The sequence below is a fragment of the Vitis vinifera genome, chromosome 10, assembly GCF_030704535.1.
Source record: "Vitis vinifera cultivar Pinot Noir 40024 chromosome 10, ASM3070453v1".
Taxonomy (NCBI): domain Eukaryota; kingdom Viridiplantae; phylum Streptophyta; class Magnoliopsida; order Vitales; family Vitaceae; genus Vitis; species Vitis vinifera.
In genome coordinates, this window is record NC_081814.1 from 15,419,585 (window position 1) to 15,491,673 (window position 72,089).

A 72,089-nucleotide genomic window follows, 5' to 3' on the forward strand; every position below is an offset into this window, starting at 1 on the left:
CTTTGAGTAAATAGGTAGGTATGAGATTATAATACTAATTAACGAGAATAATATTTAGGCGAATAAAGATGGGTAGTAGAATTTTTGGGATTGAAGTTTTAATTCAGAAATTGGATTTTTGAAGAATTGGATCCTATATAAATAAATAGACGCGGAACAAGAATCCTAAATAACAAGAATAAAATTTAGATGAATAATGGCATTTCTAGGATCGAAAGTTGAATTAAGACAAGGGGGTTTTCGAAAGATTGGACTTTGAATAGATATGGAATAATGATTCTAATGAGTAAGGATAAAATTTAGATGAATTGCAGAATTTTTAGGGTTGAAAAATTAAACTAAGACATGAGATTTTTGAAGAACTAGTTTTTAAATAAATAGACGAATATGAGATAATAATCCTAATTAACGAAAACAAGATTTAAACGAATTACTAAGAAACTAAATTAAGACAGGGGATTTTTGAAGGATTAGACTTTGAATAACTAAATAAACATGGGATAATAATTCAATTTATGAAAATATGATTTAAACAAGAATTTGAAGAATTAAATTAAAAACATGGGATTTTTGAAGGGTTAGGCTAGATAATAAATGAATGTATAAGATAATAATTCCCATTGATGGACATAAGATTTAAACGAGTATTTGAAGAATTAAATTACGGCATGGGATTTTCTTAATGGATTAGACTTCGAACAACTAATAATGCGGGATGATGATTCGATTTATGAGATTAAGATTTAAACATTAAAACACGTGACTTTTTTGGTAGATTGGACTTTGAATAAATAATAAATACGGGATAATGATTTGATTTATGAAAATATGATTTAAACAAGAATTTTGAAGTATTAAATTAAAACTTAGGATTTTTGAGGGATTGGCATGGATAGATAGGTGAATATAGGATAATAATTCTAGTTAATGAACATAAGGTTTAAAAGAGTGTTTGAAGAATTAAATTAAGACATGTGATGATTTTTTTTTTTGATAGCTTGGACTTTGAGTAAATAATAAATAAGGGATAATGATTTGATTTATAAAAATATGATTTAAACAAGTATTTTGAAGTATTAAATTAAACTTAGGATTTTTGAGGGATTGGCATGGATAGATAGGTGAATATAGGATAGTAATTTTAGTTGATAAATATAAGATTTAAAAGAGTATTTGAAGAATTAAATTAAGACATGTGATGATTTTTTTTTGATAGCTTGGACTTTGAATAAATAATAAATAAGGGATAATGATCTGATTTATAAAAACATGATTTAAACAAGTATTTTGAAGTATTAAATTAAACTTAGGATTTTTTTGAAAGATTAGCATGGAGCCTATCATCCACACGAACTGGGCCTGGGCTCCAATTCAAGCCCAAGTCCAATGTCTTCATTGGGCAAGCCTAATACAATAATCCATCACCAACTTGGGCCTAGTGCCCCAATTCAAGCCCAAGTCCAAAGATATCAATGGGCAAGCCCAAGGCAATTAAAGCCTTCACAAACTTGGGCTTCTCTTCTAAGTCCAGCCCACTAAAGCCCAAGTCCATTCTCCTCTTCTCTTTGGGCCATTCAGCCACATACTCTCCTTCTTCACCTCAGGAGACGACGACGGAGAAAGCGGAGGTGAGAGAGGCATTGCCGGAGGTCCTCGGAGTTGGTCCAAGCTGCCAACCTCCCGCGCCACCTCGGACATGCCCAACTGCAGCGGCCTGGTGTCGGTGGGGAGCCTGCTGCTGCAGCCTTCGTAGGAGCGTGGAGAGCTTTGTCGGCCAGAATCTGGTCATTGAGGAAGAGCTCATTTGCTGACAGCATCCTCGACGTCATCGCCGCGGAGCTCTCATAGCAGGCGAGCTGTGTGGAGGATTCGAACCCAACGCCGGTGGATGACGAGGCTAATGCTGGGTGCACGTGGAGCGACCGGAACCTTGGCATCGAGAGGTGGTGAGGAGCGGGATTTTCACGGAGATGGATATTGAAAAATGGGTATTCACGTGGATGTTGCAGGGAGGGTGGTCATGCAAGTTATTCATGCATGTGAGAGGAGAAAGGGTATGGAGTCTGAGAGGAAAAGGGTGGTGGTAACGTTAATGGATGACTGAGGTGGGGGATGAAGGAGTGGGGGTGAGTGAAAACGTCTATGGGGAATGGCCATGCATGTGAGTGAATAGATGCCGAGGGGTGAGAGAGAAAGGTATGACATCAAGGGTCTTAGATGGCTTAGCTATGGTGGATATGGTTTCCTCTATTATAGGTGTGCGGACTGGTAGAAAGGTTCGGGTTCAATGCCATTGGGTTGGCATGAAGCGCCCAAAGTAACGAAGAAACTCATTCCTTGAGAGGCCATGGATGAACACACTGTAAGTCAACACGGACGGTGCCAGTTTTCTCTTCTTCATCTCATCCCGTAATTCACAAGCACGAGTCATGTTCTATATCACCCCGTCTCATGAACCAATAAACATCAAAATAATACAATCCAACCAACAGAGTAGGAACCACCAAGTATGAAGAGCGAAAATACACAGGAAAAACCAAGATAATCGTACCTAAAGATGATCCCCTCCAGCTAGGTCCGTCGAGAAAAATCCACAAGCCCCCTTTTTTCTTCCCATTTTTCCTCTTCCCTCCAGCCTCTTTCCTTCTTGTTTTTCCTCCTATCTCCCTGTTTGTGGCAGCCGGTGCTATCTTATTGGGCAAGCCATCACCTCCCTTTTGCTGTTCATCCCCTCAGCAACATGGCCTCCTAACCATCTTCATGGCTGCCCGTCCCATCTGGTCGGGATTCATGGTAAGAGAGGGGGGTTCCCCTCACACTTCAAAAGGAATGCAATGAAAAAAATAATAATAAAAAGAAAAACAAAACTCCACTCTCTCCGGGTGTTCACCCTAACAAGGGTCTACAAATATGACCCTCTTCGACAGATTTTACGAGTGTAAGGAGCAAGGAACACTAGAGTGAAAAGAAAGTGTGGATGATGAGTGGAACGGAGTAAACTCTACCGAAGAAAAAAAAGACCCCAAAGGAAAACTAGTGAAACACGGACTTACTCAGGTCAATAGTCGAACATAAAGGCCCTAGTCCTAAAAGAGAAGGATGTCTCAAAATGACTCTGAAGTCACATTAAGGACTCAGACTCTCTCTAAGATGTCTCCGAAAGTGACTTGGAGTACCATACCACAGATGAGTAATGGTTGAACCACTTTGGAGCACAAGAACGAATGTATCTCGAGAAAACTGTCCTAAGAGAAATACATGGAAGTGCTAAGTGTAGGGTGCCCAACGACATGACCGAAGTGTGTGTTGTAAACTCAAAGGACTATGTCTTGAGCAATGAGAAGAGAAATCTGGAAGAGCAATGACAAATAAGCGATGAGCACAGGATAACATGGTGAGGAAAATGAGAACAGATGCAAACCCCTGAAGGCAAGATGTGTAATGCTAGTGAACATGAATGTCGAAACTGTGACTCTGAACGATACAGTCGAGGAGAAATGACTCCGAACGTCAAAACACGGAAAGATGGTGACTCAAGGTCCTCGAATGAATATGTACAATGGCTCTGAACGCCAAATTAGAGAATGACGGTGATAGTGAATGCTAAATAGAACAATGGTTCTGAACGCCCAAAACTAAGAAAGATGATGACTCAAAATGCATGAATGGGTATGAAAAACGGCTCTGAACGCCAAACTAGAAGAAAAATGCGGTAGTGGCGGCAAACGTCAAATAGAACAGTGGTTCTGAATGTCAAAATCAAAGAAAATAAATGACTCAAAAGGTCCGAAAGGGCGTGTCCAATGGCTCTAAACGCCAGAAATTAGGAAAATGGTGATGAATCGAACAAAAGATAGACATGAAGACTTTGAGCGTCGAACTAAAACCGCGACTCGGAACACTAAATAATAATAATGATAATGATAATAATAATAATAATAATAATAATAAACAGATAATGGCCCTAAACACAGAATGAATGTGCGGCTCCGAACGTCGAAACAAATGATATGCAGTGGCTCTGAACGTCGAAACTGAAAATGCGATGATGGCCCTGAATGCTGATACTGATGAGTGAACTACGACTCTGAACGCCAAATGAAAAACTAACAATGGCTCTGAATGCCAAAACTGGGAGTCGATGGTGGCTGTGAACACCGAACGAAGCGAAACATGGCTCTGAACGCTGAAATCGGGGACGCAAATTGGAACGTCAAACTAAGAAGTGATGATGATGGCTCTGAACGCCGATACTGAGAAGTGATAACGATGGCTCTGAACGCCAATGAAGATGCGATGATGGCTCTGAAAGCCAAAATCGGGAATGTGACTCTAAACGTCAAACTAGGAAGTGATGACGATGGCTTTGAACGCCGAAACCGTGAATGGATGGTGGCTGTGATCGCCAAAATCGGGAACGCAAATCGGAACGTCAAACTAGGAAGTGATGATGATGGCTCTGAACGCTGAAACTAAAAAGTGATGGTGGCTCTGAACGCCGAACTACAAGGAAATGATGGCTCTGAACGCCAACTAAGATGCGATGATGGCTCTGAACGCCAATCTGATGAGTGAACTACGACTCTGAACGTCGAACGAAAAACTAACAATGGCTTTGAACGCCAAAACTAGGAGTCGATGGTGGCTTTGAACACCGAACGAAGCGAAACATGGCTCTGAACGCCGAAATCGGGGACGCAAATCGGAACGTCAAACTAGGAAGTGACGATGATGACTCTGAACGCCGAAACTAAAAAGTGATGGTGGCTTTGAACGCCGAACTACAAGGAAATGATGGCTCTGAACGCCAACTAAGATGCGATGATGGCTTTGAACACCAATCTGGGAATGTGACTCTGAACGTCAAACTAGGAAGTGATGATGATGGCTTTGAACGCTGAAACTAAAAAGTGATGGTGGCTCTGAACGCCGAACTACAAGGAAATGATGAGAGGGAAATATGCCCCAGTGTGGCATGCCGCTGCAAATCTCAATCTACTGGAAGGGTCTGAAAGAGACTCTATGAGCCCCGAAAGACGCTCTGCTAGCTAGTCAGAATGATCAGGTCGACGGTGAACATAGTCTCAGGACTTGCTCGAAGAAATCACGAGGTATGTCAGAGTGTCGTAATAAGCTGAACTCCTCTAACTCATAATGCTCTGCCTAAAGAACCCATTGTCATCCAGTACGGATAATCTGATAGTCTTAGGGAGTAGTCTGGTAAGAGACACACCATGATCTCGACATAACAATCTACTGAATAGTCCTAGCCAATGGGGTAATCCAAACCTGAACATCGTGCTCCACTGAAAGCTCATCTCGACGAAAATCACAGGAATAGCAATCAGTGAGGCAAATACAGTATATCCTGGCTGAGGGATGGAAACTGTGAAGGATCTATGAGAGAATGATCGCCTCCCTGGCTAAATGAGGGAAATATGCCCTAGTATGGCATCGTATATACCCGATCTGTCTTGATAACTCAAGAGTACCTCCATGGGGACGTACAAAAGATCTAACATGTACCCCGCTAAAATGGTGACGAGGGAATCCACGCGCCCGAGATAACTCTGTCCAGGAATCACGACTATATCAGAAAACGTGAATCTGGCTGAAAGGCTCCAGAGAAGCTCCACAGAGTATTAGGACACAATGAAATCGAATCATCAATCCGATGTGTATCTCAAAACCAAAGGTGGTCATGCAAATCAGTGGGGAATCTACAAATCTCAAACGAAACGGGGGATACACCCCAGTGTGGCATCGAAAATGTGACAGGTCGAAAAATCAGATGAACTCAAGTCATCCACCATCGAATGCGCGACCCAAGTCATCCATGTCTATAACTGAATCAGACGCATAGATCAAAGGGGCGTCTCCTAGAAAGAAAGCATGATGACATCTAAGTGTCGAGAAGTGTAGGTCTGACTGGGCAACTCTCGAGAGGCTCCGCTGAGGAATCATCATAAAAATAGTGAATAGATCATTGTCTCGGCACACGTCTCGCAAATAGGGATAAGTGCACAATCCCACCAAGATCCGTAAATCTCATCTAGAACTGTAATATGCCCTAGTATGGGCATCGAACGTATGACATGTCAGAAATCGGGCCACATGAAATCATCTATCATCGATCATGCGACATAAGTGAAGATCCATAAATCTCATCTGAAATGGAAAATATGCCCCAGTATGGGCATCGGTTGCACGACAGGTTAGAAATCGGGCGACATAAAATCATCTATCATCGATCATGCGACATAAGTGAAGATCCATAAATCACATCTAAAACGGAAAATATGCCATAATATGGCATCAGGTGCACGACAAGTCCGAAGAACAAATGATCGTGAAATCATCTATCGTCGCACATGTAACCTTCGTGAAGATTTGCAAATCTCATCTGAAACAGAAATATGCCCCAGTATGGCATCAGGTGCACGATAGGCCCGAAGAACAAGTAACGTGAAATCGTCTATCGTCGCACATGTAACCTCCGTGAAGATCCGTAAATCACATCTGAAATGGAAAATATGCCCCAGTATGGGCATCGGATGCACGATAGGTCAGAAATCGGGCGACATGAAATCATCTATCGTCGCACATGTAACCTCCGTGAAGATCCGTAAATCTCATCCGAAATGGAAAATATGCCCCAGTATGGCATCAGGTGCACGACAGGTCCGAATAACAAATGACATGAAATCATCTATCATCGAACATGTAGTACTGGTCGTCCGAATCCATAACTGAATCATGCACATATATCCAAGATGTACCTCCCAGATGGAGAGGCATGATGGCATCCAAGTGTCGAGAAGTGCGGACCTAGCTGGATGGATCTCGGGGCTCCGTAAGGTAACAATCATGTCCACGTCTCAATGAGCATCCAGTAAGTGATGATGATCGTGCAAGTCCGTGAGGATCTATAAACCTCCAAATGAAATGGGATATGCCCCAGTGTGGCACCAGAGGTACGATAGGTCAAAAACCAGGTGACACCAAATCAATCATCGTCAAACTCGCGATCTCGGTAATCCGAACACAACTGAATCAGACCTACACATCAAAGAGGCGACTCCCAGAAGAAGAAGCATGACGATATCTAAATATCAACCAGATCTCAAACACCTGTCCAAGTAGAGGCTGTCAAAGACGACATCTGATCCCATGGCCTCAGGGTGGTCTTAAGACATGGGACGTAACGTAGGCCAAGGTAATAGGGTGATAGAAACAAAAGAAAACTAGGCTCAAATATCCGATGATCAAAACCCATGCCCTCATATATGAAATGCAACATGTATAGTGAATCCCATGAGCCATGGACATGAGGATGCCTAACGTGAATATGATGTCGATAAGGAGACAAATGAAGCAAAATGAACTGATAGTGATATGTGTAATGATGATGCGAAGTGTGTATCGAACCTGAGATGGGTTGCTGTAAGGAGAGAATAAGATGTGAAGGGAATGAGATGAATCACAAGCAACGATAAAAACGACAGCGAAACAATGAATATGTGAAGAAAGGTGGTGATCGACTCAAATCAAACATGAAGTGAAGTCACATCAATAATGAATGTAATGATGGAAAGGACAATGACTCGGAGTCCTTAGGAGAAGGTTACTCATCTATCTCACAAATAGATATGACAAAGCAATACAAATAACGTGGAATCTCAGAGAGCTCACATACGAACTCCCAATAACAAACATACTCGATAAAAATGACCCCCAAACATCAATATACATACTCAATGATCGAGAACACTATGCACATACACACATGTGCTTATTAATTTTCTTTTTCTTTTCTTTTCATTTTCATTTTCATTTTTTTTTTACATATATACAAATTCACATACCCTGAACATGAACAAATGAACCCCAAGGGTGATGTCGATAACGGATGGACACCAACCCAAGTGCTAAGGCAACCCAAAACTCTCTATAACGAGATGACTTTCTCAAACTAAGGATCTCTAAACCAATGTCCGTGAGATAGATGGTGGAAATGATGTGACTATCCTCCATGTGATGAACTGAGGAGGCTCACCACTCAGGGTGGAGAGAATATGAGACAAACAAATAGTAGATAGGATAAGGCAGAAGAGATGAATAACACAACCAATAAGATGAGATGAAAATGCAGAGGTGCAGTGATAGGAAAAGATAATGAGAAAAACGCGTTCCTAAGTCCAAGGCTCATGAGACCTCCAAACAATGCATGCATACATTAAAGGGCCCCTATCCCAATGTGAAAATGTGAGCAAGGCGATAAGAAAGAAAGACTATAATGTGCATGCGAGGCTCAATGGGCTAGCAACGGACTATGCATCAAAAGGGAATAACAAGGTATATGGCTAACCGAAATGATGGCCACCCATCCTACGACCATGGTCTCAAACATAGTACTTCTTTAGCTGATCCACATTAGTCGGCTCTGAGAATCTGTTTCCATTTAAATCCATCAACCATGCAGCGCCCTCTAGGGTCAACTCCTTGATGAAATAAGGTCCACTCCAGTTGGGTCTGAACTTCCCTCTAGGATCTTTGATCGATCCCCTGATGACTTTCAGAACCAAGTCACCTATCCGTAATGGTCTGGGCTTGACCCGCTTTTTGAAAGCGCGGGCCATCTTCCTCTAGTATGCACAAACATGGTCGGTTGCTCTCAATCTCCTCTCATCTAGAAGATTGAGCTGGTCAAATTGAGCCTGAGCCCAATCTGCCTCGGGAATCTGCTGCTCTAGTGCTACTCTCAACGAACCCATCTCAATCTCAACGGGTAGCACAACCTCCATGTTGTATACCAATGAGTAGGGTGTAGCTCCTGTAGAGGTGCGAAAAGAAGTCCGATAAGCCCACAATGCAAATGGGAGCTTCTCTGACCAATCCCGAGAAGTCTCGACCATCCTCCGTAATATCCTCTTGATATTCTTATTCGTGGCCTTTACTGCCCCGTTCGTCTGCGGCCTGTACGCAGACGACCTATGATGTCGGATGTTATATCGCTACACCAAGGTGTCCACCTCTGCCCTAAAATGTACCCCTCTATCCGAAATCAACTCATGAGGGACTCCATAGCGACAAATAATGTGTGATCTGATGAAACTAGCAACTCCAGATGATGTCAATCTCGCATACGAAGCGACCTCCACCCACTTAGTGAAGTAATCGATGGCGACCATGATGAACTCATGACCACTGGAAGATTTCGGTGAAATATTCCCGATGATATCAATACCCCATATGGAAAATGGCCATGGTGAAGCCAGTGCGTGCAGCTCGGAGGGCGGCACGTGAATGAGATCTCCATGTATTTGACACTCGAGACATCTTTGAACAAATTGGCAGCAATCCGTCTCCATGGTCAAACAGAAGTAACCGGTCCTCATGATCTTACGAGCCAACATATGTCCTCCCATATGTGGTCTGCAGACTCCCGCATGAACCTCTCTCATCACTCGATCGGCAGAGTCACGGTCCAAGCACAATAATAGCATCCTGTCAACTGATCATCTATATAATGTCTCACCACAAATCACAAATCGGGTGGCTAACTGTCTCAGTGCTCTCTTATCCTTGGCTGTGGTGGCCTCAGGATATACGCCAAGTCTCAGAAAGTGATATATGTCATGGTACCAGGGCAGACCATCGTCTATCTCCGTATTCTCAATCAGACAATAGTATGCAGGAGCAGATCTCGACTCGATCTATAATGGGCGAACAGTGGCATCGATAGGAATGTCAATCATGGAAGCCAAAGTAGCTAAGGCGTCAACAAACTGGTTCTGCGCTCTAGGCAGATGGGTATATCTCAGATCATCAAATCTCCCAACCAGTAGCTCAAAATATGCATGATAAGACCTAAGCTTCACATCTCTAGTCTTCCACTCGCCCTGAATCTATCTCAATACCAGATTGGAGTCACCAAACACCTCTATCTGTCTAATCTCGAGCTCGAGGGCTGTCTCTAATCCCAAGATACAAGCCTCATACTCAACAATGTTGTTCGTGGCAGGATGTCGATCCGAGAATGCCAAACGAACAGATCTGGGAATGTGATCACCATGAAGGGATATCAACAAGACGCCTATCTCGTATCCAGAATGGTTGGTTGCACCATCAAAGTACATGCACCAACCTGACAGACTAGTCACAACAGCGACATCCTCGTCCGGGAAGTCATCATCAATGGCTCTACCGTCGGAAACTGGTAAGGATGCTAGGTGATTAGCGACAACGCTCCCTCTAACAGACTTTTGAGTGATATAATGGATGTCAAACTCAGTCAGAAGCACCAACCATCTCATGAGGCGACCAACTAAGGCGGGCCTGTCAAACAAATATCTCAGAGAATCTAGACGGGATATCAAGTGCACTGAATACTCGGTCATGTAATGTCTCAGTCAGCGAGTTGCCCAAACCAATGCTAAGCAATAACGCTCAATCATGACATATCTCGTCTCGTAGTCTAGCCTCCTCTTACTCAAATAATAAATGGCCCGATCCTTGCCCGAATCATCAAGCTGAGCCAACATGCACCCCAACGCCACATCTGAAACTGACAGATATAGGAGTAAAGGACGGCCTGGTGTATGAGGTGCCAAGACTGGGGGTGACAACAAGTACTCTCGGATCCTCTCGAATGCGCACTGACACTGATCATCCCAAACAGTAGGTTGACTCTTCCTCAAGAGTCGAAAAATGGGCTCACAGATGTCTATCAATCTGGTGATGAATCTGCTGATGTACTGAAGTCTACCCAAGAAGCCTCTGACCTCTCTCTCTGTCCTCGGTGCAGGCATGTCCAGGATGGCTCTGATCTTATCCGGATCTACCTCTATGCCTCTCTCATTGACCATATACCCCAAGAGTTTCCCAAAAGTCACTCTGAAAGTGCACTTCTTGGGATTCAGTCTCAATCTGAACTGTCGGATCCTCTCAAAGAACCTCTCTAGAGCTGTTAGGTGATCTGGTCTATCTCGGGATTTCACTATCATGTCGTCTACATAGACCTCGACATCCCGATGCATCATGTCATGGAAGAGGGTGGTCGCCGCTCTCTGATAGGTGGCTCTTGCGTTCTTCAATCCGAATGGCATGACTCTGTAGCAATAAGTACCCCACTCGGTAATGAAGGACGTCTTCTCCATGTCCTCTGGAGCCATCAAGACCTAACTGTACCCGGAAAATCCGTCCATAAAGGACAACATCGAATGACTTGTCGTACCGTCAACTAGCATGTCGATGTGTGGAAGGGGAAAATCATCCTTAGGACTGGCCTTGTTGAGATCTCGGAAATCAACACAGACTCTCACTTTGCCGTCCTTTTTGGGAACAGGGACGACATTGGCTAGCCACTCCGAGTACTCGACCACTAATAAGAATCCTACACTAAGCTGCTTCTGAATCTCCTCCTTGACCTGCATGCTCCAACGAGGATGCAATCATCTCAACTTCTGCTTAACCGGTCTAGCATGGGGCAGAAGTGGCAAACGATGTTGGACGATAGATGGATCAAGGCTTGGCATGTCCTCATAGGACCATGCGAAAACGTCCAAGTATGGTCCGAGCAACTGGATGAGGTTATCTCTCTCATCAATAGATAAATCTGACCCGATCCTCAACTCCCTAGGCTGATCTGCTGTGCCGAAATCAACAATCTTCGTGTCTCCTACAGTAGGTGAAACTCTCTCATCAACGGGACCCAAATCGGAAGCAGAAGACGAGTCATCGTCTGAATTGTGCTATGCAATCTCATCATCAATGTCAAAAATTTGTGATATGGGTGAAGATGGTGTAGATAAATCAATAACATGAGAGACAGACAAATACTCAAAGGTGCTCAAATCCATAGATGAAAAGTCAAAAACATAGTCATGACGGGAGACAAATCCCGATAAAACATCAAAGGAAAGAGGTGGATCCACAAAGTCGGACGCTCCCTCAACTAGGCCAACAGGGCCATCAAACAAACCATCAACAACTATAACATCCTCGACGACCTCTGGAGCGGGGGCGACCTGGATCTCCCCGATGATCTCGAGGATGGACACCCCGAAGAGATCAAATGGTGAAGCGAGCTCCGACGAGGCTATCTCCTCGGTCTGGCTCAAGCTCATCGTGATCATGTCATCAACGTACTCGTCACGTGGCACGGCTCCGTCCACTACGTCTCCAATCTCGACAAAAGTCCCGTGATCATCGATCTCATCCGGGAAGCAAAGCGTCATAAGGCTTGTGCGATCTGGGGAGGGAGGAGCAATCAACACATAAGTCGAAGGGCCAAGGGCTCCGTCACTCAACTGTAACTGCTGAACGAGGCGCTGAAGCTCGACCTCCTGGGTGGTGCTGAGTCCTCCAATGATCCCATTAGATGGTGCATGTGGCTCTGATGCCCTCACGAAGTAATCGGCTAGGCTCAGGGTGTATAGGCGAACAGGATAATAAAAGGGCGTATGAGTCAAGCGAGCCCTCACCCTCTCCCTGCGCAGCCACGCCATATGACGATAGTCGGCCTCAGTGGGAATGAATCCAAGCCCGAATGGTACGTCGCGGTCCGGAAAGGCCATGAGCTCACTAGGCCCGTGCTGACGCCGCCCCAGACCCATACCGAGAAGATAAGACATGCTCCGCATAATATCGAGCACCACCGTGCTGCTGTGCTGGTCGAAGGACATGGCTACAAAGTCTCGGCCGAAATCCTCCATCTCCAGAGTTTGTACCTCGTCAAAGGTGAATCCGGTCAGAAAAAGATCATTATCAGCATGACTAATCTCGAGTACGGGCTCGACCGAAATGAACATATCCCCTACAGACTGCACCACAATGACCCGACCATCATGAATAAACTTCACCTTCTGATGAAGGGAAGAAGGAATGACCCCAGCTCTATGGATCCATGGTCGGCCCAGAAGCAGGTTAAAGGACGTAGGAATCCTCAAAACCTGAAACACGGTGACAAAAGTGGCCGGACCAATCAGTAGCTCAATCTCTAGTGTACCCATGACCTCTCTCCGAGTGCTATCATACGCGCGAATGGTTTGAGTGGAGGGACCGAATTCAGAAGGAGCGTATCCGAGGGCAATGGCAGTGGCAAGAGGACATACGTTCAGGGCCGAGCCATTGTCCAGAAGGACAGATGAGACTCGACGGCCTGAACAGCCAACAGATATGTATAGAGGGCGTGTGTGGTCCAAGCCCTCCGGTGGCAAATCGTCGTCCGAGAATATGATACATGTGGCTCGGCCAGCCGTCATCATGTTAATCAAACCCTCAGGAGTGGTGGTAGTCTCAACTCTGATCTGGCTCAAGGCTCGAATCAATGCATCTCGGTGAGTGCTCGAAGATGCCAACAAACTCCAGATGGAGATACGAGCCTGAGTGCTCTGTAGCTGTCTCAAGATCTCATCGTCCTCGGCTTTGACCTCCTCGGGAGCGGACGTACCCTCAACTGGCCTAGCTGCCGCGGGAGGTGGCTGTCGCATCACTCTACCTCCTCGGAGAACATACTGAATGTCCAGAGTCTGAGAATCATCAACGTGCGGAGCCTGAACCTCCTCAACATCTGGGATCAAGATGAAAGGCGTCTGGACGCTATAATGTGGCAGAATCAATGGCTCAACAGTGGTAGCCTGCACTGACGCCGCTTCGAGAACTAATCAGAATGGAGCAGGCATCTGAGGACCTAGAGTCGCCCCACTCATCTCATAAATCACATTCGGCATGATGGGCTCTGGGTCTGAGTCGTCATCACTCAGCATGTGGATGTGGTCATCAATCTCATCAAAGTCTAAGAAATGAATACCATCGGCTGGTGGAGGGATTGCATGTGTGGTGTGGGCAGGTAACGGGTTCGTGGTCACACTCGGCTGACCCAAGTGTACCAAACCCTGGTTGATCAAATCTTGGACGGCATGCCTCAAAGCGGTGCATCAATCGGTCTCGTGTCCAGGCCCTGATGGTATGCGCAGTGCAGATCCATCCTAAACTGAGGTAGAATCGGTTGAGGTGGCGTCTTGAGAGCAAGAGCAGTTAACAACCCTGCCTCCGTAAGCTTCCGAAGAACCTGACTCAACGGCGTGCCTAACTATGATAACTGCCTATGTGTCCTCAAAGCAAATGGAACAGAAGTCTGCTGAGCTCTAGGTCGGGGATAAGGCGCTATGGGTCTCGCAGTGAACTAAGCAGCATAGCATGGCTGTCCTATGGCCGTGTAGGAAATCGGGGGTCTCTCAATGCCCTGGGAGGCATAATAAGGCAAAGCCAAAGTCTGCGGTGTGTATGTCTGATCATAAGTCGGACGAGGTGCCTATGGCCTGTACTGATGAGGTGCATAGGAAGAATGAGGCTCGGATAGCTGTGGGACCGGCTGATGGCGCCTGAGAGGCCTCTGACTGGAAGAACCAATGGCGCTCACATCCACTGACCTCTGTCCTGCGAAGGGCTTCTTCCCCTTAATATCACTAGGAGAAGAATCTGTCCACAATCCTCTCGAGATGCCGTCCTCGACATCGTATAAAGCCAGAATCAATGAGCCAAAATCTGCGAATGGTACCCCGACCACGTGCCCAGCGATCCTAGGCTGTAAACTCCTCAAGAGCATCCGTACCTGATCTCTCTTTGGAGGCCTGTCAATGATCTCGGTAATCTTCCCACGCCAGCGGGAGATGAATGATGAAATTGACTCATCTGTCCTCTGTCTTAGAGCCTCGAGTTCTCATCTCGATACGTCAACGATAGTATTAAATGCATACTGTCTCAAGAACTCTTGGGCCAGATCATCCCAAGTCCGACGACGTGATACATCCAAAGAAGCAAACCAACGCTGTGCAGCGCCACCCAAAGACATGGGGAAAAGCATGATCATCTGAGCCCCGTCCAATCCATGAGCCCTCATGATTGTACTATAAAGCCTCAAATGGATGCGGGGGCACCCAATCCCCATGTATCGCTCGATCTCTGGCATCCTGAACTTGGCCGGTAAACTGTCCATTGGCACTCCATCAAAATCCTCCCAAGTAATGGCTCTGTCTGAAGTCCTCAACTACCTCAACCTCTGCTCAAGTCTATCCATGCCTGCATGCGGGTCCTCTGAGGTTGGGGTAGGCGCGGTGACGGGGGGCGAGGCAACCCCGGTTTGACTATGCAGAGTGAACGACATGGCTTGTGGTGCTGACTGACTAGGTGGAGGGGGTGGTGGCACTGTAGGGTCATACCGGGCGCCGTCCTGAGGCGGGACCTACTGGGCCTGCTGCCCATCTATCCTCCGGCCGAGGCTAGCTATAGCCTCCTGAATCGAAGCCATGGCCTCAGCAAACTGATCGACAGTAACTATCTGTGAATCCATATCCCTCTGATATGATCTCTGGTCTAACTGGTCCGATACCCTGATCAATCTACCCCCAACTCTGATCCAAGAAGTCGAACCCAGACTGAACGTATCGATACTCCTACAGTAGTGGAAATACTAGATAAGATGCGGGGTAAGGGAAACTTCACAAAGAATGTCTATCAAATGCGTCAAAAGGTAGCCTGGAAGCAATCAAACTGATATCCAATCAAAGAATGTCTATCATATGCACTTACACTACCTCGACATCCCAGGAGGTTTCCTATGGTTAAACCTCTCAAACTCTCAACACTCAATGGTCAACTAGAGTGCACAGTGAACGATGTGGGTGCATCCGATAACCCTAAGAAGCTAAAACAAGAAAGCAAACATACTGGCTACACAAATATCCATGAAACCTAGCTCCGGGCTATACAGGTCTTCAATGATCGGATTCCAATTGACATCAAAGTGTCGCTCTCCTCCAAAATGCTCTCATGCATCGATATAGCCCATCTCTAAACCTTACTCCTAATCTCTAGCTCGGTCAAAGAGCAAGCACATAGAAGGTCTCACACTTGCAATAGTGAGAACCAGGATGAAAAGAATGACTGAAACCAAGAGAGTTGGAGATAAGGGGATAGATATGCAGCCCACATAGACAAGCAACATGCAATCATGCATAAGAAGGGTAGTCATGCAACATACAATCAAGCAGAATACAGGATATATCACTCATGTCCACGCAAAAAGCTATGACTATCAGGACGAATAATGATACAAACATCATGCTCAAAAGACGATCAAGATAATATGCAAGCCAGAAAAAACAACACAGCAAGTCAAACAACGTATAATAGTGAGTCTACGCATATGAAGTGAGCAAAATAATCAGGAAGAAACAGAATCGCTAGACTAAGCAAAAAAACGACATCCGAAACCCCAATCAAGATAATAAATCATATCAATGTCACAACGCAATATCCAAGCATGCATAAAAAAACCCCAAATGTGCAATTAAGAGACAGGTACTCACTGATCGACTCATTGAATGCCATGTTTGCTTCATCGTAAGTTCAAGCTTGACCCTCTAAATCATCCCTAGTGGAGTCGCCATTTTGTGGACCCCGTATTTCAGCTCATGCGTTTCCCACTTGATGGCGAGCTCGATTTTGATTTGAAAAAATGATCTTTATTGATTAAGAAAATGACTTGGAGTCGCCACATATTTTTGTTTTATTTTTAAAAAGGGTAAACAAAATAAGAAAGAAAACCCTAAGTGTGACTCCTGGTTTTGGAAAAGGTGATCTACGAAAAACCGGATGAGGCTCGGGGGTCAGGTTACTTATAGGGAAGGTACGGTGAAGACCATAGCACCCCTCTAAGTCCCTAAAGACGGGTCTCTACTAATGAGATGAAGTTGACATGGCAATTGATGAGTAAATCAATGAATATCCTGAATGATCATGCACGCATAAGAATCGAGACATGCATAGACAACGATTAGAGAGAAAATGGGTACATACCTGCGCAACGAGCCACCGTGCGCTATCAATAGAGAGGGTTAGTACACCATATAGAGCACAAAACAGATCACATGCATCACTAACACAGGAATTAAAATTGTTCAAAGGAAAACTGGATTTTTGAAATTCATTTGAGAATCAGAATCTTAGAGATTATTTGAAAATTGGATTCTTAAGAATTAAATGTTAGAATGAGAACTTTTAGAAATTAAATTTGAAAGAGAATTGGGATTTTGAAAAATTATTTGAAAGTTCGGGATTTTTAAGAATAATTAAGTTACGAAAATTGGGATTATGGGAGTTAAATTTTGAAAGGGATCAGAATCGTAAGTTATTTGAGCGTAGAAACTATGAAAGTTGATGTATAAAAATTGGAAATCTTAGAAATCATTCGAAGGCAGAATTTATAGAAATAATGAATAAGATGATAATGATAACGATAATAATAAGTAGCGGGATAAACACGAGAATTGGAGCATGGGAAACTGAAAATTAAATTCGGAGGTGGGACAATTGGAATTTCAAATAGCTAAATTTAGAAATCGGAATTTTGAAGAATTATACTTTAATGATTGAAATTTTTAAGAGAAATAAATGGGTAAGTATGGAGTAATGTTACTAATTAATCAAAACGATATTTGGACGGATGAATAGTGAATAATGGGATTTTGAGAATTAAGTTTGAAAGTCGGACCTTTGAATAATTGAACTCTAATTATTGGAATTTTTAGAAGAAAGAAATAAGTAAACGTAGAATTTATGATAACGATAACAATGATGATATTTAGATGAATAAAAGTGAATGGTGGAATTTTAACAAAAATAATGTTTGAACGAATAAAATAGTGGAATTTTTCTAATTGAAAATTTGAATTAGGGCGTTGGATTTTTAAAGGATTAGGCTTTGAATAAATAGGTAGGTATGAGATTATAATACTAATTAACGGGAATAATATTTAGGCGAATAAAGATGGGTAGTAGAATTTTTGGGATTGAAGTTTTAATTCAGAAATTGGATTTTTGAAGAATTGGATCCTATATAAATAAATAGACGCGGAACAAGAATCCTAATTAACAAGAATAAAATTTAGACGAATAATGGCATTTCTGGGATCGAAAGTTGAATTAAGACAGGGGGGTTTTCGAAAGATTGGACTTTGAATAGATATGGAATAATGATTCTAATGAGTGAGGATAAAATTTAGATGAATTGCAGAATTTTTAGGGTTGAAAAATTAAACTAAGACATGAGATTTTTGAAGAACTAGTTTTTAAATAAATAGACGAATATGAGATAATAATCCTAATTAACGAAAACAAGATTTAAACGAATTACTGAGAAACTAAATTAAGATAGGGGATTTTTGAAGGATTAGACTTTGAATAACTAAATAAACATGGGATAATAATTCGATTTATGAAAATATGAGTTAAACAAGAATTTGAAGAATTAAATTAAAAACATGGGATTTTTGAAGGGTTAGGCTAGATAATAAATGAATGTATAAGATAATAATTCCCATTGATGGACATAAGATTTAAATGAGTATTTGAAGAATTAAATTACGGCATAGGATTTTCTTAATGGATTAGACTTCGAACAACTAATAATGCGGGATGATGATTCGATTTATGAGATTAAGATTTAAACAAGTACTTAAAGAATTAAATTAAAGCGTGAGATTTTTGAAGGATTGACATAGATAGATAGGAGAATATAGGATAATAATTGTAGTTGATAAATATGAGATTTAAAAGAGTATTTGAAGAATTAAATTAAAACACGTGACTTTTTTGGTAGATTGGACTTTCAATAAATAATAAATACGGGATAATGATTTGATTTATGAAAATATGATTTAAACAAGAATTTTGAAGTATTAAATTAAAACTTAGGATTTTTGAGGGATTGACATGGATAGATAGGTGAATATAGGATAATAATTCTAGTTAATGAACATAAGGTTTAAAAGAGTATTTGAAGAATAAAATTAAGACATGTGATGATTTTTTTTTGATAGCTTGGACTTTGAGTAAATAATAAATAAGGGATAATGATTTGATTTATAAAAATATGATTTAAACAAGTATTTTGAAGTATTAAATTAAACTTAGGATTTTTTAGGGATTGACATGGATAGATAGGTGAATATAGGATAGTAATTCTAATTGATAAATATGAGATTTAAAAGAGTATTTGAAGAATTAAATTAAGACATGTGATGATTTTTTTTGATAGCTTGGACTTTGAATAAATAATAAATAAGGGATAATGATTTGATTTATAAAAACATGATTTAAACAAGTATTTTGAAGTATTAGATTAAACTTAGAATTTTTTTGAAGGATTGGCATGGAGCCTATCATCCACACGAACTGGGCCTGGGCTCCAATTCAAGCCCAAGTCCAATGTCTTCATTGGGCAAGCCTAATACAATAATCCATCACCAACTTGGGCCTAGTGCCCCAATTCAAGCCCAAGTCCAAAGATATTAATGGGCAAGCCCAAGGCAATTAAAGCCTTCACAAACTTGGGCTTCTCTTCTGAGTCCAGCCCACTAAAGCCCAAGTCCATTCTCCTCTTCTCTTTGGGCCATTCAGCCACATACTCTCCTTCTTCACCTTAGGAGACGACGACGGAGAAAACGGAGGCGAGAAAGGCATCACCGGAGGTCCTCGGAGTTGGTGCAAGCTGCCAACCTCCCGCGCCACCTCGGACATGCCCAACTGCAGCGACCTGGTGTCGGTGGGGAGCTTGCTGCTGCAGCCTTCGTAGGAGCTTGGAGAGCTTTGTCGGCCGGAATCTGGCCATTGAGGAAGAGCTCATTTGCTGACAGCATCCTCGACGTCGCCGCCGCGGAGCTCCCATAGCAGGCGAGTCGTGTGGAGGATTCGAACCCGGCGCTGGTGGACGACGAGGCTGATGCTGGGTGCACGTGGAGCGACCGGAACCTTGGCATCAAGACGTGGTGAGGAGCGGGATTTTCACGGAGATGGATATTGAAAAATGGGTATTCACGTGGATGTTGCAAGGGGGGTAGTCATGCAAGTTATTCATGCATGTGAAAGGAGAAAAGGTGTGGAGTCTGAGAGGAAAAGGGTGGTGGGAACGTTAATGGATGACTGAGGTGGGGGTGAGTGAAAACGTCTATGGGGAATGGCCATGCATGTGAGTGAATAGATGCCGAGGGGTGAGAGAGAAAGGTATGGCATCAAGGGTCTTAGATGGCTTAGCTATGGTGGATATGGTTTCCTCTATTATCGGTGTGCGGACTGGTAGAAAGGTTCGGGTTCAATGCCATTGGGTTGGCATGAAGCGCCTAAAGTAACGGAGAAACTCATTCCTTGAGAGGCCATGGATGAGCACACTGTAAGTCAACACGGACGGTGCCAATTTTCTCTTCTTCATCTCATCCCATAATTCACAAGCATGAGTCATGTTCTATATCATCCCGTCTCATGAACCAATAAACATCAAAATAATACAATCCAACCAACAGAGTAGGAATCACCAAGTATGAGATATAACGAGTATGAAGAGCGAAAATACACAGGAAAAACCATGATAATCGTACCTGAAGATGATCCCCTCCAGCTAGGTCCGCCGAGAAAAATCCACAAGCCCCCTTTTTTCTTCCCCCTTTTCCTCTTCCCCCCAGCCTCTTTCCTTCTTGTTTTTCCTCCTATCTCCCTGTTTGTGGCAGCCGTTGCTATCCTATTGGGCAAGCCATCACCTCCCTTTTGCTATTCATCCCCTTAGCAGCATGGCCTCCTAACCACCTTCATGGCTGCCCATCCCATCTGGTCGGGATTCATGGTAAGAGAGGGGGGGTCCCCCTCACACTTCAAAAGGAATGCATTGAAAAAAATAATAATAATAAAAAAAAAACAAAACTCCACTCTCTCCTGGTCTTCACCCTAACAAGGGTCTATAGCTATGTTGAGGTATTAAGAGGATCAGTTTTGTTTTGAACTTAAAAGATTTTAAAATTGACTTTTGAAATAGAGTAGGACCACTCAAGTGACTTGAAGCGATCAAGCACTCCAAACCGCTCAAGCAAGCGATACCGCTTAAGCGCCCGAGGTGCTCAAATGGTCAACAAGTTAGCACGAGCGATCATGCATATTATGTCAAGATTTTTCACACAAATATGATTTAAAACTCTTCCAAAACCGAAACTCTTCAGGTTTTTGCCTATAAATACCTCCCTTTTAATCCCTTTAGGGTTATAGATCATAGAGATTGGAGGTATCACATTAAGATCATTTAGAGACCTTTCATTCTTTAAAAAAGGTCTCCTAGAGATAAAGCCTAAAGTGTGACACCATTCTCAATCTCTCATTCAAGGATTCGATATTTGAATATTGGTTTGAAGACTTTCATCCATTCGGCGAGGTTGAAGTGATCCATGGAGCAATTGAAAGTTACTATGTTGCAAATGTGAATCAAGTTGTATGTATTGAAGAGTAAGTCTCTAAGGTAAAGTGGTCAGGTAAATTTGTGTAACTTGATTTTATATAGTGAATTTAGATTAGTAGGTCTTAGATCTCATTATTTTTTATCTTCATAGTTAGTGTGAGGGTTTCCCACGTTAAAATATTGTGTCTCATTGTCTATAATTTTTATAGTTGATATTTTGTTTGAATTTCCTATAATTGATAGAAAATATTATTTCTAACATATTATAGGGTAAAGAGAATTAGGTATAACTTATAAATATTTATTAAAATTTTAAAATTATTCATTCATCTCTCCCCCCTCTAGGTGTTCCTATTGGACTTTCGATTTTTTAAGGGTGATCATAAAAGTCCCTAAGTAACTTAAGGTGAGTTTATGTAAGCTGAAAGGTGCTCAAGTGACCTAGGGCATGTCTAAGTGACCTAAAAAGTGTATATGAATATGCCTAAGTATGTTGTCTTAAAGGTGTACTTAAAGGAACTATTTTAGAAATAAAAAAGAAAAATCCTAGATCTAACTCAAGGTTGCCAAGGGTCACAATGAGGAACCAGATAAATCTCTTAATCGGAGCTCTAATGTGGCTAAAAAATACAAGTCGTGTGAGTAGTAATGGATCACCAAAGAACTATTGTGGAGTATTAAAAGAACACTTAATGGAGCGTGAACTAAGGGGATAAAATAGAGGGTTACAAATAGGTTCATCCCATCAATGAACCATTAACTAATTGTGAATTTCAAGATGAATCTAATTTAATTTCATCAAAATCTTTGTATGGGAAAATGAATCAAAATATTTAATAAAAGAAAACTTTTAAGAAAAGAAAACTTAATGTAGTCATTAAGACCACTTTTAGTTCTAACTAACATGAATATCTTTTTTGTTGTTAATATTGATTCAAAAAACATGGTTGTCATATATTTGATATTAAAGTTGGACCATCAAATTTGGTGGGCATAATACAATTAATTTAGCACAAATTCTTAATTAAAGGTTATTTGGGCAAAAAAATTGCTACTAGTATGGTGCATGTTTGACATTACATTGAAAGTAGAATGTAGGACTATTGTGATCTATATTTGTAGTTTATTTGTTCAAATTATATTACTTTGGAATTTAGAGTGATTGTTATTATGAGTAACTACTTGATGAATCTAGTAAAAGAAAACTTAAGTCATCATTATAGATGAAGTAAGGGAATGTTGGAATTAGAAGTGGTTTTAGGTGGTATTTGTTTTTTGACTGAATATAAAAAATAAAAATATTTGACTTTTTCTATTCAATTTAAAGTAATTTGTTGATATTAACTAATATAACTAAATCGAACCTATTGATAACAAGTTTACTTTAATTATGTTGATTGATATAAATAGGTTACTTTTTGTTAGGAATTTGAGGCTAATCCAAACTATGGTAATCACCCTAGAGAGGGGGAGGGGGTAAATAGGGTGATGGTCTCTTTTTCACAAATTTAAACTATGCAAAAATAAGAGACAATTATATGCAAACTATTGTAATCACCCTAGAGGGGGGGGGGGGGGGAGGGGGTGTAAATAGGGTGATGGTCTCTTTTTCACAAATTTAAACTATGCAAAAATAAGAGACAATTATATGCAAACTATGGTAATCACCCTAGAGAGGGGGGGGGTAACTAGGGTGATGGTCTCTTTTTCACAAATTTAAACTATGCAAAAATAAGAGACAATTATATGCAAATATATAATAAACAAAATAAACACAATTGCATATAATTTAAAAGAGTTAGGGAAGAGAGAGTGCAAACACGAGAGTTTATAGTGGTTCGGCACTTCCTTGCCTACGTCCACTCTCCTCAACCTCTTAATCGAGTGAGAGTTCCACTATCTTGAAGCTTCAACCAAACTTCCAATCTCTTTACAATTGGATTATGGTTCCAATTCACCCTCTTGGACTTTTGGCTCCAAACACCTTTTACACTTCTCAAGAGTTATCCCACTCTTGAACAACCTCTCAAGTGATACCCCCTACTTGAGAAAATTCCTCTCAAAAATATACAAAGATTGATCTCACAAAAATCTTAGTAATAGAACTTTAGGCTCAAGGATACAAGAAAAACTAGGATTGAATGGTGCACTAAAGATATGCAAGTTATGAAACAATGGTGCACTAAAAAACACTCTTCCAAGGCTCAAATATAATCAAGAATGATTTGGGAAGGTTAAACTTATGGAACAATGAAGATTGGATCCTTTTTATAGAATAAAAAAAGTCAAACTAGCCGTTGGGGGTTCGACAGGTCGATTAGCCGTTAGGAAAAGTGACCGTTGGGCCTCAACCGGACCTCGACTGGACCTCAACCGATTGAGGTTCAACCTTGACCGGGAAGAGAAGGTCATTGGGAGAGAGAGAAACTTTTTGGCCTCCCTCAACCGGTCCTCGACCGGACGAGCACAACCAGTCGACCGGTTCAACCGGTTGAGCCATTTTTTTGGCTCAACACTCAACCTTTTTCAACTTAAAACCTTTTAACACAAGTTTGAAAATCATTTAACACAAGGTTTTAGTTGAAAACATGAAATCATCCAATTCTTAAGATATTTAAAACAATATTACTCTTGGATGATTTTGGTGCATAAATAAAGAATGAAATGCATGAAAGTCCTAGTGCACCAACAACCTTACAAAGAGATCTTAAGAAGCTTTGGTCTTGAAAAACTCTTCTCTTTGAGGTGGTCTTCTTCTTCATGATTTCTCCTTGGCTTGATTTGTCTTTGGATTGCCACTTTGGAAGTCATCTTGCCTAATCACACTTGAAATATGATAATTAGTTCTAAATCTTGTTTTGTTATCATCAAAATCAAGATTAACCAAACCTTGGTTTCACACTTTTATCTTAAGAGAAAAAACCAAAATACTTGGCTTTTTCTATTCAGCAAAAAAACAAACACAACCTTAATGTATGTCGACATTAAATTTTCTTTTCTTTATAGTTTTTATTCATCATTCCCTATGCATGAACTTTAGTGACATTAAATTAGATTCATCTTAAAAATGCATAACACTTATTAAGTTCATGTTCTAATTGTTAATTAAAGATTCAAAGTATCAAACTAATGGCTTATTGATGGGAAGAATCATAAAACACTTATATACAAAAGAGTTCTTGATCCCTTTGTCTACTCATTTTTTTAAAACATTTTCCATACTCATCATTAATGAGTGCATAAAAGAGAGTAGGACAATGAAGTTCAAGACAATTATTTGAAGATCTTTAGATCATATTGAAGTTAGAATTTTGGATTGAAGTGTGCTTTCTTCTTCATATCCTATGTGTTATTGCAAAATTTTTTAACAGAGTCTCGGTACAATATATGACAAGGAACATCGGGTCTAAATTTTTTTCTAACAAGGTCCTAATACTATATATGACGACTTTTTCAATATTTTCATAAAATCTAACAATTAATATTTCTACGATATCTGATAATTCAATGCTTACTAAATATTGTACTTAGTTTACATTATAAAAGGTATTTGAAAAAAAATTACAACAATGCTAAAAAGAATTCAAATTCTTTTATTTGATTCATTATGAAAAGAAGAAAAATTTTAAATATTAGAATTTATTTTAAAAATTATATATTTTAAATTATATATTTTTTTATTTTTAATCAATTTTTATATTTATATAATTATTTTTTTAAATAATCCTTAAAAAATAAGTGAAAATAAATAAAAAAATATTCCTAAAAACATCACATTTTTTATTTTTAAGATTTCTATTATTAAGCATGTTTTCCTAAATTATTTAAAAAACAATTACCAACCATACCCAAACATTTCCTTTATTTGGACCCTTAACCCTTTATTTTCCTAAAGTTTGTTCACTTCTTTTGCCTATTAATTTGTTCCTTCCTAATTTTTTCCTCTTCAAAACTCAACGTGGAGGAAAACGAAGGGAGGACAATTTATTTTATTTTATTTTATTTGTTTGGAAAATAATGATATGTAGGGCAATAGCATTATTAATGTCAAAGTTTCACCCACAACCACTTCTAAATTGAATCAGATAAACTAGAGTTACAGGGGGAAGAGATTTCAAACATGAGATTTTTTATCAAATGAATATGGGTTTGTTGCCTTCTATATGTGTGTATATATATATATTACTTTATTCTTAAATTTCTTGTAGAACTTGGAAGAATTAAGCTTTGTTAACTATTTTTTAAAATAATTTGAAAAATAATTTTTTAAAATAATTTTTTAACATTTTGTAAAATAAAAGTCTTTTTGGGAGTTTGAAATATTTTTAACTTATTTTAATATTTTTAAATATGTTTTAAAAATAATTTTTATATTTATAATTTTATTTTTAATCATTAGACATATTTGTATAATTAGTTTTTAAAACAACTCTTAAAAAACAATAAAAACAACTAAATTTTTTTTCAAAATACCATATTTTCTATTTTTGAGAATAGAAAATAAAAAACTATTTTCTGGTTATCAGATGTATTTTTAATTTTTTTTGTTTTGAAAAATAAAAAATTGTTTTAAAAATAATTATCAAACATACCCGTAGTTATGCTTGATAAATCATAACAACACCTGTTCAGTCATGAGAAATTTTGGGGAAAAAGAATCAATAGCCATCATGCACTATTAATTAAAGAATAAAGGGAATTCCCTTTTCTCTTTTTTTTTTTCTTCAAATTTTATTTTCTTTAACTATTTTTCAGCTCCGTTCGTCCAAAGAGGAAAAACCTGTTATTGTTATTATATATTATTTAAAGAAATTCAACTTTTGAAAACTTTTCATAATACTTGAGAGTTTGAAAACCAGAGGTAAGAGTTAGAAATCAAAAAATAAATGAATAAACATACAAAAAAAAATCAAACAATTGATTGAAGGTTTGCTCTGAATGGCCTTTGCAGTGAAAATACCGGTGATTAACAGTGGCCGAACGTCAGCAATTTTGTCCTAAAATGAAATTAAACACTAGGCTGACCGTTCACCACTTGAGAATACGTAGCCAAAAAGTATATATAGCATGCTCCATTGTTAGGAAATTTCAACTCTCCAAAATTGGATCTGGTCATGCTTGTGCTTGAAAGTGGGAAACAGAAACAACTACATCAACTTTGGGGTTAAGACACAGATAGTTCGACATGTGGGTAGCTTGACTACAATCAACAGTTCATATGGGACTAGATTTCAATGTATGTACATATGGGCCCTGTAGGGACCCCTCCCACACGTGGCACACATCTCCTAATGACATGTGGCACACATTCTCATCCGGATCAGCCTCATCCTGATTTCCCCAAGAGTACACGTGGCGCGCTTCTCCTATCCAGACTCTCTCAAGGAGAGGCACACGACGCTCACAAACATAACATCCGGATGACTGCCACAGCACATTCGGACGACCGACATACACTATCCGGATATGTTTGTCCGGATCATTGACTGAAGTAAGCAAGTCTTACACGTTATCACAACAGCCTGCCATGGCCCACGTTCCGCCACCTGCAGGGTGGAAGAACAAGAATGAAGTGACAACAAGTCACTTCCTACGATCACTTCCCACGATTTCTAACAGTAGCAGCAACTACCACGATCTCTGTCAGCCGCCCGTAGGGTGATAATGGCCCTGCCACCACCTAGTGTCATCATAACAACACAAAATATCTCTCTGCCCTTAAAGAGAGAAACAAAGCTTCTAATACTATAGATGTGAACCTTCACATAAAGAGGAAGGTAAGCTTGCTATACCTAGTAAAAGGCCAACTGATTTATCTCTATCTCTCTAACCATGGCTGACAAAACCATCGGAGGGTGCGTCCGGACACCCTGTCCGGACGCCTTTTGCAGGTAATACAATTGAATCAAGAATCTATATTGGTTGAGATCGTGCATCCACCCATTTGGCAACTACGTGGATCACCAGGGACGCGAGGCCTCAACAGGCCCGATACAAGTATTCAACTGATAGACTTGTGTAATAATCAATATCCCATGCACTAACTATATGCCCAAAAAATGGAGAAGGCTAGGCAAAAGGGAAATCAATCTTTTGAAGGAAAATCAGCTTCAACAAATCAAGGGACACTAGCTATAAGGCTTCATTAATTAATTAGTCCCTTGTTTTTGCCAACATGACATGACTTGTAATTGTCTTTTTTTTTTATAAAAAAAAAAGAAAAGAAAAATTGTGATGTGTTTATCAAGCTTTGTATGTAATTCGTGGTAGACTTCAATCACAATAATCTAGCGTGGTTGTGGGAAGTGGGGGAAAAAGAACTCAATGAGATTGGTCAAGTTTCAAGTGTCAATTGCCATGCATGTAGGGTTCTTCATTTCTTTCCTTGAACTTTCTGCGCCCATTTATTGTGGAGAAACTTCAACCTAACTAAATGCTTGAACTGTTCTCTTTAAGAAAGATGGAAAAGGCATCACAAATTTAAGCATCCCATGCACGTTCACATTCTCTGTTTCAAACAGTCTTCTCCAAAACTACAGTATAAATAAAGGAGGTGTTATCTCCCCTTCACACAAAAAAAAATAATACTAACTTAAGATATGGAGACTCCAAGTTCTTCATTGCTTTCACTTGCTCTTGTTCTTCTCTTCTCATTTGTCTTGGCAGCTTTAGCCGATGTTCATGAGAATTTTCTCCAGTGCCTTACACTTCAATATTCTCAGAACACCACCCTAATTTCCCAAGTCATTTACACCCCAAACAACTCCTCATATTCATCTGTCTTGCAGTTCTCCATACAAAGCCCCAGATTCCTGTCACTTGCCATCCCAAAGCTTCTAGTCATTATTGCACCATTGTATGAATCCTATATTCAAGTAGCCATTAATTGTTCAAGAAAACATGGCATGCAGATTAGAGTTCGGAGCGGGGGTCATGATTATGAGGGCCTTTCTTATGTTTCTGATGCCCCATTTATCATTCTTGATCTCATAAATCTTCGATCCATCAGTGTACATGTGGCTAATAGCACTGCGTGGGTCCAAGTTGGTGCTACTATAAGAGAACTTTACTATAGAATTGCTGAGAAAAGAACTACTCTGGCTTTCCAGCTGGTGTTTGCCTTACTGTAGGTGCTGGTGGACACTTCAGTGGGGGAGGCTATGGAATGTTGCTACGTAAATTCGGTCTTGCTACTGATAATGTGATCGATGCACACTTAATTGACGATTTGACGTTAATGGTAGAATTCTTGACAGAGAATCCATGGGGGAGGATCTGTTTTGGGCCATTAGAGGAGGTAGTGACGCTAGCTTTGGAGTCATTATTGCATGGAAAATAATGCTAGTTTCAGTTCCCTCCACTGTCACTGTATTCACAGTTCGAAAGACCTTAGAACAAAATGCAACACTGCTTGTCCTCCGATGGCAGTACATCGCGGACAAGTTAGATGAAGACCTCCTCATCAGAATCATCTTAAGAAGGGTGAATTCCAGTGAAGAAGGGAAGAAAACAATAGAAGCTTCATTCAACTCCTTGTTCCTTGGTGGGGTTGATGAGCTCCTTCCGCTGATGCAGGAGAGCTTCCCAGAATTAGGCTTGGTGAAAGAAGATTGTATCGAGATGAGCTGGATCGAATCCATCCTCTACTTTGCTGGATTCCCAGGTGGGGCTTCCCTGGATGGTTTGCTGGATAGAACTCCTCTCACCCGAAGGTTTTTCAAAGCCAAATCAGACTATGTGAAGGAACCCATTTCTGAAATAGGGTTAGAGGGGATATGAAGGAGGTTTTATGAAGAAGATGTTGCAGCAGCTGAGATGATCTTCAGTCCTTATGGAGGAAGGATGAAAGAGATCCCGGAGTCTGAAGCTCCATTCCCTCATAGAGCAGGGAACATATATAAAATTCAACACTTGGTGTACTGGGAAGAAGAAGGATCTGAGGCATCCATTAGGCATATGAGTTGGATCAGAAGGCTTTATAGTTACATGGCTCCCTATGTTTCAAAATCTCCAAGGGCAGTGTTGTAGTATGTGGCTCATATTGGAGATTGTTGTGGGTAAATGATAGGTTGGGGGGGTGTGGGGGGCAACGCCCCCGCGATATGGATCAGGGGTATTTTTGGAATTTCATTCTTAAGGGTTAGTATAAATACCCTTTTATGTAACCCTAATTTGATACATAGTGAAAATCCTCTTTCCATGTTCCCGTGGACGTAGGCAATTAGTTGAACCATGTTAAATCTACGTTTTCTTCTTTCTCGCTTTTCTTATTTTTCGCCATCAAATCGTTACACTGATCACAACAATTGGTATTAGAGCCAGGTTGGGATTGATGTTTGGGATTTCTTCTGCGAAGTTTGACGTGGTCAAGTTCAATGGATCTGGGAATTTCGGCCTATGGCAGAGGAGGGTTAAAGATCTGTTAGTGCAACAAGGTATGGTGAAGGCGTTATATGGAAAGCAACCAGAAGGAATGGACGACATGGATTGGAAGGATTTGGAAGCGAAAGTTGAGGCAACGATTAGACTTTGTTTGGTTGATGACGTGATGTACCATGTCATGGATGAGGAGTCACCGACGACAATCTGGTTGAAATTGGAAAGTCGGTATATGTCCATGTCGTTGACGAACAAGTTGTATCTTAAGCAGAAACTGTATGGTCTTAAGATGGTAGAGAGTTTAGATCTAAGCCAACATGTCAACATGTTCAATCAAATCATTAGTGATTTGAAGCGAATTGATATGAAGTTTGAAGACGAAGACAAGGCATTGATGTTATTGAATTCCCTTCCTGTTTCTTCTATGTATGAAAATCTAGTTACAACTTTGATATGGGGGAAATAAACTCTTGATTTGGAGGAGATCACGAGCGTTCTTTTAGGATTTAATAAGAGGAAGAAAGCCAATGATGAGAGTTCTCAGGGTGAAGGGTTTGTGGCAAAGAGTAATCAGGAACGTGGGAGAAACAAGTTCTAGAATGAATCGAGTAATAATAAATCTCGATCTAAATCTAGGAAGAGAAAGGACATACAATGTTACAAGTGCAGAAAAAAGGAGCACATGAAACGAGATTGTCCAGAGAAAAAGAAAGAGGGCTCAATATTAGAAAATAAAGAGGGTTCATCAAAGTCTACGAATGTAGTGGCAGAAGAAGACTCAGAGAGTGGTGATGGTGATATGCTGTCAGTTTCATCCAGTTTAGATCATCTTACAGATTCTTGAATCCTGGACTCAACATGCTCTTATCATATGACACCCAATAAAGATTGGTTTAACACATACAGGTCAATAAATTCTGGTTTTGTTCTGATGGGTAATGATGCTTCATGTAAAGTTGCTAGAATAGGGAATATTAGAATTAAAATGTTTGATGGTGTTGTTAGAACGTTGTGTGATGTTAGACATGTACCTGATTTAAGGAAGAGTATGATTTCTTTGGGGACTTTAAACTATAACGGGTTTAGTTACAAGTCTACAAGTGGAGTAATGAAGGTGAGCAAAGATGCTATGACAGTGATGAAATGGTAGAAACTAGCAGGAAATATTTATAAATTGTTGGGTACCACAATTGTAGGTGGAGTTGCAACCGCAAAGTTTGAGTCAGACAGTACAGTTTTGTGGCATATGCGGTTAGGGCATATGGATGAGTGTGGGATGATGGAGCTTCATAAGAGAAATCTGTTGAAGGGCATCAAAACATGTAAACTTGATTTCTGTAAGTATTATGTTTTTGGAAAACAAAATAAAGTGCAATTCAAGACAACCACACAAAAGACCAAAGGGTTCTCGACTATGTTCATACAGACGTTTGGGGACTAATGAGGGTAGCATCTTTGGGAAGAAATATGTATTTTGTGAGTTTTGTTGACGATTACTCACAAAAGGTTTGGGTGAACTTCATGTGGCACAAGTTAGAAACGTTTGCCAAGTTTAAGTTGTGGAAAACTGAAGTAGAAAACCAGACAGGGAGAAAGATAAAATGTCTCAGGTCAGATAATGGTACTGAGTATACAGATTCAAAGTTCACGGAATTGTGTGAGCAGCATGGGATTAAGAGACACTTCATAGTACGCAAGACACCACAGCAGAATAGTGTAGCAGAAAGGATGAACATAACAATAGCTGAAAGAACTCAATGTCTCAAATTGAATGTAGGCCTTGAAAATAAATTTTGGGTAGAAGCAGTCAACATGGCATGTTACTTGATCAACATGTCACCCAGAGCAGCATTACATGGGAAAGTAGTAGATGAGGTATGGATAGGCAATCCAGTAGATTACTCTAGTTTGAGATTATTTGGGTGCCCAACCTATGTGCACATTCCTAATGAGGAGAGATCAAAGCTTGATGAGAAGTCTAGACAGTGTATCTTTCTGGGGTATTAGAAAGGGGTGAAAGGCTTCAAGATCTGCGATCCAAAGGCAAACAAGGTGGTGATCAGTAGAGATGTGGTTCTTGATGAGAAAACCATGTTACAGTGTACTCAGAAAGGAGAGAAATAGGAACTAGAAAGTTGCAGTAATAATGAACAACTGATATAAGTGGAATTAGAGACTCATGATACAGAGGATCATGCTTGGAATGCAGGGAAGTCTAGTTCAGAAGATCAACAACATCACAGTATAACCATGGATAGACCCAGACGCACTATTAAGCCACCTATCATGTATGGTTTTGAAGATTTGGTTTCTTATGCATTGATTACTAGTAACGGGGATCCTACTACTTTTCAAGAGGCAATACACAGTCAAGAGAAAAGTAGATGGATGGGTGCTATGGTGGAGGAGATTCAATCTTTGCATAAGAACCAAACACGGGATTTGGTGAAGCTTCCAGAGGGGAAGAGAGAAATAGGATGCAAATGGGTGTACAAGAAGAAAGAAGCAGTTTCAAAAAAAGATGGTGAAAAGTTCAAAGCTTGTTTAGTAGAAAAAGGTTACTCACATAAGAAAGGGGTTGACTATGATGATATCTTCTCCCTCGTGGTTAGACACACTTTCATCAGGACAGTGTTGGATTTGGTAGCACATTTTGACATGTAGTTGGAGCAAATGGATATAAAGACAGCTTTTCTTCATGGTAATTTGGAGGAGCTGGTTTATATGGTACAACCTGAAGGGTTTATTCAACCTGGACAAGAACATTTGGTCTGTAAAATTGAGGAAATCACTTTATGGGTTGAAGCAGTCTCCAAGGCAGTGGTTCAAGCGTTTTGACTCCTACATGATCAGGATTGACTACAAGAGATGTGAGTATGATTGATGTGTTTATGTAAAGAGCCTAAATGATGATTCATCATTTATTTTTCTATTACTCTATGTGGATGACATGTTAATTGCTGCAAAGAGTATGGTTGAGGTCAATAAGCTGAAGTCCTTGTTGAGTAAGGAGTTTGACATGAAGGACTTAGGTGCAACCAAAAAAATTATTGGAATGGAGATTCACAGGGATAGAGCTTCAAGGAGATTATGGTTATCTCAATATAGCTATGTCAAGAGAGTATTGGAGATGTTCAACATGAATGATGCAAAACCAGTAAGTACACATTTGGCAAATCATTTTAGGTTGTCTACTAATCAATATCCAAAGATAGATGATGAAGTGAAAGACATGTCAAAGGTTCTATATGCAAGTGCAGTGGGATGCTTGATGTATGCTATGGTTTGTACAAAACTAGATTTGGCGTGTGTTGTTAGTGTGGTGAGCAAGTTTCTATCAAATCCGAGAAGAATGCATTGGGATGAAGTCAAATGGATTTTTAGATACTTAAGGAGTACTACAGACTATGGCATCATGTTCAGCAAACAATAGAGTGATCCTTCAGTTAGAGGATATGTTGATGCAGACTATGCAGGAGACTTGGATGATAGGAGGTCTACCACAAGTTATGTATTCACTCTTGGTGGAGGACCTATTTGTTAGAAGTTTATGATACAGTCTTTAGTTGCACTATCTACTACTGAGTCAGAATATATGGCAATAGTTGAGGCTGCAAAAGAATCATTATGGCTTATAGGTTTGGTTAAGGAGTTGGGTATTTAACAAAGTGGAGTTCAATTATATTGTGACAATCAGAGTGCCATTTATTTGGCAAAGAACCAGGTGTATCATGCAAGGACCAAACACATAGATGTGAGGTTTCATAAGAGCAGGGAATTGGTTTCTTCTGGTGAACTATTACTTGAGAAGGTTCACATCTCTGAGAACACAATAGACATGTTGACAAAGCCTGTTACCATAAAAAAGTTCAACCATTGCTTGAACTTGATTAATGTCTCCATTTGTTGGATGGGAGATATCCCAATCTATTGTCCCAGGTGGAGTTATAAGCTATGTTTCTTGTCTTTTTAAGGGGAGAGTGAATATTCGCCAAGGTGGAGATTGTTGTAGTATCTGGCTCATATTGGAGATTGTTGTGGGTAAACAAAAGGTTGGGGGGTGTGGAGGGCAATGCCCCCCGCGGTATGGTTCAAGGGTATTTTTAGAATTTCATTCCTAAGGGTTAGTATAAATACCATTTTATGTAACCCTAATTTGATACATAGTGAAAATCCTTTTTCCCTATTCTCATGGATGTAGGCAATTAACCGAACCATATTAAATCTGCATGTTCTTCTTTCTCACTTTTCTTATTTTTCGCCATTAAATTGTTGCACGGATCACAACATGCAGCATATCTCAACTACAGGGATCTTGACATAGGTACAAACAGGAACAAAGGCAACACAAGCTATGCACAAGCAAGCATTTAGGGTGTCAAGTATTTCAAAAACAACTTCTATAGATTGGTACAGGTGAAAGCCTCAGTTGATCCTATGAATTTCTTCAGGAATGAACAAAGCATCCCACCTGTTTCAATACCATGGTAGAAGAGGAGAGGAAACTAGTGATTCTTGGCTAGAAAACAGTACTCCATATGTATATCAAAATTGCCCTCCATCGACCAATTAATCCATGTTTTTTTCTTTTGTTTTTTTAACCTTAAAATAATGAGTCAAAAGAACTGTATTATGTGTAATTCTTTTTAAGTTTGACATATGACGAATGAACATATCATATTATTTTTCATTTTTTTTCTTCTTTCTTCATTTTATCTAGAAAATTACACAACTTTTAACCTTTTTTTTTTTTTTTTTAAATATACTAGTTATACATTGTCATGAAATCATTTTAATTTTAATTTTTTTTCACTTTTTTATCTTTTCATATTTATTGTTTTTAATTATTTATAGATAGTTTAAAATTAACATAATAATTAATATAAAAATAGATACATAATGAACAAATTTAGAGGTTTAGAATAAAAGTTTTTATATATTTAGGTTAAATAAAATATTTATTTATTTGATAAATCTTAGCATGTATATATATGGATTTAATAAAAATATTTTTGACATATTATTTTAATATTTATATTTTTTAATTTTTTAATTTTCATGTGATAATCACAATCAATTATCATGATTTTTTACCTTTTATTTATGGTCCAAACTTGACTATAGTTCTAACTTTTTTGCTTGGTTTAAATGTTTAAATTTTTATTTATGTAAAATAAAAACTTAATCATGGTTCTAACCTTTTACTTGACCAAAAATTTGAAATTGTCATTTATATAAAATAAAAAATAAAAAATAAAATATATTTTTCATAAAAATTATATTTAATGTTTTATATTAATTTTCTCTTTATTTTAATTTTTTTTTCAAAAATTCACCTTTTCATATTTATTGATTTGAATTATTTATATATATATGTTAAACAAAAAATAATAATATATAATAAATAATTAATGAGAAAAAATAATATAAAAATAAATACATAATGAACAAATATAGACATTTAGAACATAAGATTTTTTATATTTTGATTAAATAAAATATTTATTTATTTTATAAATCTTATTACATTTTCAAATTATTTTATTGTTTATATTTTTAAAAATTTTTAAATTTTCATGTGAAAATCAAAGTCAATGATTATGTTTTTTTTTTTGCTTATGAATTTAACTTGATTGTAATTTTAACTTTTTTCTTGGTTAAAATGCTTAATATTTTTAATCAAAGAAAATAAAAACTTTGTTGTGGTTTTAACATTTTTATTTGTTAAAATTTAAAATTTTTTATTTATACAAAATAAAAAATACAAATTTCATTAAAAAAAATCATATTTAATTATTTATATTAATTTTCTCTTAATTTTATTAAAAATTAATTTTTTTTACATGTTAAACTTGCACACTTAATCTACACAGTTCTTGGAAAAGAGGGTACCATTTTTTATGAAAAGAGTACCACTCTTTTAAGACAAAAAAGTACAATTCTTCTATGAAAAAAGTATCACTCTTTTATGAAAAAAAAGTACAATTAAAATGTGTTAAATATACCGTTATAGTGGAAATGATATATCACTCTTATTTGGTTTATGATAAGACACGTGATCAGTCATTACGGATTCGATAACTTATGTAATGATAAAATAATATGAATTGACTAGATGTTGTTATGCAATAACACCAATTAACACAATCTTTGGAAAATAGGTACCATTTTTTTATATAAAAAAATATCATTATTAAAAGTATCATTGTGTTAAAAGAATAGTACTACTCTTTTATTAAAAAGTTAATATTAAAATGTGTTAAAAATAACATTATGTTAAGAGAGTGGTATAATGATACTTAGGTAAAGTGGTACTTTTAAGACACAATAGTACTTTTAGAATAGTAGTACTTTTAATACACTTTAATAGTAATTTTCTAACAAAATATTGATACCAATATTTTAGCATAGTGGTACTTTTAATAGTGATATATTCCCTGGATTATCCTGGTAAGAGTATTAACAACACATTCACAAAAACTAAACAATGGAAAACTAGTAACAATACTGTCATAAAGTTTATTCACTCTCCAAAAGCAAAGATAGACAAAGATGTTAATGGAACAATAATAAGTGTTTCACCCTTTAAGACTAAGATAGATGACAAAGGAATTGCTAGTGCAATAGATGTTAGGAAAATCATGGAACAAAATAACTAGTCGAGGTCTGACATGTTTAGGGCAGGTTTTTGGGTGATTACTCACTAAGGTTTGTAAATCCGTAAATAGGCTCTAGATTAAGGATTTAAAATGAGTTCTATTTTCAGATCCATGTCTAGGAAATCCATAGACCCCCAAGAAGTTGTAGTAAACAGTGAAGAGATTAATTATCCTAAGACCCAAAATGAATTAAATGATTGGAAATTACCTAAAGTATCTAATCAAGAAATTTATAAGAAATGAACTGTTAGCCCAAGGGTTCTCCTATTCGGGTTTTGATGATAACAAACCATGGTTAAGTGACTAATTGTTTTAAATGGTAAAGAATCTCAGATATAATTTCGAAAATTCATCCAAGGACCAAATGGATACAAGACCGAGATTATTGGAAGTCCCTTGATCATAGGAAATGAATGTAAGATGAATGCATGGGTGCACTTAAGGTTTTCATGCCATTTCATGCATCTTTGGAAAACTCGGTTTATTCTTTAAACTTTCAAATTCATTCAAACCCGAGTTTTATCAAATGTACCTTAGGCAGGATGTTTTAAAACTAGCATATTTATTCACCTAAAGACCTTGCCTAAGTAGTAGAAAAGAAAGGAATTTCAAAAGGAAGGTTTTTGGGGCCAAAAGGTTCAACCGGTCGAGGCTATGGCCAACCGGCTCAACTAGTTAGGGAACCGGTCGACCGGTTGACCCTATCCAATCGAGGACCGGTCGAGGAGTGTCAAAAACACTCTCTCTCATATAGTAGCCTTCTCTTCCCGGTTGAGGTTCACACCCTTCCCGATCGAGGTCCGGTCGAGGCAACGGTAACCTGTCAAAGCATTTAATGCCCAACGGCTAGTGATCCGGTCGACCCCTAGCTCGATCGGTCGAGGGTACCTTTTGCTGTTTTTGACTCCCGAGCTTAGAAACCTATAAATTAAGAGCTCCACTTCATTTATGATTAAGAGAACACTTGCAATCAATTGTCTACCTACCTGTTCTTGATCAAAAAGCTCTCATTTCTTTCTTGGTGCATTAAATCATCATTTGCATACTCCTTAGTGCACCTTTGTCAGTTATTCTAGCCTTGTTTCGTATTTGATCCATCCTTGAGCTAGGTTGAGTGTTTTATTCTTGTAAAAGCCAAGCGTTTAAGCCTTCAAAAGGTGTAGTTCTTGAAGAGATTGTGTAAGAGTCCACTGGAGCCGGAATCCAAGTGTAAGAAGATTAGAAGCTTGGTTGAAGCTTCAAGTTAGTGGAACCCTCACTCGGTTAGAAGATTGAGGAGAGTGGACGTAGGCAAGGAACTGTCGAACCACTATAAAACCCGAGTTTTAATTCTCTAACTCTATCTCTTTACTTTCATTTATATTGTGCTTGAAATTGTTGTAATTGAAAATATTTTTGAAAAACCCAATTCACCCCCCTCTTGGGTGTTTTTTCTTAATTAAGCATAGTCTTTATTTTCTCAGGAACCTTTAAGTTTTTCTCTGATTACACCATTAAGACACTTGAGCAAACCATGAGCTTAGAGCAAGATGATCAAGTGATAAGACTCTTGGATAATAAGTCCATAAAGAAACATAAGAAAGACTACAACTTCATACACTTTGGTATGATTCGGCTTTGAACTTGAAGACTTACATCTTGAGAGAGAAAGAAGAGAGAATGGAGAGCTTAAGGTGGAGGATGAGAGAATGGAAATTGAAAGATGCTCACAACTAAGCATCAAGCCCCCTTAAATAGGCAAAATAAGAATTTTAAACAATTCAAGCAATCAATAGTTCACTGTTGAATTTTTGACTTTATGACTTTCTGGCATGAATAATGACCACCCGTGAAGTGAATAGTGAATAGTAAAAATAACATTTCACTGTAGCACTTTTGACTTTTCCGACCAAATCTTACTTTCGGTGGCTTACTATGCTCCTTTTGACTGCTTTTAATTGGAATCTTAACTGTAACTTCATGATAAAGGACCAACATGCTTTCGGTGCAAACTTGACTTAAAGTTGATGGAGAATCTTGGGCTGACAGCAACTTATTACAATCATGACATAATTCCTATCTTCAGTGAAGTTATAACTTAATTATCTTGATTTTCGAATGAGAGAGAGAATGCCATCACAACTATCTCTATTATTCAAGAGATAGTAAAAGAATCATCTGATTTAGTACCACCATCATCTTGAGAGAACCTTGAGTTGCTCATATTTCAGATTTTTTTTTTTTTTTTTTTAATTCTTAAGGAGTCTTGGCTACAACAAGCATTGCTTGAAGTTGCTATTTCTTAAGAAGAAACTGGGACATGTAATTAGACATTAAAGCTTGTGATGGATGCTTAAGAAAATATTGTTGGATAGTTTGCACAGAAGCATCATTCTTTAGGGCATCCCACCACATAGTCTTAAAAGTTCTTCTAAGAGAGAGAAGAGATGAGGATTCATCTTCAATTATCATATGGTCCCATTGGACTATCCATGTGAGAGCAAATTCACTGAAAAATATTAGTAGTGGGGAGAAAGCTGAAAGGTCTTTGGGGGTTATAGGATTTCTTAAATAATTCAAAACCACCAAGGATAGGTTTTGAGAGAATCTTAATAGTAGGACCAGAACAAATCCACCAACTATAGAACTAGAAAGGAAAGGAAAGTTGATGCTTGGGTGAGAAATAGAACATCCATGAATGATGAAAGTCTTTGTTTTGGATAAGAAAAGCATTAAACCAAGCTCTCTGGTAATCCTAGTAGTTATAAAATATTGGTCTTGAAGGTTTAGATTCAAACCTTAGAAACAATTTTTAGAAATTTGCATTTTGATAAAACTTACACTACATTTTTCATTGAATTCTTTTAAATGGATTGTTGATCAAAGAGATTGCACAATGCACATGATTTTCCAATGAGTTCAAACACTTTGGTTGTTCATGTTTAAAATTTAAGAACTAATCATGAGTCCATGTCATATTACTTTTCTTTGCATCTATATCTAGGTATAAATGAAGTTCTAAAGGACCATCTTTACTTACAAAAAGAATATAGCGGAAGTATTCTGGCTATGCATAAGCATCATCTCACTCAATATTTTAGTTGTGAGTAATATTTTAGCCCTCAGTTGGGATCATTCTTTGCCATGACTTTTGTTAGAGATTACTATTTGAATGTTGTGGTTTGCATTGCAAGACCATTTGGGTTCCAAATTTAGCAAATATCACTTATGATTTAGTAAAAGCAAACTGGGTTCAAACCTTGATGGGGGTGCTTCTTAATGTTGGTTCACCTCCAAGGGAGAGCAAAGGTTTTCTTCTCAATATATACAAGTGAAATGGAAATTGTAGATAGTTAAGGAATGCAAATTGTTTGATGAAAATTGAGATTTTCAATTAAACCAACTTCGTATCCCTTGGGAAGAGAACTAAAAATAGGAAAATATCTTTTTCCCAAACTGCTGAAAAACTAGATACCCACTTGGCAAAGGCTACAATGATCTCCAATTTTGCCATTAATAGAAAAGAATGATTATTCATGTACATCAGATTAGTTTCATTACTTAAAAGTTAAGTAGCACAAAAAGAGAATAATTGATAGGAATGTTCATAGAAGAAGTATTGTTTTCACTTTATGATAGAAGCCAAAACTACTCTAAAAGAGGGGTTTTGAATTTTGGAAAAGAAATCAAAACCATTCTTCCCACACTGCTCATGGAAAAAGACCTTAGCAACACCTCCAATATCTCCACTTAGGGGGTTTAGGGAAACAAATTCATTTTCTTTTGTGGGACAAATGGAATGTTTCTTCCAATCACCAGGGAGGAGAAATCAAAATGGGGGCAAATTCTATTTCTCTTATTCTAATTCAACTCTTTAGAACACCAAATTGGTCAACACATTTGTCATTTTTCCACTAGATTTATGCTTAAAAGTACATATGCAACAAGAACCACAAGAACAATTTTCTACACTATAGAAACAGAGCATTTGTCATAACATCATGCTTCAAAATCTTAACAAGTAGAGCAAAACATCAAAATAAAATAACCAAGAAATCTAATTAAAGACATTTTTTTTTTCAATTTAACTAGATATCTTCTTTGGTAGACCAATATGTTTTCAGAGTTCAAAATCAAAGAGGAATAGGCTAAAAAATTTAAGAAAAACCCTTATATTTATGCTTAATAAAAAGTGAACATATAAACCCATTACTTTCTTCCACGTTCTTTCCAAAACCATGTAAAAAGAAAACACACGCCTCAAGCAAATGTATGAAATCAACAAAGAAAAAAATCTAAAAAAAACAATCTATTTCAAAGTAATAAACGTACTTTTTAGGATCCTTTTCTGTTCTCTTCCACTTCATTTTGTTCCTTCCTTTCCCACATTTTTTCATAAATTGGAGAAAAAAATTCACATTCCAATCAAATGAATAACCTTTTAGAATTCTTTTAAACAGATGGTCAACAACAATATGGAAATCTGCAAAATAAAAAATAAAAAAAATTTAGAAGACCAAAGACCAAAGAGTGCATTACAGTCTACCATTCAAGAGAGAATAACCCTTCATTCTACTCTTTTTCTCTTCTTTCTGCACTTTTGAATATCAAAGATTTCTCTTTATTTTTTTTTTCAAGGGTAATTTAGTCCAAAAGTGGTCATTTTTCAAGTTTTAAAAAGGGAGAGGTCATTTTTCCCGATACCAACTTATTTTGCCCCTTTTAACCAAATAACCCCTTTTTTTTATGCTTTTTGAGGGATGGGTTACTTTTGCAAATATAGATGTTATTTTAACCCCTTTAACCAAATAACCCATGAAAAAATGACATGCCATGTATTAAAAACCAACTACATGTTTACTATGAACAACAATGATGCAAGAGAGGTAAATCGTATTATTATAAATTCGAAACCCAATGTCTTAGACACAGAAGATAAGCCAGAAATGGGAACTTCAAGCTCTTTTTTGCTTTCATTGCTTTCAATCCTCCTTTAATTTGCTATCCCTTTCATTGGCAGCTTCAGATTCGGTTCATGAATTAGCTTTTCTCCAATGCCTTTCTGGCCATTCTCAGCCTTCTCATCCCATCTCTGCAGTACTATACACTCCTGATAACTCTTCATATTCGTCTGTTTTAGAGTCTTACATTAGAAACCTCCGATTCAATACACCTGCAACGCCTAAACTGTGCCTTATCATCACCGCCACCCATGAGTCTCACAAACAAGCTGCCGTAATTTGCTCTAAGAAGCATGGCTTGGAGATCAAAATTCAAAGTGGTGACCATGACTATGAGGGTATGTCTTATGTATCCGATGCCCCATTCGTCATCCTTGATATGTTCAATCTTCGATCCATTAGTGTGGATATAGAAGATGAGAGTGCTTGGGTTCAGGCTGGAGCAACTATTGGTGAAATTTACTATAGGATTGCCGAGAAAAGCAAGACTCATGTCTTTCCTTCTGGTACATTTGTTACAGTTGGTGCTGGTGGCCACTTCAGTGGTGGCAGGTACGGTAATATAATGAGAAAGTACGGGTTGTCTGTTGATAACATTCTGGATGCACAATTGGTTGATAACATTTTTTTTTTTTGATATAAATTGGGGCTGGATTTGAGAGCATTAAGAGTTGTAATCTCCTTTAACAATATTGGAAGTTCTTTGTCTTTGTCAATGGATGTAGGCTTAAGGCCGAACCATGTGAATCATTGTGTTTTATTTTTGTTTGTCTTATTCTTTTCTTCCTATTATTATTCTTTGTCTTGATTTGCACGACCCTGAATGATATAATTCATCCAAAATAAGTTGTGAATACAACAACATATGAATTTTCTGATACCACAGCTCCTTAACATAACAATGTGTTCTTATTTTGTACCAGGAAAGAAAAAATGAAGCAGGTAGATCTGCAGTGATGAAACACAGCTCTCCACTTATTATTTCTTATCTATACCATGTATTGAAGCAATCAGAAAGGTATTGCCGAGAGACACAAATCTAGTAACCATTTAATAGGGAAGAGTTGGGATGCTTTGTTCATTTCTGAAGAAATTACCAGGATCAACCTTGGTCTTGATCCGCACCAGCCTGTTGAAATTCTTCTTGAAGTACTTGATCCCATAAACTCTTCCTTCCAAGTAGCTGTTCTTACCGTTGTGGTTGATACCCAAGTCCAGATCCCTATAGTTGAGAAATGCCTCTCTGGGGGACTTGGAAACAAAGGGAGTCATGTAACTGTAGAGCTGTCGTGTCAAGTTTATGTATCGTTCGGCCGCCTCACTCCCTTCCTCATCCCAGTTTGTGGCGTACTGGATTTTGCATAGGTTCCCTGCGCGGTGTGGAAAAGGAGTTGCAGACGGGGAAATCTCAGCCATCTTTCCACCGTAAGGGTTGAAGGCCAGAGCTGGCGTCTGTAGCTCGATCATTTTCTTCCATATCCCCTCCAAACCAGCCTTTGGAATTGGTTCCTTCAGATAGTCTGATTTCCTCTTTAAGTGGGTGAGTACTTGAGGCTTTCGATCAAGCAAAGCCTCAACAGGCGTTCCGGTGGCAAAGTTTGTCCAGAAGAGGACAGACTCTACCCAACTCATCTCGGTGCAGTCTGAGCTCTGCAACCCCAACTCGGGTAAGCTCGTGTTCATGATGGAGAGAAGTCTTTCAGAACTTCCAAGGAACAAGGACCGGAATGTAGCTCTTACTGTCTTCTCTCCACTCCGGCTTCTATTCACCACATCCATGGTTAGTCTGATGAATAGATCGCCATCAACCTTATCTGCAACTTGCTGCCACTGATACACAATGTTTGTTGCATTCTGTTCCAAGGTCCTTGCAACTCGGAAAACAGTTACTGTATCTGGAACTTGGACAAGCTTGATTTTATAAGAAACAATGACGCCATAGCTAGCTCCACCTCCTCCTCTAATGGCCCAAAACAAGTCTTCCCCCATTGATTTTCGGTTGAGAAGTCGGCCATTAACATCAACCAACTCTGCATCCACAATGTTATCAACAGACAGCCCGTACTTTCTCATCATATTACCATAACCGCCACCACTGAAGTGGCCACCAGCACCAACTCTAGGACATACACCAGCAGAAAAGCCATGAATCTTGCTTTTCTCGGCAATCCTATAGTAAATTTCACCAAGAGTTGCTCCAGCCTGAACCCAAGCACTCTCATCTTCTATATCCACACTAATGGATCGAAGATTGAACATATCAAGGATGAAGAATGGGACATCGGATACATAAGACACGCCCTCGTAGTCATGGCCACCGCTTCGAATTTTCATCTGCAAGCCATGCTTCTTAGAGCAAATAAGGGCAGCTTTTATGTGCGACTCATGGGTGGCGGTGATGATAAGGCGCGGTTTAGGGGTTGTAGATGTATTGAATCGGAGGTTTCTAATGTATGACTCTAAAACAGACGAATATGAAGAGTTATCAGGAGTGTATAGTACTGCAGAGATGGGATGAGAAGACTGAGAATGGGTAGAAAGGCATTGAAGAAAAGCTCCATGAACAGAATCCGAAGCTGCCCATGAAAGAGAGAGCAAAAAGATGATTGAAAGCAATGAAAGCATTGAAGAGCTTGAAGTTCCCATTTCTGGTTTCCTCTTCTGTGTGCAAGAGAGTATTGAGATGGTACTACAAGATCTGATTGGAATTTATAATAAAACAAGAGGTAAGAAGACAATACAAGTCACCGATCCCAATTCGACCATGGAAATTCAAAGCAGGAATTGGTGAGTGGAACTCAATCAGCATTTGACATTCTGTAATTGCATTATCATAGGGTGAAAGGATCCTTTGTTTATTTTACTTTTACACGATCCATGAACTCATTGTGGAGCTGTTGGCAATGTCTTCATCTCCTGTACGACCATTTGTATGTTCAGCTTCTGTAACATTCACAATCATAGCTCAAGATGATCCGTCCAAAATTTTTTTTTTCCTCCAAAAGGAAATTTATAGATAATAATAATAATAATAATAATAATAATAATAAATAATTATAAATAAAATAAAAATAAAAATAAAAAACAGAAGAACCAAATATGATAAGCATAGATCTAGATTGCCCAATGAATGACTCATGAAGTCCATAAGGATTAGATAGTTTCATACACAAGAATCATATTGTTATTTGATTATCATACGATTTTATATAGAAAAAGTTTTGTCACTAATAATTGTAAAAGCCCTGTCTTGATTAAGAATGACAATAATCGCACCTATCTAACCATTTCAACTTTTCCTTTCAAATTAAAGCCCAACCTCTATTACAAAATATAACCAACTTTGCCGTAAACCCAAATCCCAAAATCATGATTTGATCAGATTTAAGCCAAAAATTTATCTCAGTGAAGGAAGTCCAATTAGAATCGACAAGTGACTTCTTAAGTGCCAAATTTTCCCAGCTAATTAGGCTGATATATAACAAACAATAAATAATCCAACAAAAATAAGTTTGACAAGTCATCTCTTGAATCAACTCATTCCATCAGTCAATTACTGACCAAGAATTTATATTTTTATCAGCATATCCCACTCATCATTTGAAATTTTAATACTAAAATGTATGGTAGCTATTGTCACATCAAATATTTTATGGAGTACATATAAGAGAAATCATAATAATATCGAAAGTGACTTCATTTTTTAAAACCCCAAGTGTGAAATTCCAATCAAAATATTGGGCAATGTCTGCAGGCCTGACCTTTCTATAGAGTTTGACCACACTCATCATTTGAAATTTTAATACTAAAATGTATGGTAGCTATTGCCACGTCAAATATTTTATGGCGTACGTATAAGACAAATCATAATGTTAATATCGAAAGTAACTTCTTTTTTTAAAACCCCAAGTATGAAATTCCAATCAAAATATTGGGCAATGTCTGCAGGCCTAACCTTTCTATAGAGTTTGACCACACTCATCATTTGAAATTTTAATACTAAAATGTATGGTAGCTATTGCCACGTCAAATATTTTATGGCGTACGTATAAGAAAAATCATAATGTTAATATTGAAAGTAACTTCTTTTTTTAAAACCCCAACTGTGAAATTCCAATCAAAATATTGGGCAATGTATGCAGGCCTAACCTTTCTATAGAGTTTGACCACATTCATTTGAAATTTTAATACTAAAATGTATGGTAGCTATTGCCACGTCAAATATTTTATGGCGTACGTATAAGACAAATCATAATGTTAATATCGAAAGTGACTTCTTTCTTTAAAACCCCAGGTGTGAAATTCTGATCAAAATATTGGGCAATGTCTGCAGGCCTGGCCTTTCTATAGAGTTTAACCACACTCATCATTTGAAATTTTAATACTAGAATGTATGGTAGCTATTGCCACGTCAAATATTTTATGGTGTACATATAAGACAAATCATAATGTTAATATCAAAAGTGACTTCTTTTTTTAAAACCCCAACTATGAAATTCCAATCAAAATATTGGGCAATGTCTGCAGGCCTAACCTTCCTATAGAGTTTAACCACACTCATCATTTGAAATTTTAATACTAAAATGTATGGTAGCTATTGCCACGTCAAATATTTTATGGCGTACATATAAGACAAATCATAATGTTAATATCAAAAGTGACTTCTTTTTTTAAAACCCCAACTATGAAATTCCAATCAAAATATTGGGCAATGTCTACAGGCCTGACCTTTCTATAGAGTTTGACCACACTCATCATTTGAAATTTTAATACTAAAATGTATGGTAGCTATTGCCACATCAAATATTTTATGGCGTACATATAAGACAAATCATAATGTTAATATCGAAAGTGACTTCTTTTTTTAAAACCCCAACTGTGAAATTCCAATCAAAATATTGGGCAATGTTTGCAGTCCTGACCTTTCTATAGAGTTTGACCACACTCATCATTTTAAATTTTAATACTAAAATGTATGGTAGCTATTGCCACATCAAATATTTTATGGCGTACGTATAAGACAAATCACAATGTTAATATCGAAAGTGACTTCTTTTTTTAAAACCCCAACTATGAAATTCCAATCAAAATATTGGCCAATGTCTGCAGGCCTGACTTTTCTATAGAGTTTGACCACACTAATCATTTGAAATTTTAATACTAAAATGTATGGTAGCTATTGCCACGTCAAATATTTTATGGTGTACATATAAGACAAATCATAATGTTATTATTGAAAGTGACTTCGTTTTTTGAAACCTCAAGTGTGAAATTCCAATCAAAATATTGGGCAATGTCTGTAGGCCTAACCTTTCTATAGAGTTTGATTACACTCATCATTTGAAAAATTTTAATACTAAAATGTATGGTAGCTATTGCCACGTCAAATATTTTATGGCGTACATATAAGACAAATCATAATGTTAATATCGAAAGTGACTTCTTTTTTTTAAAACCCCAAGTGTGAAATTCCAATCAAAATATATAACACATTAGCAAAAATATTATCATTTTTTTTATTCATATCCAAACACTAATTAATTATTCATGAAAACATTTTGATAAAAATGCTATTAATAAAAATGTTATAAGCTAAAAACACTTTTGTCATAATCACTCTCAATCATACCCTTAGAGTGTGCTTGGTAGTGATTTTAGGATTTTCAATATATGAAAGATAAAATTTTTCAAGTGTTAGAAAGACTAAAAACACTTCCTAAAATTACTACCAAACGCACTCTTAATTTCTTTTTATTAATTTTGCTTTTTGTGACAAATATGAATGTGCATTCATGCACATAAAATATTACTCGTTAAGAATTGATACAAAACTTGTACACAAAATCCTTTTACATTCATATTGTATCAAGAGCCCCTCTTTCTCCAGGCATTCTTCCTTCATTCTTATATATATATTTTTTTTCTTGTTTTAGCAATGATCAAGGAAGTTTTAGGGAGCACTCAAATCCTTCATGTGATACTAGGTTGTCTCTCTATTTGAGTTAGTGGTTCCCTTTATTTCCTCCACTAGGACATCCAATGTAGCTTGGGACCGGATGGTTAAATTTTATGCTAATCATTCTCATTTAAGTAGAATTCAATTGAAGGATGATGAACATGCCTTATTGACTTATGGAACACACCAAACTTGTTTTAAAGGGTCTCCACACAATCAAGAATCAATGTTCTTAGAAATTTCAAAGAGAATAATGGTTGAGGTTATGGGTCAGATTAGGGACATGATTAGTAATGAAATTAGTGAAATTTTTCAACTAAAAGATTGCCTTAATAATGCATCACTATGGTGGGATTTTCTTTAAAGTGAGTTACCTCCTTATAGCAGCAAAGAAAGCTAGCAATTATGTAAGCTGATGATTTGTGTGGCTATGATGTAACTAACTCTTGTTAACCATATGTGGTTGTTGTCAACCTCTTGACCCAATGACGAAGAAAAGGGCCTCATGGGTAGGTCTTGCACCCATAGGATCCTAGACAGAGAGTGAGGATGACCTAGAGGTTTGGTGGTTCAAAACCCAAGAGATAAAATGAGGAGACCATGTGTGGGTCAGGCGTGCACCAGACAGGCACCGCGGACAAGCCAAACAAGCACTGCGTGTGCACCAGACACACACCGCGCGCGCACCAGGCATTTGTTGGCTATGGAGTTGATGTAGATGGACGGTGAGGTTTATTTTGAAATATAATTTCTAATATTTAAATATTCCATTATGTCTCCTCAAGCATGTATGATGTATCCTCCAGACATCTTGAGAATGACATGTATTGCTCTTTAAGGAGGGGTAGGTGACTCAAGGGGGCACCAAGGAAAGCCCTTGACCGCACCATAAGGGCACCATGGCATGGCTTTGAGCGTACCTAGGACACACGAACAACACTCAAGCATGCACACATGGGCTCCATGACATGTGTGGTGTGCACCCCGTAGGCGTAACAACACAGAGCATGGTGCGACCTATTTCCTGCCCGCACTAACACGAGGGCACCTAAGCCTTGTGCAACGAGCCAGCTAGAGAAGCCATGGGTGCAACACCATGGTTCGATGGAGCACTAGACGCATAGCTGACTCGCACCCAAGATGAATATGCATGGCACAAGGGCGCAATGCCTTGTACACTAAGAAGACACAATCATGGTCACAATGCCATGGCTCGTTGCTGTGGAGCCTTGATCTGACAGAGAGAACTAGACACATGCCCAAGCCATGGGCACCTTGACATGGCATGGGGTGCCCATGGCTTGGGCTCACATCGGTATAGGGAAGGCACATTGATGTACCAGACACTTGGTCAGCTAGTTGGTGTATGTTGTTGGTTCAAAAGGCCTTGATCAAAGACACGTTGGTGAGCACCTATTCACAAACGGGTACCTTACGGGAATGAGGCAATTTGTTGGGGGGACTCATCAATAGCTTGATAGGAAAGACTTGAGGGGATGAAAGTGGGCTAGTGGTAGCTAACTAGTGGCAGCAAGTGATCAGGACAACATTCAACTACAAGGGATTGGCAGGTGGTTGTGGTGCTGATGGTTGGTGCGAAGAGACACCTTGGACTGAAGGAGTATCTTTAGTTGGGCGGTAATGCAAGCAATTCAACAACTAGGTGGTTATGCAAGCAATTATGGAGGTTGTGGTAGTTGCATAACCACTAGACAGGCTTCTTGGTTTTGAATTTTGAATTGTAACTATAGTGTGGATTATTTAAAAGGCCCCTACATATCCGAGACAAAGCATAGAGAATGTCTTTGAATGCTTAAGGGTTCTAAGCGTTGTATTCTGACTCAAGCCAAGTGTTGAGACACTTTGAAAAGACAATTTTGTTTCTTGTAGAGTTGAATAATACAAGTTGGGAAGGGTGTTCCCGTAATCGTGTGGTTGCCTATTACATTGTTCTTCTAAGGGTTGGACAAAAAGGTTGGCTAAGGAAGAGTCCTTAGCACAGCATAGTCAGTGAAAAAAATTGGGCAGATTTCAGGAATGTGACAAGTGGTATCAAAGCGTGCACCAGAGATAGTTGGTGGTAATGCGATGGAAGCCTTGCGGGAAAAGATTGCTCTGATGAAAGAAATGCTGGGATAATGGCCACACGAGGATGACACTGTGGCTTCGTGGGAAGAGCACACTATATGGGAAATCCAAGTGCAGAGGAGTTTATTGGAAACCCATGACAAATTCTTTGAGGAGATATTTATTGGCTTGAAAATAGAGATCCAGTCCCTGATGGATGATTTCAAGAGCGCCCTGCAGTCTTATGGAAAAGACATTGCAGTCCTCAAGAAGGCTATGTTCCAGGAATGCTCCTCAAGCCCTGAAGCCCCTCCCAAAGTTCGGGTCCCAAAGCCTAAGGACTGTAATGGTAATAGGAACATGAAGGACTTGGAGAATTTCTTATGGACATAGAGTAGTTCTTCAGGGTTACTCATGTTCCTGATGGCGAGAAGGTGTCCATTGCCAACATGTATTTGACTAGTGATGCCAAACTGTGGTGGTGAACAAGGATGGAGGATGATGCAGAGTTTGGAAGACCCCAAATCACCACTTGGGAGACTCTAAAGAAGGAATTGAAATATCAATTCCTCCCCACTAACACTGCTTAGGTGGCTAAGGAATCATTGAAAAGGCTCAGACATACCGGATCAGTGAGAGATTATGTTAAAGAATTCAGTTCCTTGATGCTAGATATAAAGAACATGTCAGAGGAGGACAAACTTTTCAATTTCATGTCTGGATTACAAGGATGGGCTCAGACGGAATTTCGAAGGCAAGGAGTTTATGATCTCCTTGCTACTATGGTTGTAGCATATTGCCTGGTGGATTACAAGATGGGTGGCGCCATCTCCACCATGCAGAAACCAAAGTCAGAAGGAGGCAGAAAGACTAAAGCTGAGGACAAGACTTCTAAGAAGTCAAGGTGGAATAAGTAGAACAAGAAAAGTGTTGTAGAGGTAAAAACAGTGGAGAAGACCACAAAATTTGTGCAACAGTACACCCGAATGGCAGGATGCTTCATTTGCAATGGTCTTCACCGAGCCAGGGATTGCTCCAAAAGAGAGAAACTCTTGGCCCTTGTGACTATAAAAGACAAGGGAGAATCTGACTTAGAAACCCCTCCTAGAGTCAATCCATTACAACTCCTGAATGTCCTCCATGGTGAGACTCCTATCCAAAAGGCCTTAATGCATGTGCATGTAATTATGAATGGAGTGCAAGTTAAGGCCATGATGGACAGTGGTGCCACTGACAATTTCGTGGCCACTTGAGAGGCAACTAGGTTGGGATTGAAGTTGGAAGAGAATACCAGTCGGATCAAGGAAGTCAATAGCAAAACCCAGAAGATCCAAGGGATAGCCAAGAATGTCCCCATGCAAGTTGGTGATTGGAAGGGCACGTGCAACCTACTTTGTGTGCCCTTAGATGATTTCGATTTGATCATTGGTGTAGACTTCCTTTTGAAAGCTAAGGTGGCCTTGATCCCACGTCTTGGTGGATTGGTGGTGTTGAAAGAAAGACAACCTTGTTTTGTGCAGGCCTTGAGGGCAAATGATGGTGGTAAGGGTCAACCTGAGATGTTGTCCACTATCCAGTTAAAGAAGGGATTGAAGCAGGGCCAGGATACATATATCACAGCCTTGATCAAGATCAAGGATGGGTAGTTTGTGGAAGTCCCTAATTCAATAGTCAAAATTTTGAAGGAGTTCAGAAATGTGATGCTTGTAGAACTCCCCAAGAAATTGCCACACCAACAACCTATTAACCACAGGATTGAATTATTGCCTGGAACAAAGCCCTCGACTCAAGCCCCTTACAGGATGTCTCCTGTAAAATTATTGGAGCTACGCAAACAATTGAAGGAATTGTTGGATGCAAGCTTGATCCAGCCCTTGAAGGCTCCATATGGTGCACTAGTGCTATTAAAAAAGAAGCATGATGGCTCTCTATGCATGTGTGTGGATTATAAGGCTCTCAACAAGGTGACCATAAAGAACAAATACCCGATCCCCTTGGCAGTCGAATTGTTTGACAGATTGTCAAAAGCCTCCTACTTCACCAAGTTAGAGCTGAGATTGGGTTATTGGCAAATACGGATTGCAACAGGAGATGAAGGGAAGACCACCTGTAGAACTCGGTATGGTTCATACAAGTTTTTGGTAATGCCCTTTCGGCTGACTAATGCCCTTACTACTTTTTGCACCGCACGATCACCAATCATATGTTGGCTATGGAGTTGATGCAGATGGAGCGTGAGGTTTATTTTAGAATATAATTTCTAATTATTTAAATATTTCATTATGTCTCCTCAAACATGTATGATGTCTCATTCAAACATCTTGACAATGGCTCGTATTGCTCTTTAAGTGGGGGTAGGTGACTCAAAGGGACACAAAGGGAAGGCCTTAACCGCACTAAGGAGGCACAATGGCACAACCTTAGGCGTACCTAGGACACACAGACAGCACTCAAGCACACACACATGGGTTCCATGACATGTATGGTGTGCACCCTGTGGGTATAATAGCACGGGGCTTGGTACGGCCTACTTCCTCCCCGCGTTGGCACGAGGGTGCCTAAGCCTTGTGCAGTGAGCCAACTAGAGAAACCATCGACGCAACGCCATGGTTTGATAAAGCACTAGCTACACAGTTGACTTGGACCCAAGATGACTATGCATGGCACAGGGGCGCAATGTCCTATGCACCGAGAAAGCATGACCATGGGCGCAATGCCATGGCTCATTGCTATGGAGCCTTGATCTGACAGATGTAGCTAGACACATGCCTAGGCCATGGGCACCTTGACATGGCATGGGCTCCCACATCAGTGTAGAGAAGGCACACTGATGCACCAGACACCTAGTCAGCTAGTTGGTGTATGATGCTGGTTTAGAGGGCCTTGATCAAAGACACGTTGGTGGGCACCCGTTCACAAGAGGGACCTTACAAGGAGAATACAGCTTTTTAAGGAGACTCATCAGCAACTTGATGGGAAAGGATTGAAGGGATGGCAGCTAGCTAGTGGCAGCAAGTGATCAAGACAACATTTAGCTACAAGGGACTGGAAAGTGATTATGGTGCTGATGGTTGGTGTGAAGAGACACCTTGGACTGAATGAGTGTTTCCAGCTAGGCGATTATGCAAGCAGTTCACCAGCTAGGTGGTTATGTAAATAGTTATGGCAGTTGTATAACCACCAGGCAGACTCCTTGGTTTTGAATTTTGAATTGTAACTGTAGGGTGAGTCATTTAAAAGGCCCCTACATCTCTGAGACAGAGCATAGAGAATGTCATTGAATGCTTATGGGTTCTAAGTGTTGTACTCTAACTCAGGCCAAGTGTTGAGAAACTTTGGAAAGACAATTTTATATCTTGTAGAGTTCAATAATACAAGTTGGGAAGGGTGTTCATATAATCATGTGGTTGCATGTTACATTATTCTTCTAAGAGTTGGACAGAAAGGTTGGCTAAGGAAGAGTCCTTAGCATCGCACACTCAATGAAAAAAATTGGGCAGATTTCAGGGGTGTGACAGCTGCCATATTGGCTATTTGTGCGTATAATTTAACTTAAAAGGTAGAGCTACAACTCAGCTAGGTTGGTCGAGTTGATGAATAACCTGAGTCTAACTCAAATTAAGAATCAATCAATCCAAACCCAACCCAACTCAAAGTACTCAATCAAGTCCAACTCAACCTCATTTGTCTAAACTTGAATTGAATTTAGTTTGTTTAAGTTAGATTTGGGTTCATCGGGTTAAACTCAAATTGATTGAGGTAGCTAATTTGACCCTCAAATCTTAACTCATTTTTCATAAACTTTGTTTTCCTTCACAAAAAAAAAAAAAAAAAAGTAATTTAGGGTTTTATTTTTTTTTTCCTTTAAAATAAACAAAAATAAATGGTCACTCCAATTTGTTCAAAAAATCAGTTTTTCACAAATAAAAACTAAGTCTCATCGTCAAGTAGGAATATGAGTGAAAATTTTGGATCAATAATACTCCAAAAATTGATAAAATAAATAATAATACATATATTAAAATTATTTTGATAAAGAAATTGATATATGTATGAAATGATGTGTAATATTCAATAATAATATTTTGTGAAGTATGAAATTTTGAAATATACACTTAATATTAAAATAACATTAAGTAATTAATTTTACTAAATGCCATGTCAATAATATATATATATATATATATATATATATATAGTAATGAAATGAAAACCAATGTTGTTTCATGATATTGTTGGATGAAGAAATCTCATCTTGATGGAAACAATATTCGTATCAAGACATGATAAAAGATGCAACAATACATATATTAAAGTTATTTTATTGAAGAAATCAATTCAAGAATAATATAATTTGTAGCATTTGATAATAACACAATGAATTTAAAAATAAATTCAATATTAAATTAATAATTTATCAAATTTGAAATTATATTTAATAATAAAATGATAATTTATCTACTTTATAATCTATATCTACATTTAATATATATATATATATATATATATATATATATATATAATTATTTTTCTATTTAAAATATTTATAATTTACTTATAAATTTATATATATTTAGGAAACTTAGGTTTCAACCTATCAATATCAAAATAATAGAATATTTAAAACCTAGGTTTGCCAATTTCAAGTTTACAATGCTAACCCCAAAAATATTTTGTGTTTCATGCACTTTAGGCTAAGTTGTTTTTTAATGCCCAACATGTCCTCCTCCTGCTACTAGGTCAACCTCCATAGGTTTAAACAAAAACAAAATACCAAAAATAAAAAATAACTTAATAGTAGAACCTTTCTTCTTCGTTTATTTCTCTGTGTAAACCTTTTGTTCACCCTTCCCTTTATACAGAAAACCCAGTCATTTTCTTCATTTTTCCTCTTGGTGTGTGGGCTATAGTCGAGATGCAAAAACTTGGTGTGTGGGCTACAGCCGAGATGCAAAAACTTGGTGCGTGGTTTGGCAAAAGTTGTGTACCCTTGCCACACACCACCATCTTCTCACGTCCCATCCTTATCACCTCTCTCACTCAACTTCCTTTTTCTTTGTGCCTCTCTCATTCTCATCCCAGGTACTCTCTCTCACTCTCTATTTCTATATGTATATGATCTGAATGATAGTGATCTAAGGCTTCAATCTATAATTTTTCTTTTAAATTTTTTATTATTTGAGAATGATTTTGTAATTCATTATAATTCTAGGCTTTTCTTATTGATTCTTGCTTTCTTTCTTTTTTCTTTTTCTTTTTTTCCATGCCAACATGCTTCAACTTAATTGGGCTTATCTGGAATTTTTAGCTTTCATGTGTTCGATTTCTAATAAATTTGTGGAAATTGAAAGGAAATATAAAGTTTTGACATTTTCATGGATTGAGTTGGATGAAGTGAATGACTAAGTTTATCTCTGCCGAATAGTTGTTCATACATGACCAAACTAACATTTTTTATCGAAATCATTGAGCTAATTGTTATTGTGTCAATTAAATGAGTAATTTAGCTATTTTCTTGTAAATGTTAAGCTTGTAGGAAAATTTTACAAAAAAAAAAAAAACAAACAAACAAACGCATCTTTTTTATTTTATTTTTTCTTATTTGTCTTATGTGATTTTTTGTCTTACATGAGGAAATTTTAGGAAAATGATTTTCTCCAAGTAAATGAGAATCGTGGGAAAATACACTTTTCACTTATCTAATTGATCAAATATAACTTAAGGTTTTAGATTTCATTTTCTTTTCTATTCTTTTCCTCGGGTATCTTAGCAAATAAATAGAGAATTAGGAAAATTCTTTTGATAGACTTGTTTTTCCCATGAGTTAGGTGAGGTTTGACGCACTTACGATTTTTCATTTTTAAAAACATAGAATTATAGCAACTTTATATAAAATTAATTTAGGAACTCTAATGCAAAAATAAAAAAATAAAAAATAAAAAAATTATTTTATATTTTAGGTTCCTTAAACTCATTATTTGGCTTAATGCTTCTTAATCTAAATTATTGGTCCTGAATTTTAAATAAGAAAGGTATACAAGATGATTTTTCTTATGGAATTAAGATTTGAAATAGATCAATGTTGTAGTTACCAAAAAATTGAGCATTACATGTCCAATTGTGTTCCTTCTTTTGTGCATGCATGCCCTTGACAGAAAAATTCCTTTCACTCATTCATTTCAAGTTAGTAAATAGATTGCCATTGCTTAAGCAAGAAGGAACATATGGAGTTGCTTTCTCTAGTAATTGGGCTTTTTTTCTATTGTGGATTGAGTTCCTTTTGCCAGATTCATCTTCCTAAAAATGGTAATGAAGTTTATAAGTTGTAGAAAATAAGTAGAGATATTTAGTGACCTTCTTTACTAGCATGTCTTGCTAGGTCCTTCTGGTTGCATTTTTTCTTAATGCACATTATGTTCTTAAAACTGAAAACAAAAGGAAAATATTATGGTACAGTTAAGTTTTTGGAAACCAAAAATCTTAAAGGCTAGTAAAATAAAACAGAAATCACAAAATAAAAACAAAGAACATCATCAACTAAACCCTTACTTTTTATGGACTCTGTTTTAAAGCCTGATATGTAGCCTTGGGGATTTATAGCTCAGTTGGCCATTTCTGTGATTTTAGAGCTTCACATTTCAACATAATTGTATTTTTTCTGTTAATATATGAAAAAGTTCTATTGAGTGAAGAATGTAGCTTTAGTAATTCCATATCAATTATAATATTACTTTATACACTTGTCTGGAAACTAATATGGACAACTTTGTACCATAAAGGAAGCTTACAAACAAAGTTGTCAGGTTAACCCTAGAATTTTGTTCATTTTTTTTTAATATTTTTGGGGATTTCATTATTATGTTTTCTTTTTCTATTATTAGGAATTATTGGGTACTACTTTAAAGTGATGGGTTGTAACATCTTAACACTACTTTGAATTCCCACTTGTAAACCTGTCGAAAAGTATCTCACAAAGAAATCTTTAGGCTGACATTGGACATGGCCTATGAGGGACTCAAATTGCTTCAGGTACTCTTGGCTTCAGCTTAATCACTTGTCCTTAAGCATCATCATATTTACTTGGATCAAATTGATTGATAACATCTTCAATGAAAGACTCCCACCCAATATGTGACTTGGTGACTTCATAACCTTGATCCATTCAAGGGCACTTCCTTCTAAATGAATGGAAGCAATATAAACCCTGTCCACACCATCTGTGTTACTCAAAGAGAAAATTTTGTTGCATCTATATACCTTATATGGTTCAAGGTTAGCATACATGGTTCAAACGAAAATCGGTTGGAGACATATTTGAGCTTTATTGTTGCCATAAGTTGAGGCATCTCTTGAATAATGAGTTGTTGTCACCATCTTGTAATTTTTATTTGTCTTTGTTTATCATTACATAAATAAGGGAAAAATTAAAATAATAAAAATAAAAGTAAATTTAAAATTCATTGATTTAATGTATTGGGTTGTGAATTTGCATATTCAGTTTGTGCTTTAGTTTATTTTAGGTTTTCCTCACCTGGTTAAGGAAAAAAATGTTATTCCTTTTATAGTAGACAGACTTGATGATGCTTTTGACAAAATTGCAGGTCTGTAGGCGTACGTTTTTGTTCTCTCCCATTTATGCTGAGGATGCACCAGCAAGGCTTGCTCTTAGAGAGTTCATAATTGTGATCATTTTTAAAGTGTTCCATGTGCTACAAATCTTTCTACACAATGTCTTCTCATTTTTTGTTTATTTCTTGTTAATTTTGTTTGGTGCATATGGCAATTAGCTTTTGTGAGGAGTTTAAGTGAAGAGCAAAAATTATTCTCAAGTCATATGTCTACTAAAACGATTCCTACCAATTATTTTCATGGCTATCTACTTTTTGATATCATTAAATTTGTTTTTCATGGGTTCACATTTTTTAGAGATTTCTTTATTCATCTGTATGACCTAAGAAGATAGAACCTTAAGGGAGACAACGGGGACAAATATGGTGTTCATGCTGCTAGAAGGCCTTCTAACAATGCTGATAAAGATTTTTGTTGGTGGAGGTGAAAACATGGTTGGGGCAGGTCAAATAGTTAGAAGAAATGCAGAAAATGTAGTTGCTTGGTTGGAGGTGCTGGTAGCTCAACTTCAATATCATGTTGGGCAGATGTTTAGTAGACAAATGGTGTTGCCATTATACATTTTTTTCCATTTGACATGCTTGTACACATATGGGTCCATGTGTTTCGCTTACTTGAAAATTCATTTTCTGTGAGTATGCAAATTATTTTCCCTTGTTTTATTGTTTCTTGATCTGTTATTCATTCAAGGCAACTATATTGTGCCTAAATCATGATTTTATTTTTTAAATATTTTCCTAGGTATTGATCATTTCATAATTCTACAAAAATCTGTTGGAGTTGTATAGTTTTTTATTGTTTGTAGTTTATAGCTTAGATATTATATATTGAAAAACTATGATTCTCTATAGGTTCTTTTCAAGAACATAATTTTCCTTCTTGTAATTTTTATCCCCCTTTCCTTGGGACAAGTTTTCTCTCTGCATCTATTATGTCTTTTCTCCTCTACTACAATTTCTACTTTGTCATCAGTCATTCCACCAACTCAATCTCATGCCTCAGCGAATAATACAATGAATAATGCATTAGGCGCTAATACAAATTCATGATTAGAAAGTCGTAGATATGACATGCAAAACTAGGTAACGGTGGTGGTCACGAAGATGTTGAAAGAAGACTCAACTGGACTAGTAGATGTCTCAAATATTATTAGCAAAACACTTTTAGTAAACCTGTTTAAAGGAGAAATTATCATAACATCTCACTTGTCTAATGAGATGACTCTTGCCATAGGTTAAATGTTTATACTATTGTTCTTTTTGAAAGCTTAATAAAAGTTACAGTGAAGCCATCAAAATGGGTTGATTCTTTGTCTTACTTTCTTCAATAGGATGTGTCATCTTCTCTTTAAAATCTCATTGAATGCAATGTTGCTCTTTTGCCCGCCCAATTGACCTTAAGGACTCAAGACCATTTGGGCACCATAAGTAACACATTTGAACTTCTTCACCTAATAAAAATTCAAACGATTTCATATTCCAAATAACCCATCAAGATCGAATTTAATCTTTTTAGACGATATGGTAATAATGGAAGAGCCCTCACTTGTCATGTTCATGGTGCATGTGGTAGAAACTGACAATGCATTTCTGTAACATGTTTTGCTAATAATAGCATATTTCAACAAATCTAGAGAAAATTGTTCTCCATAAAATTGCTTCATTTTCATTCTTTGAATTGCAAAATCAATGATACAAACATGGTTTCCAACTTGTTGCCCAATTTCTAGCCTTTTCAAGGTTGCAACAATAGGGGTACATGCATTGAAGTGAAAAGATATCATAGCTAGCTTATAATTGTATCCCATTGAAGTGAAAAAATATCATAGTTGGAGAGCATGATGCAAGGCATGTCTCATTTTCTTTTTCTGCCCCCTCCCTCCCAATCTCTTCTTCCCCATATCTAATATGTTTTTCCATCCTTCCAAGTTGTATGAATCCAGCCATTAGCTATGAGCTGATTTCATCAACTGTCATCTGTCCATCTATAGTCATTTCAACATGCTCGGCATCTTTAAACCACTTTGCAGCAACAGAAATGATCAATGTAATGCTTAGTAGTATGTTGTGAACATCATAGCTACTGATATCAAAGTTAGTCACCGCATTCAAGCCTCAGATGGTAATGACATCAATGTCATAGGCATTTGTTGCTTCGCTTTGGGTGTCTGAAAAAAAAAGATGGAAAAAGAGTGTCTTAAAGCAAAGTAGAGATACGAGGAAGCATTGAAAATGAAACCAGATTTCTATCAAGGTCTTGTAACTCTATGGCAGCAAAAGTTTGAGCAGGGAAAATTTTCTTAGTATTATGCAATTGATAATGATGTTGATTTGGCAATATGGTCTTCTAAAGAGGTTCTACAGGTTTATAACAAAGCTGACAACAATATGTAATTATAATATATAAACAATAAGGATGAATCTGAATAGTGGTTGGAGCATTGAGGTTGAGGCTATCTTGCAGTATAGAAAGATGACATCTTTTGTAAAAGCAAGTAGAATGGGTTTAATTGAGAAGTACTTGAATAACAAGAGAAAATAAAGAAGTAGAGAAGAAAACATGAGATAAGAGAGAAGACTATTTAGGGAAAACTACAATTTTCAGCTTCCAAAAACAAACAACTTATAAAAAAAACAAAACTTATAAAAAAATAATAATAAAACAACTCATAAAAAACAAACTTAAGGTGTTTGTGGGTTGATTGTAGGCGGGAGGCGTGAGGATGGAGTTTGGTGGTGTGATATTCTAGATGTGTACAATTGGACCTTGTGGACTTTAGATAATTTGTGTAGCCAGTGAAAGGCTTCTAAAACAAGACTAACCTTGTACTAACACAGTACAAATTTCTCCCCCTTCACCTTCCTCACACTCTCCTCCTCTCTCACCCTCCTCAAAAATGAACTTTTCTAGAAAATCAAAATAGGCTACCATAAATCCCAAGAAGAGACTTTTAATCAAAAGTCAATATAGAAATTCAAATAAACCTTAAGATTGTTTTTTATAACCAAATTAAAGAAGAATGAGATTAAACTCCCGGCGAAATTTAAAACCTTAATATTTCAATGCTATATTAACTTCAACAAAATTACTATAGGAATTGAAATATAATCTACTATGATAACAACTTGCTAGAAACTATTGACATTAACTCCCTAATTCATTACTAGTTAACATTAGCAATCCCACATGTATGGGAAAATTAAGAGGATATATGTTAGATAAAGTGTCTAACAAAGAGGGTATGATCTAAGTCACAGAAAGCATACAAATTCCATCAAAGCTAAAATAAAAGAAAAACATATGCTAAGCAAAATAAATGAAATCAACCCTAAAGCAAATAAGTTTAAAATGAGAAAACTCACATCTCTTAAACATTTGACCCATTAGAGCAAAGATTTAAGGAAATGATTTTTTAAATGTATTTTCGCCATAAGTTAAACAATTACTTTATTGTTGCAAAGCTTAATCAATTTCATTCTTTGTAGACAATCTAGGGTAATAAAATTGTGTTTTCATCTCTAAAGTGCACTAAGATAGTAGCTATCTTAAATTCAAGAAGTACGTAAGCTTCACTAACATAGTACATAAGGTGCATTAAGGTACTTCACAAATGGTTATACCTAAGGTACATTAAGGAAGTACCTTTATGTTAGGATAGAGCCCTTAAAAGCATGACATGATGTAATGAATTTGAAATTCATTATTTATTTAATGATGTTTCAATTTCACTTTTGTCTATCCTTATTCCATGTATTATACTTTATGAGCATTCTTGTCTTCATCTTTTGCAATGTACATGACTTAAGTGCATTAGGAGTAGCATAAAAGATCTAAGTCATGGGTTCCTTGCAAATAGATGACTTGCTCACAACCGATTCATGGGTCTAGGCAACCCATTAGAGGTTGTAGTGTACCACCTCCTAATTGGAGGAATGGTTGGTCTTATCTATCAGGATGGGTTTCCCATGGTGAGTACACTAGTGTGTATATTACACATTAGACAAGACCTATAATGAGTCATGACTTAAGGCTATCAAGTAGTCATGACCTCACCAAGTTGCTTCATTGTGTTGTCTCTCAACCTTGAGAGAATATTGAATTTGTGCTAAAGTTAGCAATTACTTTGACCTACGTGTGATATCCTAAGTTGATCATATATTCCCTATGGATTGGGTCATTGTTGATGGAAGCCAATAGCAATAGGGATTCTCAATAAAGACACCATGATATCCCTTAGGATTGAGACAGTGTATCCCTTTGAGTGATCCTAAGGAGATGTGTTCATGAAAACTATGGTCATAGTAGTTCCTTAAGTGGAACTTGACATAGGCTCTTTAAGAGTTAAGATATGTTAATTGAACACACAATAAGAGGAAATGTAACTTAAGAATGGTAGAGGTAGTCTTAAGAGGTTTATAGTTTTCACCTTATTAGACTATGAATACTAGTTCATGGAGAGACTGAAAACAATGGATAGCAGGTCATAGACCTGAGCACTTAGTGTCTCGTTGTTATTTACATAGGATACTGATTACTACTCAAAAAGTGTTATTTGATAGCCTATAATTAGTCCTTTTAACCACTTTTGAGTAGTAGTTTTGGCCTTTTAACTCAATTGGCATGTTAAGGACCCTTGAAAGCAATTTTGATCACTTTGTGTAAGTTTTGGTGTTTTTGTTAGTATTTTGATCACCAAAGCAAGTCAAGACTAAGGAGAGCTATGAGGAATCTTGGGCAAAGCTTAGAAGTCATTTTCCAAGAGTAAATCCGGATTGCAAGGAGAAAAAGCAAAGAGAATCTGCCATAAAGCATATTCTTGATGACAGTCGTAGCAGCCACTTTTGGAGCACTTTCTGAAGTCCAAATGATGCATGCTATATACCATTTCAAAGCTCAGGAAGTCAACAATCCAATGCTTCAAACGGTGTGCAATTCGGAGTTGAAACGAAGAAGTTGCAGCCATTACAAGCCAATCACTCCGAGCTGAAGGAAGCATTTTGCAAAGTGTTGCGAAATCACCCTTTTGTTGCGAAGTGATTTCGCAGCCTTTTTGAACAGTGTGATGTTTCTCCTTCTGACGATGCCCGATTTATGCCGCGAGAAGGAAGCTGGGAACCTCAAGGTGGAAGCCAACTTCGCAGCCCTGTGAAGATAGCTTGGTGTTGCGAAATTATTTTGCAGCCCTCTTGAGTGTCTGCGAAATCTCGCAGACACCATTTTTCTCCTGCGAAATAGTTCCTGAAGCCTCCCGATATTTGCTACCGACATTGGGAGATATTTTCCATTAGATTTTTGTTGTCTAAATCCCAAAATACTCCTTGTAAACCACCAATTACAAGATTCCTTAGCTTTTAAGTTAGTAAAAAGACTAAATATCTATATAATAATTAGTTTTATATTATGTTCATATATATACCTCTCGGGAGCCTGTTCTCAGAGAGGAGTTCCTTCTGTAAAAGTTTGGGTAAGCAAGTAAAGTCTATTTCTTTCTACTGCCTTACCTTCTCACTTTGTATTTTTATGTTATTATTAAGTTATGAACTCTCTGAGGAGTTTTCCCTAGAGAATGAGTAACTAAACCTCTAGTTCCTTGGAGCTAAGGTTGCCGGGGAAGGTTCCAAGTGCAAGAATGCAAAGCTTTGTGGTTTTAGCTAGTAATGAAGAGGAAGTGAAATCCTTTAGTGATTTCTATGTTTTTAGTTAACTTAAAACACCTTAGAGTCACCTGGGCCAACACTTGGTAAGGCAAATGATTTCCAACCATGGAAATGCACTAGTTTACCCCTTGCGAGCCTCTGGGAGGTGACTTCAAGGTAGGATTTTCTAGAATAGCCAACACTTGGTAAGCTTTTGGACTCCAAGGAGACATCCATTAGTTATCTCTTGCGAGCTTTTGACGGGTAATCCAAGGTTAAAGATCACCTTGAATGGTTAAGGCTTAGTGAGAGGCTTAAACCATTGCAAGTTGCATCAGTGAGAGAATTAAAGTGAAATCTAATTGAAGGAGTCTCTGTACAGCACCGGTTAGAGAATTGACTATATGTTGAATCTCTAACGCGAGGAAATGAACCATCTGACCAGAGCCGTGTCTTTTGCATGAGGAACCACCCCAGTGAACCTAACTCTCCAAGGAATGCTTTTCTTCCTAAATTATTCCAAACTTCTGTTATGTTAGTTAGTTGAAGTCTCAACCTTTACCAATCAAAGTTTGTGTTTTACTTCTTAAGCTAACCATGAAATGAAACAAAACCAATTCACTTGGAATTGGTATCATTGATAGCTTGCTAATCCTTCCCAGTGAACGATCCTAGAGCCGCTATACTATAGTAGCTTTGTCTTTGCTACCTTAGTATATGGTGTTATAGGTTATAAATTTTGTTGATTACTCCCTCATTCAAGGAGCACCAACTGGACACGAATCAGCTGGCACACCAATTGGGCACGAATCAAATGGCGCCGTTGCCGGGGAAGATGTCAAGTTTATATTGATACCATTTTTTTGAGCACTTGTGATTTTCATCACAAGTTGGTAAAGTTTCTTTCACTTTACTAATTCTCATTCTTTCTTTATTTATTCATAATCTAAGTTTATCTTTTAAAATTTAGCCTAGTTTAATTTTGTTGTTGTAGCCCTGTTTCTCTTGTTGTCCTCTGTTTTTATTTAAGTTGCAGATAGATACTAGTTGTGTATGCCAAAGTGGATACCAGACAGTGGAGGTAGGCTTGTTAAGTGTGATACACCTAAGAGAAAAGAATTCGAAGTGATCTTGAATATCATGGAAACTACACCTGAAGATCAACATAGTCACCAAGGTCGTCAAGACAATTTCAATGAATTCAAATCAATGAGGGACCGTATGCATCCACCTCATATGAGTGCACCATCATGTATAGTGCCCCCTACAGAGCAGCTAGTGATCAGACCGTATCTTGTTCCACTCCTACCAACTTTCCATGGAATGGAAAGTGAGAATCCGTATGCACACATCAAGGAATTTGAAGATGTTTGTAATACATTCCAAGAGGGAGGAGCTTCAATTGATTTGATGGGGCTTAAGTTATTTCCTTTTACTTTAAAGGATAAGGCCAAAATTTGGCTTAATTCTTTAAGGCCAAGGAGTATCCGCTCTTGGACTGATTTACAAGCTGAATTCCTCAAGAAATTTTTTCCCATTCATAGAACAAATGGCTTGAAAAGGCAAATTTCAAACTTCTCAGCTAAAGAGAATGAGAAATTCTATGAGTGTTGGGAAAGATACATGGAAGCTATAAATGCTTGCCCTCACCATGGCTTTGATACTTGGCTATTGGTGAGTTATTTTTATGATGGTATGTCCTCCTCAATGAAGCAACTCCTCGAGACAATGTGTGGAGGAGATTTCATGAGCAAAAATCCAGAGGAAGCTATGGATTTCTTGAGCTATGTAGCTGATGTTTCAAGGGGATGGGATGAACCAACTAAAGGAGAAGTGGGAAAGATGAAGTCTCAGTTGAATGCTTACAATGCAAAGGCTGGGATGTATACCTTAAAAGAAGATGATGATATGAAAGCAAAGTTGGCAGCTATGACAAGAAGATTGGAGGAGCTGGAGCTGAAAAGAATACATGAAGTGCAAGCTATTGCTGAAGCACCAGTGCAAGTGAAGCTGTGTCCTAATTGTTAATCATATGAACATTTGGTGGAGGAATGCCCTGCAATTTCAGCTGAAAGGGAGATGTTTAGAGATCAAGCAAATGTTGTTGGACAATTTAGGCCCAATAACAATCTGCCTTATGGAAATACCTACAACTCAAGTTGGAAGAATCATCCAAATTTCTCATGGAAGGCCAGAGCAACTCAATACCAACAGCCGGATCCACCATCTCGACAATCTTCAAGTATTGAACAAGCAATAGCCAATCTCACTAAGGTAGTGGGAGATTTTGTTGGAAAGCAAGAAGCCACCAATGCTCGAGTCGATCAAAGAATTGATAGAGTGGAGAGTATGTTGAATAAAAGGATGGATGGAATGCAAAATGATATGAACCAAAAATTTGATAACATCCAGTATTCAATTTCAAGGCTTACAAATTTGAATACACTGCAAGAAAAGGGAAGATTTCCTTCTCAACCCCACCAAAATCCCAAAGGTGTCCATGAAGTGGAAAGCCAAGAGGGAGAATCATCATAGATGAAAGATGTTAAAGCCTTGATCACTCTAAGGAGTGGTAAAAAAATTGAGCAGCCAACACCCAAGCCACATGTTGAGAAAGAAGAAGAGATAAAGAAAGGGAAGGAAATGGAAGATAAAGAGAGTGAGATCAGTGAAGAAAAGAAGGACTCTGATTCAACAATGAATGCAATTCCAAAGAAGGAGCTTATGAAGGAAGAAATGCTGAAGAAATCAACCTCTCCACCTTTTCCTCAAGCATTACATGGGAAAAAGGGGGTTAGAAATGCAGCTGAAATCCTTGAAGTATTGAGACAAGTGAAAGTCAATATTCCACTATTGGATATGATTAAACAAGTTCCAACGTATGCAAAATTCCTAAAGGACTTGTGTACTATTAAAAGAGGGTTGACTGTAAACAAAAAAGTCTTCTTGACTGAGCAAGTAAGTGCAATCTTACAATGTAAGTCTCCTTTGAAGTACAAAGACCCTGGAAGTCCTACCATTTCAGTCATGATTGGAGGAAAGGTAGTGGAGAAAGCCTTGCTAGACTTGGGAGCAAGTGTGAATTTGCTTCCATATTCCGTCTACAAGCAATTGGGACTTGGAGAGTTGAAGCCAACAGCAATCACTCTATCTCTAGCAGATAGATCAGTAAAAATTCCAAGAGGGATAATTGAAGATGTATTGGTTCAACTAGATAATTTCTACTATCCAGTAGATTTTATTATTCTTGATACAGATCCTACTGTAAAGGAAGCTAATTTAGTTCCTATCATCCTTGGAAGGCCATTTCTTGCAACTTCAAATGCAATCATCAACTGCAGGAATGGGCTTATGCAACTCACTTTTGGTAACATGACACTGGATCTCAATATTTTCTATATGTCTAAAAAGCAAATCACTCCGAAAGAAGAAGAGGGTCCAGAAGAGCTATGCATTATTGATACTTTGGTGGAGGAGCACTGTAATCAAAATATGCAAGACAAGTTGAATAAAAGTCTTGTGAATTTTGAGGAAGGTTTTTCTGAATCTCCTATTGGGCTTGCTACTCTACAAAGTTGGAGAAAGATAGAAGAAATTCTACCTTTGTTCAATAAAGAAGAGGAGGCAGCTGTTGAAAAAGAAATTCCAAAACTCATTCTGAAGCCTTTACCTGAGGAGCTGAAATATACATATCTTGAAGAAAATAATCAATGTCCTATTGTGATATCTTCATCTCTGACTAATCATCAAGAGAATTGTTTAATGGAAGTTCTCAAGAGGTGTAAGAAGGCAATAGGATGGCAAATATCTGACTTGAAAGCCATTAGTCCTTTAGTTTGTACTCATCATATATATATGGAGGAGGAAGCAAAGCCAATTCGTCAATTTCAAATAAGGTTGAATCCTCATCTACAAGAGGTGGTACGAGCTGAAGTGCTGAAGCTACTTCAAGCAGGAATCATTTACCCTATATCTGATAGCCCTTGGGTGAGTCCTACTCAAGTGGTACCAAAGAAGTCAGGGATTACAGTGGTTCAAAATGAAAAAGGGGAAGAAATTACTACACGCCTCACTTCAGGTTGGAGGGTGTGTATTGATTATAGAAAGCTGAATGCAGTAACCAGGAAAGATCATTTTTCATTGCCATTTATTGATCAAGTGCTGGAGAGAGTCTCTGGACATCCATTCTATTGTTTCTTGGATGGGTATTCAGGGTATTTTCAGATTGAAATTGATTTGGCAGATCAAGAAAATACCACTTTTACATGTCCATTTGGAACATATGCTTATAGAAGAATGCCTTTTGGTTTATGCAATGCACCTGCTACATTTCAAAGATGTATGTTGAGTATTTTCAGTGATATGGTGGAGCGAATTATGGAGGTTTTCATGGATGACATCACCGTATATGGAGGTACATTTGAGGAATGCTTAGTTAATTTGGAAGCAGTTCTTCACAGATGCATTGAAAAAGATCTGGTGCTCAACTGGGAGAAATGTCATTTTATGGTACGTCAAGGAATTGTCCTTGGCCATATCATCTCTGAAAAAGGCATTGAAGTTGATAAAGCAAAGGTGGAGCTTATTGTCAAATTACCATCTCCAACAACTGTAAAAGGAGTAAGGCAGTTCCTTGGCCATGCAGGTTTCTATAGGCGGTTTATAAAAGGTTTTTCAAGTCTTTCAAAACCTCTTTGTGAGCTGTTAGCTAAGGATGCTAAGTTTATATGGGATGAAAGATGTCAGTATAGCTTTGATCAACTGAAGAAATTTTTAACAACAACTCCAATAGTGAGAGCCCCTAACTGGCAATTACCTTTTGAACTGATGTGTTATGCCAGTGACTTTGCTATAGGAGCTGTGCTTGGCCAAAGAGAAGATGGGAAGCCCTATGTGATTTACTATGCAAGTAAAACACTAAATGAAGCTCAAAGGAACTACACAACTACAGAGAAAGAATTGTTAGCTGTGGTATTTGCTTTGGACAAATTTCGTGCTTACTTAGTGGGGTCTTTCATCATTGTCTTTACTGACCATTCAGCCTTGAAGTATTTATTGACAAAGCAAGATGCAAAAGCAAGGTTGATTAGATGGATTCTTTTGTTACAAGAATTCGATCTTCAAATCAAAGATAAGAAAGGAGTGGAGAATGTGGTAGCTAACCACCTTTCAAGGTTAGTTATAGCACATAATTCCCATCCCTTGCCTATTAATGATGATTTTCCTGAAGAATCACTCATGTTCCTAGTGAAAACTCCTTGGTATGCTCATATTGCTAATTATTTAGTAACTGGAGAAATTCCAAGTGAGTGGAATGCACAGGACAGGAAGCACTTCTTTGCCAAAATTCATGCTTATTATTGGGAAGAGCCCTTTCTCTTTAAGTATTGTGCAGATCAGATAATTAGGAAGTGTGTCCCTGAAGATGAGCAGCAAGGGATTCTATCTCATTGTCATGAGAATGCATGTGGAGGCCACTTTGCCTCTCAGAAAACAGCCATGAAGGTATTGCAATCAGGGTTTACTTGGCCATCTCTTTTCAAAGATGCCCACATCATGTGTAGAAATTGTGATAGATGCCAAAGGCTTGGAAAGCTAACAAAAAGAAATCAAATGCCTATGAACCCCATTCTGATAGTTGAGTTATTTAATGTATGGGGCATTGACTTCATGGGACCTTTCCCAATGTCTTTTGGTAATTCTTATATCTTGGTGGGGGTGGATTATGTTTCTAAATGGGTTGAGGCAATCCCCTGTAAACAAAATGATCACAGGGTGGTTCTCAAGTTTCTTAAAGAGAACATTTTCTCAAGATTTGGGGTGCCCAAAGCCATAATCAGTGATGGAGGTGCTCATTTTTGCAACAAACCTTTTGAAGCTCTGTTATCCAAGTATGGAGTGAAGCATAAGGTGGCTACACCCTATCATCCTCAGACTTCCGGGCAAGTTGAGCTAGCTAACAGGAAAATAAAGAACATATTGATGAAAGTGGTGAATTCCAACAAAAAAGATTGGTCTATTAGGCTTCATGATTCATTGTGGGCATATAGAACAGCTTATAAGACTATTCTTGGCATGTCTCCCTATCGTCTTGTCTATGGCAAAGCATGCCATCTCCCTGTGGAAGTTGAATACAAGGCTTGGTGGGCAATAAAGAAGCTGAATATGGACTTGATCAAGGCAGGAGAAAAGAGATATCTAGACCTTAATGAGATGGAGGAATTAAGAAATAATGCTTATATCAATTCCAAAGTTGCAAAACAGAGGATGAAGAAGTGGCATGACCAACTCATCTCCAACAAGGAATTTCAGGAAGGGCAAAGAGTTTTACTGTATGACACAAGACTCCATATCTTTCCTGGGAAGCTCAAGTCAAGGTGGATAGGCCCGTTCATAATTCACCTAGTATATTCCAATGGAGTGGTGGAATTATTGAATTCAAATGGCAAGGACATCTTCAAAGTCAATGGACATCGTCTTAAGCCATTTATGGAGCCATTCAAACGAGAAAAGGAGGAGATCAACCTCCTTGAGCCTCAAAAAGCCTAAGCAAAAAAGGGTTTGCTCGACGTGGTTTACCACAGTCCAAAATTTTTGTAAATTTTGTAAATTTTCAAGTTTTTTCCATACATTTGATCTTAGTTTTTGATCTTAAATCATGTTTTTAGGTGTGTTTTAATCTTTTTGAATGATCCCAGGTGGAAGAAATTTCAAGGAAATTGAAAGAAAAAAAATCGGATCGAAATCGGAGCAAAAACAGAGCAAAAACAGAACTCTGCGAAATTTCGTAGAGTGAAGGAAACTTCTGCGAAATGAGTATTTTGTTGCCAAACCATTCCGCAACACTGTAGAAGTCTCTGCGAGGGTATTTCGCAGCTGCGAGGGTATTTCGCAGCTGCGAAAGCAAATTTGGCACACGAGTGCCACTTCGCAGTACAGTAGCATCCATTTGGCAGCTGCGAAACGCATTGCGAAGTGGTAAAGCCCAGATTTCGCACCAAAATTCCCATTCCGCAGGGTATTTCGCAATTGCGAAAGTGGTTTTGGCACACGAGTGCCACTTCGCAGCACAGGAACTCTCATTTCGCAACTGTGAAACGCACTGCGAAGTTGCTGCGAAAATGGCATTTTGCTGCAAAATTGGCGTTTTGTTGCGAAACTTAAACTGACCCTTAGGCTTCCGTTTTTCCTATTTATACCGGTCATTTGAGCTGCGAAAAGGGTTTCAAAAATCAGAGTGCCATTCTCGCAAGATGTTCGTCTTCTTCAGTAAGCCTCGCTGTCCAAGCCTCCGGTCATCTTCTCCGATCAGCAACGTCAGCCAAAGTTCGGTATCCCGAAATGGCGCGAACACGAGGGGCTAAATCTTCATCTCCTTCGAATCGCAAGAAGAATCTGCGAAAGGAGCCAGTTCCAGATCCTGCTCCTCAACCTTCGCAGCCGAAAGCAATCCCTCCTCCAATGAAGCCCGCGCCGCCAAAGCCGCCGGCGAAACGATACCTTACCAAGTCGGGAGGTCGGCCACTGCAAAAGAAGCCCAGGGTTGAGAGCTCAGAACCCATCGATTTGACTGAGCAGTCACCAGAGCCTTCGCCGATTCCATCACCGGTTCCAACTCCAGTTCCCTAGCCAGTTCAACCTCCGGTACCATCTCCGGTACCGCAAGCAAAATCTCCGGTGCCGCAAGAAAAAGCTCAGGAGCCTCAAGCACCACTTCCCGAGCCCCAAATTGCAGCTGAAGTAGCTCCTGAAGAAGTAATCAGGAGGCCAATGCTACCTCAGCCCCCAATTGAGGGAAATTTGGATTGTCGAACACGGCCATTCCATTCCGAGCTATGCTTCGACTTACCGGCATTCAGAGTGAGGCCGGAGCTTGCCCAATCATTCCAGCTGCTGAGGAGGTACCATATGGAGCATCTTCTAGCTCCGAGAGATTTTTTCTACCCCCGGATAGCCACGGATTTCTATCAATCCATGACAACCAAAGAGGTCAGGAATCCAACTTTAATTCATTTCACTATCGATGGGAGACATGGCATATTGGGAGCACGTCATATTGCTGAAGCCCTGCAAATTCCCTTTGAGCCAACCCAATTCGATAATTTTAGAGCTTGGGCAAATCCTACTGAGCTGGAGATGGTGCGCACCCTTTCCAGAGGAGCTGCAAATCGATCACATCTGCTGAGGGGGGAGCTTCCTCCAGTTATGTTTTTGATTGATGCATTTTTGCGTCATAATCTGTACCCATTGCAGCATTGGACTCAAAGAAGGGGAGTCCTCTTAGAAGCTCTTTACAAGATGTCAGAAGGATTTTTCTTTGGGCCTCATCATCTGATCCTGGCAGCCCTTCTCTATTTCAAAGAGAAGGTTCACAAAAAGAAGCTTCAAAGAGCTGATTGCATTCCCCTCCTCTTTCCAAGGCTGCTATGCCAAATTCTGGAGCACTTGGGATATCCTTCTGAGCCTCAGCTGGAGAGAAAGCGAATTTGCCGTGAGCTATTCACTCTTGATAAATGGAACAATATGACGGCCTACAAAGTTGATCAGCCTGAGCAGCCTCAACCAGCTGCGAGGAGAGCATCCCCAAGACATATACCCGAGGGTATAACAATTGCTGCTCCTGCCATTCCTAGAGCTCCACCAGCTACTCCAGCTTCATCTCAGCCATCCACATCAGCTGAGCCGAGGATGGCCATTCCTATATCTGAATATCGAGAGTTGTGCTGTGCATTGGAGACTCTTACAGCTTCTCAGAGCAGTCTTGCTCAGGAGATGGCAGCCATCAGAGCATGCCAAGAGCAGATGTTGGCCACTCGGCTCAACAAGCTGCCATCTTAAGGCAGCTCCAAGTCCATTTCGATCTGCCACAAGCTGTAGAGCCCTCCATTGATACACCAGCAGAGCCGCACTCTCATCCTTCAAAGTCTCATCCTCCAGAGCCCCAAGCCCCAGCTGATGCACCTACTGAAGAGGCAGACCAATCTGCCTAGTCCTAGCACCACCCCACTCATCAGACTATATTATAGATCTAATATTTTTATGTATTTCATTTTTTTTTAGTTGAAAAGAAATCCTAGTATTTTGGTACTATATTTGGGATTCCTTGTGTTACTTGTCTTTTGCATTGTACTCGAATGAATTGAAAGTAATACAAGTTGAATATTTCTTGTTAACAGTTAGCATTAAGTTATTCTTATTTCCTTTTCTCACATATTCTATTCTTTTTGAAACATGTGGTTTTCTCCAATCAATATTCGAATTTGATATCAGCAATGAGGTACCACTTCCTCCCTTTAATTACAGTCACTCATATCACATTGAGGACAATGCTCAGTTAGGTTGGGGGGAATGAGGAATGAAGTATGCTAAATCTTTTTTATAATACAATTATATTGGTTAATTAGTTGTAGTTTTTACTTTTTACTCTTGTTACTCTATTCTCCATGAATTTTGAGGAAAAAATTTCAAATTAAACCAAGAGAAATTGAACTGTTGTTTTTCACTTAACTTAGAGTATGGATTATGCTCACTAAAGTGGTT

General features: G+C 38.2%; 2 protein-coding genes across 2 annotated transcripts; one reads left to right on the top strand and one right to left on the bottom strand.

Annotated features, from left to right (window-relative positions):
* Positions 1 to 27,882: 27,882 nt before the first annotated feature.
* On the top strand, positions 27,883 to 29,062 carry LOC100249141 (tetrahydroberberine oxidase). The gene is made up of 2 exons (XM_010657539.1): positions 27,883 to 28,409; positions 28,540 to 29,062. Exons 1-2 carry the CDS (start codon positions 27,883 to 27,885, stop codon positions 29,060 to 29,062), a joined length of 1,050 nt encoding a protein of 349 aa, XP_010655841.1.
* Positions 29,063 to 42,294: 13,232 nt separating this feature from the next.
* On the bottom strand, positions 42,295 to 43,929 carry LOC100242277 (berberine bridge enzyme-like 8). The gene has a single exon (XM_002270549.4). It carries the CDS (start codon positions 43,905 to 43,907, stop codon positions 42,312 to 42,314), a length of 1,596 nt encoding a protein of 531 aa, XP_002270585.1. The 5' UTR covers positions 43,908 to 43,929; the 3' UTR covers positions 42,295 to 42,311.
* Between the last annotated feature and the right edge of the window lie 28,160 nt (positions 43,930 to 72,089).

Coding starts and splice junctions, on each gene's coding strand:
- LOC100249141 (XM_010657539.1), top strand. CDS start 27,883: ATGGAGACTCCAAGTTCTTCATTGCTTTCACTTGCTCTTGTTCTTCTC. Junction 28,410..28,539: donor CAGCTGGTGTTTGCCTTACT/GTAGGTGCTGGT, acceptor AATTCTTGACAG/AGAATCCATGGGGGAGGATC.
- LOC100242277 (XM_002270549.4), bottom strand. CDS start 43,907: ATGGGAACTTCAAGCTCTTCAATGCTTTCATTGCTTTCAATCATCTTT.